The sequence below is a fragment of the Melospiza georgiana genome, chromosome 24, assembly GCF_028018845.1.
Source record: "Melospiza georgiana isolate bMelGeo1 chromosome 24, bMelGeo1.pri, whole genome shotgun sequence".
In the NCBI taxonomy this organism is placed as follows: Eukaryota; Metazoa; Chordata; class Aves; order Passeriformes; family Passerellidae; genus Melospiza; species Melospiza georgiana.
The window spans coordinates 293,585-364,614 of NC_080453.1; positions in this window are offsets into that span (position 1 = coordinate 293,585).

Consider the following 71,030-nt stretch of genomic DNA (forward strand, 5'->3'; position numbering starts at 1 on the left):
CCTAGGGCTAGGATTTTTTGAATCAGGAAGCCCTGAGTTCCAGGCTTACTCCAGCTGCCAAAGGCATCCCAAAGGGAGCACAGAAGTGCCACAACATGGCTGCTTTCACAGCTTTTTCCTTAGGAAGAACCCTGATACACGCCTGATTTACCTTCCTAGGGTTACTGTTAGGCTTAGGCCTAGGACTTTTAAAACCAGGAAGCCCTGTGCTCCAGGCACACTGCAGCTGTTCAATTCATCCCAATGGCAGCGCAAAAGTGACACAACTTGGCTGCCTCCACTGCTATTTCCATGAGACCATCCCGAATCATAGGCTGATTTTCCCTCCAAGCGTTGAGGTTTGAGTTAGGCCTAGGGTTAGGCTTCTTTTAACCTGAAAGCCCTGAGTTCCAAGAACACAGCAGCTGCGAAGGACTACCCAAGAAAAGCACAAAAGTACCACAACATGCCTGCCTCCACAGCTATTTCCTTGGGGACATCCCTAATTCCTGGCTGATTTGCCTTTCTCGTCGTCGGGCTGGGGTTAGGTAGGCCTTGTGCTAGGATTTTTAAAATCAGGAAGCCCAGACCTCCAGGCACACTGGAGCTGTGAAAGGCATCCAAAAGGGAGTGCAAAAGTGCCACAACATGGCTGCTTTCACAGCTTTTTCCTTAGCACCATCCCTATACCTAGGCTGATTTATCTGCCTAGGGTTAGTGTTAGGGTTCAGCCTAGAGCTAGGATATTTTGAACCAGGAAGCCCTGAGTTCCAGGCTTACTGCAGCTGCCAAAGGCATGCCAAAGTGAGCTCAGAAATGCCACAACATGGCTACTTACACAGCTTTTTCCTTAGGAGGAACCCTCATACCCGGCTGATTTACCTTCGTAGGGTTTCTATTAGGCTTAAGCCTAGGACATTAAAATCAGGAAGCCCAGACGTCCAGGCACACTGGAGCTGTGAAAGGCATCCAAAAGGGAGTGCAAAAGTGCCACCACATGGCTGGTTTCACGGCTTTTTCCTTTGCACCATCCCTATACCTAGGCTGATTTATCTGCCTAGGGTTAGGGTTAGGGTTCAGCCTAGGGCTAGGATTTTTTGAACCAGGAAGCCCTGAGTTCCAGGCTTACTGCAGCTGCCAAAGGCATCCCAAAGGGAGCGCAGAAGTGCCACAACATGGCTGCTTTCACAGCTTTTTCCTTAGGAAGAACCCTAATACCCGACTGATTTACCTTCTTTGGGGTTACTGTTAGGCTTAGGCCTAGGACTTTTAAAACCAGGAAGCCCTGTGCTCCAGGCACACTGCAGCTCTTCAAGGCATCCCAAGGGGAGCGCAAAAGAGACACAACTTGGCTGCCTCCACTGCTATTTCCATGAGACCATCCCGAACCCTAGGCTGATTTTCCTTCCTAGCGTTGAGGTTTGAGTTAGGCCTAGGGTTAGTGTTTTTTTAACCTGAAAGCCCTGAGTTCCAAGAACACAGCAGCTGCGAAGGACTACCCAAGACGTGCACAAAAGTACCACCACATGCCTGCCGCCACAGCTACTTCCTTGGGGACATCCCTAATTCCTGGCTGATTTGCCTTTCTCGTCGTCGGGTTGGGGTTAGGTAGGCCTTGTGCTAGGATTTTGAAAATCAGGAAGCCCAGACCTCCAGGCACACTGGAGCTGTGAAAGGCATCCAAAAGGGAGTGCAAAAGTGCCACAACATGGCTGCTTTCACAGCTTTTTCCTTTGCACCATCCCTATACCTAGGCTGATTTATCTGCCTAGGGTTAGGGTTAGGGTTCAGCCTAGGGCTAGGATTTTTTGAACCAGGAAGCCCTGAGTTCCAGGCTTACTGCAGCTGCCAAAGGCATCCCAAAGGGAGCTCAGAAATGCCACAACATTGCTGCTTTCACAGCTTTTTCCTTAGGAAGAACCCTCATACCCGGCTGATTTACCTTCATAGGGTTACTGTTAGGCTTAGGCCTAGGACTTTTAAAACCAGGAAGCCCTGTGCTCCAGGCACACTGCAGCTGTTCAATTCATCCCAAGGGCAGCGCAAAAGTGACACAACTTGGCTGCCTCCACTGCTATTTCCATGAGACCATCCCGAATCATAGGCTGATTTTCCTTCCAAGCGTTGAGGTTTGAGTTAGGCCTAGGGTTAGGGTTCTTTTAACCTGAAAGCCCTGAGTTCCAAGAACACAGCAGCTGCGAAGGACTACCCAAGAAGAGCACAAAAGTACCACAACATGCCTGCCTCCACAGCGATTTCCTTGGGGATATCCTTAATTACTGGCTGATTTGCCTTTCTCGTCGTCGGGCTGGGGTTAGGTAGGCCTTGTGCTAGGATTTTTAAAATCAGGAAGCCCAGACCTCCAGGCACACTGGAGCTGTGAAAGGCATCCAAAAGGGAGTGCAAAAGTGCCACCACATGGCTGCTTTCACAGCTTTTTCCTTGGCACCATCCCTATACCTAGGCTGATTTATCTGCCTAGGGTTAGGGTTCAGCCTAGGGCTAGGATTTTTTGAATCAGGAAGCCCTGAGTTCCAGGCTTACTGCAGCTGCCAAAGGCATCCCAAAGGGAGCACAGAAGTGCCACAACATGGCTGCTTTCACAGCTTTTTCCTTAGGAAGAACCCTGATACACGGCTGATTTACCTTCCTAGGGTTACTGTTAGGCTTAGGCCTAGGACTTTTAAAACCAGGAAGCCCTGTGCTCCAGGCACACTGCAGCTGTTCAATTCATCCCAATGGCAGCGCAAAAGTGACACAACTTGGCTGCCTCCACTGCTATTTCCATGAGACCATCCCGAATCATAGGCTGATTTTCCCTCCAAGCGTTGAGGTTTGAGTTAGGCCTAGGGTTAGGGTTCTTTTAACCTGAAAGCCCTGAGTTCCAAGAACACAGCAGCTGCGAAGGACTACCCAAGAAGAGCACAAAAGTACCACAACATGCCTGCCTCCACAGCTATTTCCTTGGGGACATCCCTAATTCCTGGCTGATTTGCCTTTCTCGTCGTCGGGCTGGGGTTAGGTAGGCCTTGTGCTAGGATTTTTAAAATCAGGAAGCCCAGACCTCCAGGCACACTGGAGCTGTGAAAGGCATCCAAAAGGGAGTGCAAAAGTGCCACAACATGGCTGCTTTCACAGCTTTTTCCTTGGCACCATCCCTATACCTAGGCTGATTTATCTGCCTAGGGTTAGTGTTAGGGTTCAGCCTAGAGCTAGGATATTTTGAACCAGGAAGCCCTGAGTTCCAGGCTTACTGCAGCTGCCAAAGGCATGCCAAAGTGAGCTCAGAAATGCCACAACATGGCTACTTACACAGCTTTTTCCTTAGGAGGAACCCTCATACCCGGCTGATTTACCTTCGTAGGGTTTCTATTAGGCTTAAGCCTAGGACATTAAAATCAGGAAGCCCAGACGTCCAGGCACACTGGAGCTGTGAAAGGCATCCAAAAGGGAGTGCAAAAGTGCCACCACATGGCTGGTTTCACGGCTTTTTCCTTTGCACCATCCCTATACCTAGGCTGATTTATCTGCCTAGGGTTAGGGTTAGGGTTCAGCCTAGGGCTAGGATTTTTTGAACCAGGAAGCCCTGAGTTCCAGGCTTACTGCAGCTGCCAAAGGCATCCCAAAGGGAGCGCAGAAGTGCCACAACATGGCTGCTTTCACAGCTTTTTCCTTAGGAAGAACCCTCATACCTGGATGATTTACCTTCCTAGGGTTACTGTTAGGCTTAGGCCTAGGACTTTTAAAACCAGGAAGCCCTGTGCTCCAGGCACACTGCAGCTGTTCAAGGCATCCCAAGGGGAGCGCAAAAGTGACACAACTTGGCTGCCTCCACTGCTATTTCCATGAGACCATCCCGAATCATAGGCTGATTTTCCTTCCTAGCGTTGAGGTTTGAGTTAGGCCTATGGTTAGTGTTCTTTTAACCAGAAAGCCCTGAGTTCCAAGAACACAGCAGCTGCGAAGGACTACCCAAGAAGAGCACAAAAGTACCACAACATGCCTGCCTCCACAGCTATTTCCTTGGGGACATCCCTAATTCCTGGCTGATTTGCCTTTCTCGTCGTCGGGTTGGGGTTAGGTAGGCCTTGTGCTAGGATTTTGAAAATCAGGAAGCCCAGACCTCCAGGCACACTGGAGCTGTGAAAGGCATCCAAAAGGGAGTGCAAAAGTGCCACAACATGGCTGCTTTCACAGCTTTTTCCTTGGCACCATCACTATACCTAGGCTTATTTATCTGCCTAGGGTTAGGGTTAGGGTTCAGCCTAGGGCTAGGATTTTTTGAACCAGGAAGCCCTGAGTTCCAGGCTTACTGTAGCTGCCAAAGGCATCCCAAAGGGAGCGCAGAAGTGCCAGAACATGGCTGCTTTCACAGCTTTTTCCTAAGGAAGAACCCTAATACCCGGCTGATTTACCTTCCTAGGGTTACTGTTAGGCTTGGGCCAAGGACTTTTAAAACCAGGAAGCCCTGTGCTCCAGGCACACTGCAGCTGTTCAAGGCATCCCAAGGGGAGCGCAAAAGTGACACAACTTGGCTGCCTCCACTGCTATTTCCATGAGACCATCCCCAACCATAGGCTGATTTTCCTTCCTAGCGTTGAGGTTTGAGTTAGGCCTAGGGTTAGAGTTTTTTAACCAGAAAGCCCTGAGTTCCAAGAACACAGCAGCTGCGAAGGACTACCCAAGAAGAGCACAAAAGTACCACCACATGCCTGCCTCCACAGCTATTTCCTTGGGGACATCCCTAATTCCTGGCTGATTTGCCTTTCTCGTCGTCAGGTTGAGGTTAGGTAGGCCTTGTGCTAGGATTTTTAAAATCAGGAAGCCCAGACCTCAAGGCACACTGGAGCTGTGAAAGGCATCCAAAAGGGAGTGCAAAAGTGCCACAACATGGCTGCTTTCACAGCTTTTTCCTAAGGAAGAACCCTAATACCCGGCTGATTTACCTTCCTAGGGTTACTGTTAGGCTTGGGCCAAGGACTTTTAAAACCAGGAAGCCCTGTGCTCCAGGCACACTGCAGCTGTTCAAGGCATCCCAACGGGAGTGCAAAAGTGACACAACTTGGATGCCTCCACTGCTATTTCCATGAGACCATCCCGAATCATAGGCTGATTTTCCTTCCAAGCGTTGAGGTTTGAGTTAGGCCTAGGGTTAGGGTTCTTTTAACCTGAAAGCCCTGAGTTCCAAGAACACAGCAGCTGCGAAGGACTACCCAAGAAGTGCACAAAAGTACCACCACCTGCCTGCCTCCACAGCTATTTCCTTGGGGACATCCCTAATTCCTGGCTGATTTGCCTTTCTCGTCGTCGGGTTGGGGATAGGTAGGCCTTGTGCTAGGATTTTGAAAATCAGGAAGCCCAGACCTCCAGGCACACTGGAGCTGTGAAAGGCATCCCAAAGGGAGTGCAAAAGTGCCACAACATGGCTGCTTTCACAGCTTTTTCCTTGGCACCATCCCTATACCTAGGCTGATTTATCTGCCTAGGGTTAGGGTTAGAGTTCAGCCTAGGGCTCGGATTTTTTGAACCAGGAAGCCCTGAGTTCCAGGCTTACTGTAGCTGCCAAAGGCATCCCAAAGGGAGCGCAGAAGTGCCACAACATGGCAGCTTTCACAGCTTTTTCCTTAGGAAGAACCCTAATACCCGGCTGATTTACCTTCCTAGGGGTTACTGTTAGGCTTAGGCCTAGGACTTTTAAAACCAGGAAGCCCTGTGCTCCAGGCACACTGCAGCTCTTCAAGGCATCACAAGGGGAGCGCAAAAGTGACACAACTTGGCTGCCTCCACTGCTATTTCCATGAGACCATCCCCAAACATAGGCTGATTTTCCTTCCTAGCGTTGAGGTTTGAGTTAGGCCTAGGGTTAGTGTTTTTTTAACCTGAAAGCCCTGAGTTCCAAGAACACAGCAGCTGCGAAGGACTACCCAAGAAGAGCACAAAAGTGTTGTATTCATATTGTTGCATATCATATTTCCAGAGCCTCATACCTTCTGGGTGGTTTTGTCACAGCAGATCTCCACAACAGTGGTGTTGTTGCTTCTCAGTCAGGGCTCCTCTCCAAAGCTCTCCCTGACCACCCCGCCCCCTTTTATCTCAGTTACCTCCATGGGCTACAGCTGCTGCCCAATCAAGGACATCACAGCTGCAGCCCATTTACAATAACTAGAATCAAGGCAGGGTCACTACTACAATACAAAGATCGTTCACTGCCATACATATATTCACAATAAATACATTTAGTCAGGCCCCTACACAAAAGTACTAAAACAGGCCTGCCTCCACCGCTTTTTCCTTGGGGACATCCCTAATTCCTGGCTGAAATGCCTTTCTCGTCTTAGGGTTGAGGTTAGGTAGGCCTAGTGCTAGGATTTTTAAAATCAGGAAGCCCAGACCTCCAGGCACACTGGAGATGTGAAAGGCATCCAAAAGGGAGTGCAAAAGTGCCACAACATGGCTGCTTTCACAGCTTTTTCCTTGGCACCATCCCTATACCTAGGCTGATTTATCTGCCTAGGGTTAGGGTTAGGGTTCAGCCTAGGGCTAGGATTTTTTGAACCAGGAAGCCCTGAGTTCCAGGCTTACTGCAGCTGCCAAAGGCATCCCAAAGGGAGCGCAGAAGTGCCACAACATGGCTGCTTTCACAGCTTTTTCCTTAGGAAGAACCCTAATACCCGGCTGAGTTACCTTCCTAGGGTTACTGTCAGGCTTAGGCCTAGGACTTTTAAAACCAGGAAGCCCTGTGCTCCAGGCACACTGCAGCTGTTCAATTCATCCCAAGGGCAGCGCAAAAGTGACACAACTTGGCTGCCTCCACTGCTATTTCCATGAGACCATCCCGAATCATAGGCTGATTTTCCCTCCAAGCGTTGAGGTTTGAGTTAGGCCTAGGGTTAGGGTTCTTTTAACCTGAAAGCCCTGAGTTCCAAGAACACAGCAGCTGCGAAGGACTACCCAAGAAGAGCACAAAAGTACCACAACATGCCTGCCTCCACAGCTATTTCCTTGGGGACATCCCTAATTCCTGGCTGATTTGCCTTTCTCGTCGTCGGGCTGGGGTTAGGTAGGCCTTGTGCTAGGATTTTTAAAATCAGGAAGCCCAGACCTCCAGGCACACTGGAGCTGTGAAAGGCATCCAAAAGGGAGTGCAAAAGTGCCACAACATGGCTGCTTTCACAGCTTTTTCCTTGGCACCATCCCTATACCTAGGCTGATTTATCTGCCTAGGGTTAGGGTTAGTGTTAAGCCTAGAGCTAGGATATTTTGAACCAGGAAGCCCTGAGTTCCAGGCTTACTGCAGGTGCCAAAGGCATCCCAAAGTGAGCTCAGAAATGCCACAACATGGCTACTTACACAGCTTTTTCCTTAGGAGGAACCCTCATACCCGGCTGATTTACCTTCGTAGGGTTTCTATTAGGCTTAGGACTAGGACTTTAAAATCAGGAAGCCCAGACATCCAGGCACACTGGAGCTGTGAAAGGCATCCAAAAGGGAGTGCAAAAGTGCCACCACATGGCTGGTTTCACAGCTTTTTCCTTTGCAACATCTCTATACCTAGGCTGATTTATCTGCCTAGGGTTTATAGTTAGGGTTCAGCCTAGGGCTAGGATTTTTTGAACCAGGAAGTCCTGAGTTCCAGGCTTACTGCAGCTGCCAAAGGCATCCCAAAGGGAGCTCAGAAATGCCACAACATGGCTGCTTTCACAGCTTTTTCCTTTGGAAGAACCCTCATACCCGGCTGATTTACCTTCCTAGGGTTACTGTTAGGCTTAGGCCTAGGACTTTTAAAACCAGGAAGCCCTGTGCTCCAGGCACACTGCAGCTGTTCAAGGCATCCGAAAGGGAGGGCAAAAGTGACACAACTTGGCTGCCTCCACTGCTATTTCCATGAGACCATCCCGAATCATAGGCTGATTTTCCTTCCTAGCGTTGACGTTTGAGTTAGGCCTAGGGTTAGGGTTCTTTTAACCAGAAAGCCCTGAGTTCCAAGAACACAGCAGCTGCGAAGGACTACCCAAGAAGAGCACAAAAGTACCACAACATGCCTGCCTCCACAGCTATTTCCTTGGGGACATCCCTAATTCCTGGCTGATTTGCCTTTCTCGTCGTCGGGTTGGGGTTAGGTAGGCCTTGTGCTAGGATTTTTAAAATCAGGAAGCCCAGACCTCCAGGCACACTGGAGCTGTGAAAGGCATCCAAAAGGGAGTGCAAAAGTGCCACAACATGGCTGCTTTCACAGCTTTTTCCTTTGCACCATCCCTATACCTAGGCTGATTTATCTGCCTAGGTTTATGGTTAGGCTTCAGCCTAGGGCTAGGATTTTTTGAACCAGGAAGCCCTGAGTTCCAGGCTTACTGCAGCTGCCAAAGGCATCCCAAAGGGAGCGCAGAAGTGCCACAACATGGCTGCTTTCACAGCTTTTTCCTTAGGAAGAACCCTGATACCCGGCTGATTTACCTTCCTAGGGTTACTGTTAGGCTTAGGCCTAGGACTTTTAAAACCAGGAAGCCCTGTGCTCCAGGCACACTGCAGCTGTTCAAGGCATCCGAAAGGGAGGGAAAAAGTGACACAACTTGGCTGCCTCCACTGCTATTTCCATGAGACCATCCCGAACCATAGGCTGATTTTCCTTCCTAGCGTTGAGGTTTGAGTTAGGCCTAGGGTTAGGGTTCTTTTAACCAGAAAGCCCTGAGTTCCAAGAACACAGCAGCTGCGAAAGTACACCCAAGAAGAGCACAAAAGTACCACAACATGCCTGCCTCCACAGCGATTTCCTTGGGGACATCCCTAATTCCTGGCTGATTTGCCTTTCTCGTCGTCAGGTTGGGGTTAGGTAGGCCTTGTGCTAGGATTTTGAAAATCAGGAAGCCCAGACCTCCAGGCACACTGGAGCTGTGAAAGGCATCCAAAAGGGAGTGCAAAAGTGTCACAACATGGCTGCTTTCACAGCTTTTTCCTTTACACCATCCCTATACCTTGACTGATTTATCTGCCTAGGGTTAGGGTTAGGGTTCAGCCTAGGGCTAGGATTTTTTGAACCAGGAAGCCCTGAGTTCCAGGCTTACTGCAGCTGCCAAAGGCATCCCAAAGTGAGCGCAGAAATGCCACAACATGGCTGCTTACACAGCTTTTTCCTTAGGAGGAACCCTCATACCCGGCTGATTTACCTTCGTAGGGTTTCTATTAGGCTTAAGCCTAGGACATTAAAATCAGGAAGCCCAGACCTCCAGGCACACTGGAGCTGTGAAAGGCATCCAAAAGGGAGTGCAAAAGTGCCACAACATGGCTGCTTTCACAGCTTTTTCCTTGGCACCATCCCTATACCTAGGCTGATTTATCTGCCTAGGGTTAGGGTTAGGGTTCAGCCTAGGGCTAGGATTTTTTGAATCAGGAAGCCCTGAGTTCCAGGCTTACTGCAGCTGCCAAAGGCATCCCAAAGGGAGCGCAGAAGTGCCACAACATGGCTGCTTTCACAGCTTTTTCCTTAGGAAGAACCGTCATACCCGGCTGATTTACCTTCCAAGGGTTACTGTCAGGCTTAGGCCTAGGACTTTTAAAACCAGGAAGCCCTGTGCTCCAGGCACACTACAGCTGTTCTAGGCATCCCAAAGGGAGGGCAAAAGTGACACCACTTGGCTGCCTCCACTGCTATTTCCATGAGACCATCCCCAACCATAGGCTGATTTTCCTTCCTAGCGTTGAGGTTTGAGTTAGGCCTAGGGTTAGGGTTCTTTTAACCTGAAAGCCCTGAGTTCCAAGAACACAGCAGCTGCGAAGGACTACCCAAGAAGAGCACAAAAGTACCACAACATGCCTGCCTCCACAGCTATTTCCTTGGGGACATCCCTAATTCCTGGCTGATTTGCCTTTCTCGTCGTCGGGTTGGGGTTAGGTAGGCCTTGTGCTAGGATTTTGAAAATCAGGAAGCCCAGACCTCCAGGCACACTGGAGCTGTGAAAGGCATCCAAAAGGGAGTGCAAAAGTGCCACAACATGGCTGCTTTCACAGCTTTTTCCTTTGCACCATCCCTATACCTTGACTGATTTATCTGCCTAGGGTTAGGGTTAGGGTTCAGCCTAGGGCTAGGATTTTTTGAACCAGGAAGCCCTGAGTTCCAGGCTTACTGCAGCTGCCAAAGGCATCCCAAAGTGAGCGCAGAAATGCCACAACATGGCTGCTTACACAGCTTTTTCCTTAGGAGGAACCCTCATACCCGGCTGATTTACCTTCGTAGGGTTTCTATTAGGCTTAAGCCTAGGACATTAAAATCAGGAAGCCCAGACCTCCAGGCACACTGGAGCTGTTCAAGGCATCCAAAAGGGAGTGCAAAAGTGCCACCACATGGCTGGTTTCACGGCTTTTTCCTTTGCACCATCCCTATACCTAGGCTGATTTATCTGCCTAGGGTTAGGGTTCAGCCTAGGGCTAGGATTTTTTGAACCAGGAAGCCCTGAGTTCCAGGCTTACTGCAGCTGCCAAAGGCATCCCAAAGGGAGCGCAGAAGTGCCACAACATGGCTGCTTTCACAGCTTTTTCCTTTGGAAGAACCCTCATACCCGGCTGATTTACCTTCCTAGGGTTACTGTTAGGCTTAGGCCTAGGACTTTTAAAACCAGGAAGCCCTGTGCTCCAGGCACACTGCAGCTGTTCAAGGCATCCCAACGGGAGTGCAAAAGTGACACAACTTGGCTGCCTCCACTGCTATTTCCATGAGACCATCCCGAACCATAGGCTGATTTTCATTCCTAGCGTTGAGGTTTGAGTTAGGCCTAGGGTTAGGGTTCTTTCAACCAGAAAGCCCTGAGTTCCAAGAACACAGCAGCTGCGAAGGACTACCCAAGAAGAGCACAAAAGTACCACAACATGCCTGCCTCCACAGCTATTTCCTTGGGGACATCCCTAATTCCTGGCTGATTTGCCTTTCTCGTCGTCGGGTTGGGGTTAGGTAGGCCTTGTGCTAGGATTTTTAAAATCAGGAAGCCCAGAACTCCAGGCACACTGGAGCTGTGAAAGGCATCCAAAAGGGAGTGCAAAAGTGTCACAACATGGCTGCTTTCACAGCTTCTTCCTTGGCACCATCCCTATACATAGGCTGATTTATCTGCCTAGGTTTATGGTTAGGGTTCAGCCTAGGGCTAGGATTTTTTGAACCAGGAAGCCCTGAGTTCCAGGCTTACTGCAGCTGCCAAAGGCATCCCAAAGGGAGCGCAGAAGTGCCAGAACATGGCTGCTTTCACAGCTTTTTCCTTAGGAAGAACCCTAATACCCGGCTGATTTACCTTCCTAGGGTTACTGTTAGGCTTGGGCAAAGGACTTTTAAAATCAGGAAGCCCTGTGCTCCAGGCACACTGCAGCTGTTCAAGGAATCCCAAGGGGAGCGCAAAAGTGACACAACTTGGCTGCCTCCACTGCTATTTCCATGAGACCATCCCCAATCTTAGGCTGGTTTTACTTACTAGCGTTGAGTTTTGAGTTAGGCCTATGGTTACTGTTCTTTTAACCTGAAAGCCCTGAGTTCCAAGAATACAGCAGCTGCGAAGGACTACCCAAGAAGAGCACAAAAGTACCACAACATGCCTGCCTCCACAGCTATTTCCTTGGGGACATCCCTAATTCCTGGCTGATTTGCCTTTCTCGTCGTCGGGTTGGGGTTAGGTAGGCCTTGTGCTAGGATTTTTAAAATCAGGAAGCCCAGACCTCCAGGCACACTGGAGCTGTGAAAGGCATCCAAAAGGGAGTGCAAAAGTGCCACAACATGGCTGCTTTCACAGCTTTTTCCTTAGGAAGAACCCTAATACCCGGCTGAGTTACCTTCCTAGGGTTACTGTTAGGCTTGGGCCAAGGACTTTTAAAACCAGGAAGCCCTGTGCTCCAGGCACACTGCAGCTGTTCAAGGCATCCCAACGGGAGTGCAAAAGTGACACAACTTGGCTGCCTCCACTGCTATTTCCATGAGACCATCCCCAACATTAGGCTGGTTTTCCTTCCTAGCGTTGAGGTTTGAGTTAGGCCTATGGTTACTGTTCTTTTAACCTGAAAGCCCTGAGTTCCAAGAACACAGCAGCTGCGAAGGACTACCCAAGAAGAGCACAAAAGTACCACAACATGCCTGCCTCCACAGCTATTTCCTTGGGGACATCCCTAATTCCTGGCTGATTTGCCTTTCTCGTCGTCGGGTTGGGGTTAGGTAGGCCTTGTGCTAGGATTTTTAAAATCAGGAAGCCCAGACCTCCAGGCACACTGGAGCTGTGAAAGGCATCCAAAAGGGAGTGCAAAAGTGCCACAACATGGCTGCTTTCACAGCTTTTTCCTTAGGAAGAACCCTAATACCCGGCTGAGTTACCTTCCTAGGGTTACTGTTAGGCTTGGGCCAAGGACTTTTAAAACCAGGAAGCCCTGTGCTCCAGGCACACTGCAGCTGTTCAAGGCATCCCAACGGGAGTGCAAAAGTGACACAACTTGGCTGCCTCCACTGCTATTTCCATGAGACCATCCCCAACATTAGGCTGGTTTTCCTTCCTAGCGTTGAGGTTTGAGTTAGGCCTATGGTTACTGTTCTTTTAACCTGAAAGCCCTGAGTTCCAAGAACACAGCAGCTGCGAAGGACTACCCAAGAAGAGCACAAAAGTACCACAACATGCCTGCCTCCACAGCTATTTCCTTGGGGACATCCCTAATTCCTGGCTGATTTGCCTTTCTCGTCGTCGGGTTGGGGTTAGGTAGGCCTTGTGCTAGGATTTTTAAAATCAGGAAGCCCAGACCTCCAGGCACACTGGAGCTGTGAAAGGCATCCCAAAGGGAGTGCAAAAGTGCCACAACATGGCTGCTTTCACAGCTTTTTCCTTAGGAAGAACCCTAATACCCGGCTGATTTACCTTCCTAGGGTTACTGTTAGGCTTGGGCCAAGGACTTTGAAAACCAGGAAGCCCTGTGCTCCAGGCACACTGCAGCTGTTCAAGGCATCCCAACGCGAGTGCAAAAGTGACACAACTTGGCTGCCTCCACTGCTATTTCCATGAGACCATCCCCAACCATAGGCTGATTTTCCTTCCTAGCGTTGAGTTTTGAGTTAGGCCTAGGGTTAGTGTTCTTTTAACCTGAAAGCCCTGAGTTCCAAGAACACAGCAACTGCGAAGGACTACCCAAGAAGAGCACAAAAGTACCACAACATGCCTGCCTCCACAGCGATTTCCTTGGGGACATCCCTAATTCCTGGCTGATTTGCCTTTCTCGTCGTCGGGTTGGGGTTAGGTAGGACTTGTGCTAGGATTTTTAAAATCAGGAAGCCCAGACCTCCAGGCACACTGGAGCTGTGAAAGGCATCCAAAAGGGAGTGCAAAAGTGCCACAACATGGCTGCTTTCACAGCTTTTTCCTTGGCACCATCCCTATACCTAGGCTGATTTATCTGCCTAGGGTTAGGGTTAGGCTTCAGCCTAGGGCTAGGATTTTTTGAACCAGGAAGCCCTGAGTTCCAGGCTTACTGCAGCTGCCAAAGGCATCCCAAAGTGAGCTCAGAAATGCCACAACATGGCTACATACACAGCTTTTTCCTTAGGAGGAACCCTCATACCCGGCTGATTTACCTTCGTAGGGTTTCTATTAGGCTTAGCCCTAGGACTTTAAAATCAGGAAGCCCAGACCTCCAGGCACACTGGAGCTGTGAAAGGCATCCAAAAGGGAGTGCAAAAGTGCCACAACATGGCTGCTTTCACAGCTTTTTCCTTAGGAAGAACCCTCATACCCGGCTGATTTACCTTCCAAGGGTTACTGTCAGGCTTAGGCCTAGGACTTTTAAAACCAGGAAGCCCTGTGCTCCAGGCACACTACAGCTGTTCTAGGCATCCCAAAGGGAGGGCAAAAGTGACACAACTTGGCTGCCTCCACTGCTATTTCCATGAGACCATCCCGAATCATAGGCTGATTTTCCTTCCAAGCGTTGAGGTTTGAGTTAGGCCTAGGGTTAGGGTTCTTTTAACCTGAAAGCCCTGAGTTCCAAGAACACAGCAGCTGCGAAGGACTACCCAAGAAGAGCACAAAAGTACCACAACATGCCTGCCTCCACAGCTATTTCCTTGGGGACATCCCTAATTCCTGGCTGATTTGCCTTTCTCGTCGTCGGGCTGGGGTTAGGTAGGCCTTGTGCTAGGATTTTTAAAATCAGGAAGCCCAGACCTCCAGGCACACTGGAGCTGTGAAAGGCATCCAAAAGGGAGTGCAAAAGTGCCACAACATGGCTGCTTTCACAGCTTTTTCCTTGGCACCATCCCTATACCTAGGCTGATTTATCTGCCTAGGGTTAGGGTTAGGCTTCAGCCTAGGGCTAGGATTTTTTGAACCAGGAAGCCCTGAGTTCCAGGCTTACTGCAGCTGCCAAAGGCATCCCAAAGGGAGCGCAGAAGTGCCACAACATGGCTGCTTTCACAGCTTTTTCCTTAGGAAGAACCCTGATACCCGGCTGATTTACCTTCCTAGGGTTACTGTTAGGCTTAGGCCTAGGACTTTTAAAACCAGGAAGCCCTGTGCTCCAGGCACACTGCAGCTGTTCAAGGCATCCGAAAGGGAGGGCAAAAGTGACACAACTTGGCTGCCTCCACTGCTATTTCCATGAGACCATCCCGAACCATAGGCTGATTTTCCTTCCTAGCGTTGAGGTTTGAGTTAGGCCTAGGGTTAGGGTTCTTTTAACCAGAAAGCCCTGAGTTCCAAGAACACAGCAGCTGCGAAAGTACACCCAAGAAGAGCACAAAAGTACCACAACATGCCTGCCTCCACAGCGATTTCCTTGGGGACATCCCTAATTCCTGGCTGATTTGCCTTTCTCGTCGTCAGGTTGGGGTTAGGTAGGCCTTGTGCTAGGATTTTTAAAATCAGGAAGCCCAGACCTCCAGGCACACTGGAGCTGTGTAAGGCATCCAAAAGGGAGTGCAAAAGTGTCACAACATGGCTGCTTTCACAGCTTTTTCCTTTGCACCATCCCTATACCTTGACTGATTTATCTGCCTAGGGTTATGGTTAGGGTTCAGCCTAGGGCTAGGATTTTTTGAACCAGGAAGCCCTGAGTTCCAGGCTTACTGCAGCTGCCAAAGGCATCCCAAAGTGAGCGCAGAAATGCCACAACATGGCTGCTTACACAGCTTTTTCCTTAGGAGGAACCCTCATACCCGGCTGATTTACCTTCGTAGGGTTTCTATTAGGCTTAAGCCTAGGACATTAAAATCAGGAAGCCCAGACCTCCAGGCACACTGGAGCTGTGAAAGGCATCCAAAAGGGAGTGCAAAAGTGCCACAACATGGCTGCTTTCACAGCTTTTTCCTTGGCACCATCCCTATACCTAGGCTGATTTATCTGCCTAGGGTTAGGGTTAGGGTTCAGCCTAGGGCTAGGATTTTTTGAATCAGGAAGCCCTGAGTTCCAGGCTTACTGCAGCTGCCAAAGGCATCCCAAAAGGAGCGCAGAAGTGCCACAACATGGCTGCTTTCACAGCTTTTTCCTTAGGAAGAACACTAATACCCGGCTGATTTACCTTCCTAGGGTTACTGTTAGGCTTAGGCCTAGGACTTTGAAAACCAGGAAGCCCTGTGCTCCAGGCACACTGCAGCTGTTCAATTCATCCCAAGGGCAGCGCAAAAGTGACACAACTTGGCTGCCTCCACTGCTATTTCCATGAGACCATCCCCAACCATAGGCTGATTTTCCTTCCTAGCGTTGAGGTTTGAGTTAGGCCTAGGGTTAGGGTTCTTTTAACCTGAAAGCCCTGAGTTCCAAGAACACAGCAGCTGCGAAGGACTACCCAAGAAGAGCACAAAAGTACCACAACATGCCTGCCTCCACAGCTATTTCCTTGGGGACATCCCTAATTCCTGGCTGATTTGCCTTTCTCGTCGTCGGGTTGGGGTTAGGTAGGCCTTGTGCTAGGATTTTGAAAATCAGGAAGCCCAGACCTCCAGGCACACTGGAGCTGTGAAAGGCATCCAAAAGGGAGTGCAAAAGTGCCACAACATGGCTGCTTTCACAGCTTCTTCCTTGGCACCATCCCTATACCTAGGCTGATTTATCTGCCTAGGTTTATGGTTAGGGTTCAGCCTAGGGCTAGGATTTTTTGAACCAGGAAGCCCTGAGTTCCAGGCTTACTGCAGCTGCCAAAGGCATCCCAAAGGGAGCGCAGAAGTGCCACAACATGGCTGCTTTCACAGCTTTTTCCTAAGGAAGAACCCTAATACCCGGCTGATTTACCTTCCTAGGGTTACTGTTAGGCTTGGGCAAAGGACTTTTAAAATCAGGAAGCCCTGTGCTCCAGGCACACTGCAGCTGTTCAAGGCATCCCAACGGGAGTGCAAAAGTGACACAACTTGGCTGCCTCCACTGCTATTTCCATGAGACCATCCCCAACCATAGGCTGATTTTCATTCCTAGCGTTGAGGTTTGAGTTAGGCCTAGGGTTAGGGTTCTTTCAACCAGAAAGCCCTGAGTTCCAAGAACACAGCAGCTGCGAAGGACTACCCAAGAAGAGCACAAAAGTACCACAACATGCCTGCCTCCACAGCTATTTCCTTGGGGACATCCCTAATTCCTGGCTGATTTGCCTTTCTCGTCGTCGGGTTGGGGTTAGGTAGGCCTTGTGCTAGGATTTTTAAAATCAGGAAGCCCAGACCTCCAGGCACACTGGAGCTGTGAAAGGCATCCAAAAGGGAGTGCAAAAGTGCCACAACATGGCTGCTTTCACAGCTTTTTCCTTAGGAAGAACCCTAATACCCGGCTGAGTTACCTTCCTAGGGTTACTGTTAGGCTTGGGCCAAGGACTTTTAAAACCAGGAAGCCCTGTGCTCCAGGCACACTGCAGCTGTTCAAGGCATCCCAACGGGAGTGCAAAAGTGACACAACTTGGCTGCCTCCACTGCTATTTCCATGAGACCATCCCCAACATTAGGCTGGTTTTCCTTCCTAGCGTTGAGGTTTGAGTTAGGCCTATGGTTACTGTTCTTTTAACCTGAAAGCCCTGAGTTCCAAGAACACAGCAGCTGCGAAGGACTACCCAAGAAGAGCACAAAAGTACCACAACATGCCTGCCTCCACAGCTATTTCCTTGGGGACATCCCTAATTCCTGGCTGATTTGCCTTTCTCGTCGTCGGGTTGGGGTTAGGTAGGCCTTGTGCTAGGATTTTTAAAATCAGGAAGCCCAGACCTCCAGGCACACTGGAGCTGTGAAAGGCATCCCAAAGGGAGTGCAAAAGTGCCACAACATGGCTGCTTTCACAGCTTTTTCCTTAGGAAGAACCCTAATACCCGGCTGATTTACCTTCCTAGGGTTACTGTTAGGCTTGGGCCAAGGACTTTTAAAACCAGGAAGCCCTGTGCTCCAGGCACACTGCAGCTGTTCAAGGCATCCCAACGCGAGTGCAAAAGTGACACAACTTGGCTGCGTCCACTGCTATTTCCATGAGACCATCCCGAATCATAGGCTGATTTTCCTTCCAAGCGTTGAGGTTTGAGTTAGGCCTAGGGTTAGTGTTCTTTTAACCTGAAAGCCCTGAGTTCCAAGAACACAGCAGCTGCGAAGGACTACCCAAGAAGAGCACAAAAGTACCACAACATGCCTGCCTCCACAGCTATTTCCTTGGGGACATCCCTAATTCCTGGCTGATTTGCCTTTCTCGTCGTCGGGCTGGGGTTAGGTAGGCCTTGTGCTAGGATTTTTAAAATCAGGAAGCCCAGACCTCCAGGCACACTGGAGCTGTGAAAGGCATCCAAAAGGGAGTGCAAAAGTGCCACAACATGGCTGCTTTCACAGCTTTTTCCTTGGCACCATCCCTATACCTAGGCTGATTTATCTGCCTAGGGTTAGGGTTAGGGTTAAGCCTAGAGCTAGGATATTTTGAACCAGGAAGCCCTGAGTTCCAGGCTTACTGCAGGTGCCAAAGGCATCCCAAAGTGAGCTCAGAAATGCCACAATATGGCTACTTACACAGCTTTTTCCTTAGGAGGAACCCTCATACCCGGCTGATTTACCTTCGTAGGGTTTCTATTAGGCTTAGGACTAGGACTTTAAAATCAGGAAGCCCAGACCTCCAGGCACACTGGAGCTGTGAAAGGCATCCAAAAGGGAGTGCAAAAGTGCCAACACATGGCTGGTTTCACAGCTTTTCCCTTTGCAACATCTCTATACCTAGGCTGATTTATCTGCCTAGGGTTAGGGTTAGGGTTCAGCCTAGGGCTAGGATTTTTTGAACCAGGAAGCCCTGAGTTCCAGGCTTACTGCAGCTGCCAAAGGCATCCCAAAGGGAGCTCAGAAATGCCACAACATGGCTGCTTTCACAGCTTTTTCCTTTGGAAGAACCCTCATACCCGGCTGATTTACCTTCCTAGGGTTACTGTTAGGCTTAGGCCTAGGACTTTTAAAACCAGGAAGCCCTGTGCTCCAGGCACACTGCAGCTGTTCAAGGCATCCGAAAGGGAGGGCAAAAGTGACACAACTTGGCTGCCTCCACTGCTATTTCCATGAGACCATCCCGAATCATAGGCTGATTTTCCTTCCTAGCGTTGACGTTTGAGTTAGGCCTAGGGTTAGGGTTCTTTTAACCAGAAAGCCCTGAGTTCCAAGAACACAGCAGCTGCGAAGGACTACCCAAGAAGAGCACAAAAGTACCACAACATGCCTGCCTCCACAGCTATTTCCTTGGGGACATCCCTAATTCCTGGCTGATTTGCCTTTCTCGTCGTCGGGTTGGGGTTAGGTAGGCCTTGTGCTAGGATTTTTAAAATCAGGAAGCCCAGACCTCCAGGCACACTGGAGCTGTGAAAGGCATCCAAAAGGGAGTGCAAAAGTGCCACAACATGGCTGCTTTCACAGCTTTTTCCTTTGCACCATCCCTATACCTAGGCTGATTTATCTGCCTAGGTTTATGGTTAGGCTTCAGCCTAGGGCTAGGATTTTTTGAACCAGGAAGCCCTGAGTTCCAGGCTTACTGCAGCTGCCAAAGGCATCCCAAAGGGAGCGCAGAAGTGCCACAACATGGCTGCTTTCACAGCTTTTTCCTTAGGAAGAACCCTGATACCCGGCTGATTTACCTTCCTAGGGTTACTGTTAGGCTTAGGCCTAGGACTTTTAAAACCAGGAAGCCCTGTGCTCCAGGCACACTGCAGCTGTTCAAGGCATCCGAAAGAGAGGGCAAAAGTGACACAACTTGGCTGCCTCCACTGCTATTTCCATGAGACCATCCCCAACATTAGGCTGATTTTCCTTCCTAGCGTTGAGGTTTGAGTTAGGCCTAGGGTTAGGGTTCTTTTAACCAGAAAGCCCTGAGTTCCAAGAACACAGCAGCTGCGAAAGTACACCCAAGAAGAGCACAAAAGTACCACAACATGCCTGCCTCCACAGCGATTTCCTTGGGGACATCCCTAATTCCTGGCTGATTTGCCTTTCTCGTCGTCAGGTTGGGGTTAGGTAGGCCTTGTGCTAGGATTTTGAAAATCAGGAAGCCCAGACCTCCAGGCACACTGGAGCTGTCAAAGGCATCCAAAAGGGAGTGCAAAAGTGTCACAACATGGCTGCTTTCACAGCTTTTTCCTTGGCACCATCCCTATACCTTGACTGATTTATCTGCCTAGGGTTAGGGTTAGGGTTCAGCCTAGGGCTAGGATTTTTTGAACCAGGAAGCCCTGAGTTCCAGGCTTACTGCAGCTGCCAAAGGCATCCCAAAGTGAGCGCAGAAATGCCACAACATGGCTGCTTACACAGCTTTTTCCTTAGGAGGAACCCTCATACCCGGCTGATTTACCTTCGTAGGGTTTCTATTAGGCTTAAGCCTAGGACATTAAAATCAGGAAGCCCAGACCTCCAGGCACACTGGAGCTGTGAAAGGCATCCAAAAGGGAGTGCAAAAGTGCCACAACATGGCTGCTTTCACAGCTTTTTCGTTGGCACCATCCCTATACCTAGGCTGATTTATCTGCCTAGGGTTAGGGTTAGGTTTCAGCCTAGGGCTAGGATTTTTTGAATCAGGAAGCCCTGAGTTCCAGGCTTACTGCAGCTGCCAAAGGCATCCCAAAGGGAGCGCAGAAGTGCCACAACATGGCTGCTTTCACAACTTTTTCCTCAGGAAGAACCCTAATACCCGGCTGATTTACCTTCCTAGGGTTACTGTTAGGCTTAGGCCTAGGACTTTGAAAACCAGGAAGCCCTGTGCTCCAGGCACACTGCAGCTGTTCAATTCATCCCAAGGGCAGCGCAAAAGTGACACAACTTGGCTGCCTCCACTGCTATTTCCATGAGACCATCCCCAACCATAGGCTGATTTTCCTTCCTAGCGTTGAGGTTTGAGTTGGGCCTAGGGTTAGGGTTCTTTTAACCTGAAAGCCCTGAGTTCCAAGAACACAGCAGCTGCGAAGGACTACCCAAGAAGAGCACAAAAGTACCACCACATGCCTGCCTCCACAGCTATTTCCTTGGGGACATCCCTAATTCCTGGCTGATTTGCCTTTCTCGTTGTCGGGTTGGGGTTAGGTAGGCCTTGTGCTAGGATTTTTAAAATCAGGAAGCCCAGACCTCCAGGCACACTGGAGCTGTGAAAGGCATCCAAAAGGGAGTGCAAAAGTGCCACAACATGGCTGCTTTCACAGCTTTTTCCTTTGCACCATCCCTATACCTTGACTGATTTATCTGCCTAGGGTTAGGGTTAGGGTTCAGCCTAGGGCTAGGATTTTTTGAACCAGGAAGCCCTGAGTTCCAGGCTTACTGCAGCTGCCAAAGGCATCCCAAAGTGAGCGCAGAAATGCCACAACATGGCTGCTTACACAGCTTTTTCCTTAGGAGGAACCCTCATACCCGGCTGATTTACCTTCGTAGGGTTTCTATTAGGCTTAAGCCTAGGACATTAAAATCAGGAAGCCCAGACCTCCAGGCACACTGGAGCTGTGAAAGGCATCCCAACGGGAGTGCAAAAGTGACACAACTTGGCTGCCTCCACTGCTATTTCCATGAGACCATCCCCAACCATAGGCTGATTTTCATTCCTAGCGTTGAGGTTTGAGTTAGGCCTAGGGTTAGGGTTCTTTCAACCAGAAAGCCCTGAGTTCCAAGAACACAGCAGCTGCGAAGGACTACCCAAGAAGAGCACAAAAGTACCACAACATGCCTGCCTCCACAGCTATTTCCTTGGGGACATCCCTAATTCCTGGCTGATTTGCCTTTCTCGTCGTCGGGTTGGGGTTAGGTAGGCCTTGTGCTAGGATTTTTAAAATCAGGAAGCCCAGACCTCCAGGCACACTGGAGCTGTGAAAGGCATCCAAAAGGGAGTGCAAAAGTGCCACAACATGGCTGCTTTCACAGCTTTTTCCTTAGGAAGAACCCTAATACCCGGCTGAGTTACCTTCCTAGGGTTACTGTTAGGCTTGGGCCAAGGACTTTTAAAACCAGGAAGCCCTGTGCTCCAGGCACACTGCAGCTGTTCAAGGCATCCCAACGGGAGTGCAAAAGTGACACAACTTGGCTGCCTCCACTGCTATTTCCATGAGACCATCCCCAACATTAGGCTGGTTTTCCTTCCTAGCGTTGAGGTTTGAGTTAGGCCTATGGTTACTGTTCTTTTAACCTGAAAGCCCTGAGTTCCAAGAACACAGCAGCTGCGAAGGACTACCCAAGAAGAGCACAAAAGTACCACAACATGCCTGCCTCCACAGCTATTTCCTTGGGGACATCCCTAATTCCTGGCTGATTTGCCTTTCTCGTCGTCGGGTTGGGGTTAGGTAGGCCTTGTGCTAGGATTTTTAAAATCAGGAAGCCCAGACCTCCAGGCACACTGGAGCTGTGAAAGGCATCCCAAAGGGAGTGCAAAAGTGCCACAACATGGCTGCTTTCACAGCTTTTTCCTTAGGAAGAACCCTAATACCCGGCTGATTTACCTTCCTAGGGTTACTGTTAGGCTTGGGCCAAGGACTTTTAAAACCAGGAAGCCCTGTGCTCCAGGCACACTGCAGCTGTTCAAGGCATCCCAACGCGAGTGCAAAAGTGACACAACTTGGCTGCGTCCACTGCTATTTCCATGAGACCATCCCCAACCATAGGCTGATTTTCCTTCCTAGCGTTGAGTTTTGAGTTAGGCCTAGGGTTAGTGTTCTTTTAACCTGAAAGCCCTGAGTTCCAAGAACACAGCAACTGCGAAGGACTACCCAAGAAGAGCACAAAAGTACCACAACATGCCTGCCTCCACAGCTATTTCCTTGGGGACATCCCTAATTCCTGGCTGATTTGCCTTTCTCGTCGTCGGGTTGGGGTTAGGTAGGACTTGTGCTAGGATTTTTAAAATCAGGAAGCCCAGACCTCCAGGCACACTGGAGCTGTGAAAGGCATCCAAAAGGGAGTGCAAAAGTGCCACAACATGGCTGCTTTCACAGCTTTTTCCTTGGCACCATCCCTATACCTAGGCTGATTTATCTGCCTAGGGTTAGGGTTAGGCTTCAGCCTAGGGCTAGGATTTTTTGAACCAGGAAGCCCTGTGTTCCAGGCTTACTGCAGCTGCCAAAGGCATCCCAAAGTGAGCTCAGAAATGCCACAACATGGCTACATACACAGCTTTTTCCTTAGGAGGAACCCTCATACCCGGCTGATTTACCTTCGTAGGGTTTCTATTAGGCTTAGCCCTAGGACTTTAAAATCAGGAAGCCCAGACCTCCAGGCACACTGGAGCTGTGAAAGGCATCCAAAAGGGAGTGCAAAAGTGCCACAACATGGCTGCTTTCACAGCTTTTTCCTTTGCACCATCCCTATACCTAGGCTGATTTATCTGCCTAGGGTTAGGGTTAGGGTTCAGCCTAGGGCTAGGATTTTTTGAACCAGGAAGCCCTGAGTTCCAGGCTTACTGCAGCTGCCAAAGGCATCCCAAAGGGAGCGCAGAAGTGCCACAACATGGCTGCTTTCACAGCTTTTTCCTTAGGAAGAACCCTCATACCCGGCTGATTTACCTTCCAAGGGTTACTGTCAGGCTTAGGCCTAGGACTTTTAAAACCAGGAAGCCCTGTGCTCCAGGCACACTACAGCTGTTCTAGGCATCCCAAAGGGAGGGCAAAAGTGACACCACTTGGCTGCCTCCACTGCTATTTCCATGAGACCATCCCGAATCATAGGCTGATTTTCCTTCCAAGCGTTGAGGTTTGAGTTAGGCCTAGGGTTAGGGTTCTTTTAACCTGAAAGCCCTGAGTTCCAAGAACACAGCAGCTGCGAAGGACTACCCAAGAAGAGCACAAAAGTACCACAACATGCCTGCCTCCACAGCTATTTCCTTGGGGACATCCCTAATTCCTGGCTGATTTGCCTTTCTCGTCGTCGGGCTGGGGTTAGGTAGGCCTTGTGCTAGGATTTTTAAAATCAGGAAGCCCAGACCTCCAGGCACACTGGAGCTGTGAAAGGCATCCAAAAGGGAGTGCAAAAGTGCCACAACATGGCTGCTTTCACAGCTTTTTCCTTGGCACCATCCCTATACCTAGGCTGATTTATCTGCCTAGGGTTAGGGTTAGGGTTAAGCCTAGAGCTAGGATATTTTGAACCAGGAAGCCCTGAGTTCCAGGCTTACTGCAGGTGCCAAAGGCATCCCAAAGTGAGCTCAGAAATGCCACAACATGGCTACTTACACAGCTTTTTCCTTAGGAGGAACCCTCATACCCGGCTGATTTACCTTCGTAGGGTTTCTATTAGGCTTAGGACTAGGACTTTAAAATCAGGAAGCCCAGACCTCCAGGCACACTGGAGCTGTGAAAGGCATCCAAAAGGGAGTGCAAAAGTGCCACCACATGGCTGGTTTCACAGCTTTTTCCTTTGCAACATCTCTATACCTAGGCTGATTTATCTGCCTAGGGTTAGGGTTAGGGTTCAGCCTAGGGCTAGGATTTTTTGAACCAGGAAGCCCTGAGTTCCAGGCTTACTGCAGCTGCCAAAGGCATCCCAAAGGGAGCTCAGAAATGCCACAACATGGCTGCTTTCACAGCTTTTTCCTTTGGAAGAACCCTCATACCCGGCTGATTTACCTTCCTAGGGTTACTGTTAGGCTTAGGCCTAGGACTTTTAAAACCAGGAAGCCCTGTGCTCCAGGCACACTGCAGCTGTTCAAGGCATCCGAAAGGGAGGGCAAAAGTGACACAACTTGGCTGCCTCCACTGCTATTTCCATGAGACCATCCCGAATCATAGGCTGATTTTCCTTCCTAGCGTTGACGTTTGAGTTAGGCCTAGGGTTAGGGTTCTTTTAACCAGAAAGCCCTGAGTTCCAAGAACACAGCAGCTGCGAAGGACTACCCAAGAAGAGCACAAAAGTACCACAACATGCCTGCCTCCACAGCTATTTCCTTGGGGACATCCCTAATTCCTGGCTGATTTGCCTTTCTCGTCGTCGGGTTGGGGTTAGGTAGGCCTTGTGCTAGGATTTTTAAAATCAGGAAGCCCAGACCTCCAGGCACACTGGAGCTGTGAAAGGCATCCAAAAGGGAGTGCAAAAGTGCCACAACATGGCTGCTTTCACAGCTTTTTCCTTTGCACCATCCCTATACCTAGGCTGATTTATCTGCCTAGGTTTATGGTTAGGCTTCAGCCTAGGGCTAGGATTTTTTGAACCAGGAAGCCCTGAGTTCCAGGCTTACTGCAGCTGCCAAAGGCATCCCAAAGGGAGCGCAGAAGTGCCACAACATGGCTGCTTTCACAGCTTTTTCCTTAGGAAGAACCCTGATACCCGGCTGATTTACCTTCCTAGGGTTACTGTTAGGCTTAGGCCTAGGACTTTTAAAACCAGGAAGCCCTGTGCTCCAGGCACACTGCAGCTGTTCAAGGCATCCGAAAGAGAGGGCAAAAGTGACACAACTTGGCTGCCTCCACTGCTATTTCCATGAGACCATCCCGAACCATAGGCTGATTTTCCTTCCTAGCGTTGAGGTTTGAGTTAGGCCTAGGGTTAGGGTTCTTTTAACCAGAAAGCCCTGAGTTCCAAGAACACAGCAGCTGCGAAGGACTACCCAAGAAGAGCACAAAAGTACCACAACATGCCTGCCTCCACAGCGATTTCCTTGGGGACATCCCTAATTCCTGGCTGATTTGCCTTTCTCGTCGTCAGGTTGGGGTTAGGTAGGCCTTGTGCTAGGATTTTGAAAATCAGGAAGCCCAGACCTCCAGGCACACTGGAGCTGTCAAAGGCATCCAAAAGGGAGTGCAAAAGTGTCACAACATGGCTGCTTTCACAGCTTTTTCCTTGGCACCATCCCTATACCTTGACTGATTTATCTGCCTAGGGTTAGGGTTAGGGTTCAGCCTAGGGCTAGGATTTTTTGAACCAGGAAGCCCTGAGTTCCAGGCTTACTGCAGCTGCCAAAGGCATCCCAAAGTGAGCGCAGAAATGCCACAACATGGCTGCTTACACAGCTTTTTCCTTAGGAGGAACCCTCATACCCGGCTGATTTACCTTCGTAGGGTTTCTATTAGGCTTAAGCCTAGGACATTAAAATCAGGAAGCCCAGACCTCCAGGCACACTGGAGCTGTGAAAGGCATCCAAAAGGGAGTGCAAAAGTGCCACAACATGGCTGCTTTCACAGCTTTTTCGTTGGCACCATCCCTATACCTAGGCTGATTTATCTGCCTAGGGTTAGGGTTAGGTTTCAGCCTAGGGCTAGGATTTTTTGAATCAGGAAGCCCTGAGTTCCAGGCTTACTGCAGCTGCCAAAGGCATCCCAAAGGGAGCGCAGAAGTGCCACAACATGGCTGCTTTCACAGCTTTTTCCTCAGGAAGAACCCTAATACCCGGCTGATTTACCTTCCTAGGGTTACTGTTAGGCTTAGGCCTAGGACTTTGAAAACCAGGAAGCCCTGTGCTCCAGGCACACTGCAGCTGTTCAATTCATCCCAAGGGCAGCGCAAAAGTGACACAACTTGGCTGCCTCCACTGCTATTTCCATGAGACCATCCCCAACCATAGGCTGATTTTCCTTCCTAGCGTTGAGGTTTGAGTTGGGCCTAGGGTTAGGGTTCTTTTAACCTGAAAGCCCTGAGTTCCAAGAACACAGCAGCTGCGAAGGACTACCCAAGAAGAGCACAAAAGTACCACAACATGCCTGCCTCCACAGCTATTTCCTTGGGGACATCCCTAATTCCTGGCTGATTTGCCTTTCTCGTCGTCGGGTTGGGGTTAGGTAGGCCTTGTGCTAGGATTTTTAAAATCAGGAAGCCCAGACCTCCAGGCACACTGGAGCTGTGAAAGGCATCCAAAAGGGAGTGCAAAAGTGCCACAACATGGCTGCTTTCACAGCTTTTTCCTTTGCACCATCCCTATACCTTGACTGATTTATCTGCCTAGGGTTAGGGTTAGGGTTCAGCCTAGGGCTAGGATTTTTTGAACCAGGAAGCCCTGAGTTCCAGGCTTACTGCAGCTGCCAAAGGCATCCCAAAGTGAGCGCAGAAATGCCACAACATGGCTGCTTACACAGCTTTTTCCTTAGGAGGAACCCTCATACCCGGCTGATTTACCTTCGTAGGGTTTCTATTAGGCTTAAGCCTAGGACATTAAAATCAGGAAGCCCAGACCTCCAGGCACACTGGAGCTGTGAAAGGCATCCAAAAGGGAGTGCAAAAGTGCCACCACATGGTTGGTTTCACGGCTTTTTCCTTTGCACCATCCCTATACCTAGGCTGATTTATCTGCCTAGGGTTAGGGTTAGGGTTCAGCCTAGGGCTAGGATTTTTTGAACCAGGAAGCCCTGAGTTCCAGGCTTACTGCAGCTGCCAAAGGCATCCCAAAGGGAGCGCAGAAGTGCCACAACATGGCTGCTTTCACAGCTTTTTCCTTTGGAAGAACCCTCATACCCGGCTGATTTACCTTCCTAGGGTTACTGTTAGGCTTAGGCCTAGGACTTTTAAAACCAGGAAGCCCTGTGCTCCAGGCACACTGCAGCTGTTCAAGGCATCCCAACGGGAGTGCAAAAGTGACACAACTTGGCTGCCTCCACTGCTATTTCCATGAGACCATCCCCAACCATAGGCTGATTTTCCTTCCTAGCGTTGAGGTTTGAGTTAGGCCTAGGGTTAGGGTTCTTTCAACCAGAAAGCCCTGAGTTCCAAGAACACAGCAGCTGCGAAGGACTACCCAAGAAGAGCACAAAAGTACCACAACATGCCTGCCTCCACAGCTATTTCCTTGGGGACATCCCTAATTCCTGGCTGATTTGCCTTTCTCGTCGTCGGGTTGGGGTTAGGTAGGCCTTGTGCTAGGATTTTTAAAATCAGGAAGCCCAGAACTCCAGGCACACTGGAGCTGTGAAAGGCATCCAAAAGGGAGTGCAAAAGTGTCACAACATGGCTGCTTTCACAGCTTCTTCCTTGGCACCATCACTATACCTAGGCTGATTTATCTGCCTAGGTTTATGGTTAGGGTTCAGCCTAGGGCTAGGATTTTTTGAACCAGGAAGCCCTGAGTTCCAGGCTTACTGCAGCTGCCAAAGGCATCCCAAAGGGAGCGCAGAAGTGCCAGAACATGGCTGCTTTCACAGCTTTTTCCTAAGGAAGAACCCTAATACCCGGCTGATTTACCTTCCTAGGGTTACTGTTAGGCTTGGGCAAAGGACTTTTAAAATCAGGAAGCCCTGTGCTCCAGGCACACTGCAGCTGTTCAAGGAATCCCAAGGGGAGCGCAAAAGTGACACAACTTGGCTGCCTCCACTGCTATTTCCATGAGACCATCCCCAACCTTAGGCTGGTTTTCCTTCCTAGCGTTGAGTTTTGAGTTAGGCCTATGGTTACTGTTCTTTTAACCTGAAAGCCCTGAGTTCCAAGAATACAGCAGCTGCGAAGGACTACCCAAGAAGAGCACAAAAGTACCACAACATGCCTGCCTCCACAGCTATTTCCTTGGGGACATCCCTAATTCCTGGCTGATTTGCCTTTCTCGTCGTCGGGTTGGGGTTAGGTAGGCCTTGTGCTAGGATTTTTAAAATCAGGAAGCCCAGACCTCCAGGCACACTGCAGCTGTTCAAGGCATCCCAAGGGGAGCGCAAAAGTGACACAACTTGGCTGCCTCCACTGCTATTTCCATGAGACCATCCCCAAACATAGGCTGATTTTCCTTCCTAGCGTTGAGGTTTGAGTTAGGCCTAGGGTTAGTGTTTTTTTAACCTGAAAGCCCTGAGTTCCAAGAACACAGCAGCTGCGAAGGACTACCCAAGAAGTGCACAAAAGTACCACCACACGCCTGCCTCCACAGCGATTTCCTTGGGGACATCCCTAATTCCTGGCTGATTTGCCTTTCTCGTCGTCAGGTTGGGGTTAGGTAGGCCTTGTGCTAGGATTTTTAAAATCAGGAAGCCCAGACCTCCAGGCACACTGGAGCTGTGAAAGGCATCCAAAAGGGAGTGCAAAAGTGCCACAACATGGCTGCTTTCACAGCTTTTTCCTTAGGAAGAACCCTCATACCCGGCTGATTTACCTTCCTAGGGTTACTGTTAGGCTTGGGCCTAGGACTTTTAAAACCAGGAAGCCCTGTGCTCCAGGCACACTGCAGCTTTTGAAGGCATCCCAAGGGCAGCGCAAAAGTGACACAACTTGGCTGCCTCCACTACTATTTCCATGAGACCATCCCGAACCTTAGGCTGATTTTCCTTCCTAGCGTTGAGGTTTCAGTTAGGCCGAGGTTTAGTGTTCTTTTAACCTGAAAGCCCTGAGTTCCAAGAACACAGCAGCTGCGAAGGACTACCCAAGAAGTGCACAAAAGTATCACCACCTGCCTGCCTCCACAGCTATTTCCTTGGGGACATCCCTAATTCCTGGCTGATTTGCCTTTCTCGTCGTCGGGTTGGGGATAGGTAGGACTTGTGCTAGGATTTTTAAAATCAGGAAGCCCAGACCTCCAGGCACACTGGAGCTGTGAAAGGCATCCAAAAGGGAGTGCAAAAGTGCCACAACATGGCTGCTTTCACAGCTTTTTCCTTGGCACCATCCCTATACCTAGGCTGATTTATCTGCCTAGGGTTAGGGTTAGGGTTCAGCCTAGGGCTCGGATGTTTTGAACCAGGAAGCCCTGAGTTCCAGGCTTACTGTAGCTGCCAAAGGCATCCCAAAGGGAGCGCAGAAGTGCCACAACATGGCAGCTTTCACAGCTTTTTCCTTAGGAAGAACCCTAATACCCGGCTGATTTACCTTCCTAGGGGTTACTGTTAGGCTTAGGCCTAGGACTTTTAAAACCAGGAAGCCCTGTGCTCCAGGCACACTGCAGCTCTTCAAGGCTTCCCAAGGGGAGCGCAAAAGTGACACAACTTGGCTGCCTCCACTGCTATTTCCATGAGACCATCCCGAACCCTAGGCTGATTTTCCTTCCTAGCGTTGAGGTTTGAGTTAGGCCTAGGGTTAGTGTTTTTTTAACCTGAAAGCCCTGAGTTCCAAGAACACAGCAGCTGCGAAGGACTACCCAAGACGTGCACAAAAGTGCCACAACATGCCTGCCGCCACAGCTACTTCCTTGGGGACATCCCTAATTCCTGGCTGATTTGCCTTTCTCGTCGTCGGGTTGGGGTTAGGTAGGCCTTGTGCTAGGATTTTGAAAATCAGGAAGCCCAGACCTCCAGGCACACTGGAGCTGTGAAAATCATCCAAAAGGGAGTGCAAAAGTGCCACCACATGGCTGCTTTCACAGCTTTTTCCTTTGCACCATCCCTATACCTAGGCTGATTTATCTGCCTAGGGTTAGGGTTAGGCTTCAGCCTAGGGCTAGGATTTTTTGAACCAGGAAGCCCTGAGTTCCAGGCTTACTGCAGCTGCCAAAGGCATCCCAAAGGGAGCTCAGAAATGCCACAACATGGCTGCTTTCACAGCTTTTTCCTTAGGAAGAACCCTCATACCCGGCTCATTTACCTTCCTAGGGTTACTGTTAGGCTTAGGCCTAGGACATTTAAAACCAGGAAGCCCTGTGCTCCAGGCACACTGCAGCTGTTCAAGGCATCCGAAAGGGAGGGCAAAAGTGACACAACTTGGCTGCCTCCACTGCTATTTCCATGAGACCATCCCCAACCATAGGCTGAGTTTCCTTCCTAGCGTTGAGGTTTGAGTTAGGCCTAGGGTTAGTGTTCTTTTAACCTGAAAGCCCTGAGTTCCAAGAACACAGCAGCTGCGAAGGACTACCCAAGAAGAGCACAAAAGTACCACAACATGCCTGCCTCCACAGCGATTTCCTTGGGGACATCCCTAATTCCTGGCTGATTTGCCTTTCTCGTCGTCAGGTTGGGGTTAGGTAGGACTTGTGCTAGGATTTTTAAAATCAGGAAGCCCAGACCTCCAGGCACACTGGAGCTGTGAAAGGCATCCAAAAGGGAGTGCAAAAGTGCCACAACATGGCTGCTTTCACAGCTTTTTCCTTGGCACCATCCCTATACCTAGGCTGATTTATCTGCCTAGGGTTAGGGTTCAGCCTAGGGTTAGGATTTTTTGAATCAGGAAGCCCTGAGTTCCAGGCTTACTGCAGCTGCCAAAGGCATCCCAAAGGGAGCGCAGAAGTGCCACAACATGGCAGCTTTCACAGCTTTTTCCTTAGGAAGAACCCTAATACCCGGCTGATTTACCTTCCTAGGGTTACTGTTAGGCTTAGGCCTAGGACTTTGAAAACCAGGAAGCCCTGTGCTCCAGGCACACTGCAGCTGTTCAATTCATCCCAAGGGCAGCGCAAAAGTGACACAACTTGGCTGCCTCCACTGCTATTTCCATGAGACCATCCCCAACCATAGGCTGATTTTCCTTCCTAGCGTTGAGGTTTGAGTTAGGCCTAGGGTTAGGGTTCTTTTAACCAGAAAGCCCTGAGTTCCAAGAACACAGCAGCTGCGAAGGACTACCCAAGAAGAGCACAAAAGTACCACAACATGCCTGCCTCCACAGCTATTTCCTTGGGGACATCCCTAATTCCTGGCTGATTAGCCTTTCTCGTCGTCAGGTTGGGGTTAGGTAGGACTTGTGCTAGGATTTTAAAATCAGGAAGCCCAGACCTCCAGGCACACTGGAGCTGTGAAAGGCATCCAAAAGGGAGTGCAAAAGTGCCACAACATGGCTGCTTTCACAGCTTTTTCGTTGGCACCATCCCTATACCTAGGCTGATTTATCTGCCTAGGGTTAGGGTTAGGTTTCAGCCTAGGGCTAGGATTTTTTGAATCAGGAAGCCCTGAGTTCCAGGCTTACTGCAGCTGCCAAAGGCATCCCAAAGGGAGCGCAGAAGTGCCACAACATGGCTGCTTTCACAGCTTTTTCCTTAGGAAGAACCCTAATACCCGGCTGATTTACCTTCCTAGGGTTACTGTTAGGCTTAGGCCTAGGACTTTGAAAACCAGGAAGCCCTGTGCTCCAGGCACACTGCAGCTGTTCAATTCATCCCAAGGGCAGCGCAAAAGTGACACAACTTGGCTGCCTCCACTGCTATTTCCATGAGACCATCCCCAACCATAGGCTGATTTTCCTTCCTAGCGTTGAGGTTTGAGTTAGGCCTAGGGTTAGGGTTCTTTTAACCTGAAAGCCCTGAGTTCCAAGAACACAGCAGCTGCGAAGGACTACCCAAGAAGAGCACAAAAGTACCACAACATACCTGCCTCCACAGCTATTTCCTTGGGGACATCCCTAATTCCTGGCTGATTTGCCTTTCTCGTCGTCGGGTTGGGGTTATGTAGGCCTTGTGCTAGGGTTTTGAAAATCAGGAAGCCCAGACCTCCAGGCACACTGGAGCTGTGAAAGGCATCCAAAAGGGAGTGCAAAAGTGCCACAACATGGCTGCTTTCACAGCTTTTTCCTTTGCACCATCCCTATACCTTGGCTGATTTATCTGCCTAGGGTTAGGGTTAGGGTTCAGCCTAGGGCTAGGATTTTTTGAACCAGGAAGCCCTGAGTTCCAGGCTGACTGCAGCTGCCAAAGGCATCCCAAAAGGAGTGCAAAAGTGCCACAACATGGCTGCTTTCACAGCTTTTTCCTTAGGAAGAACCCTAATACCCGGCTGATTTACCTTCCCAGGGTTAGTGCTAGGCTTAGGCCTTGGACTTTAAAATCAGGAAGCCCAGACCTCCAGGCACACTGGAGCTGTGAAAGGCATCCAAAAGGGAGGGCAAAAGTGCCACCACATGGCTGGTTTCACAGCTTTTTCCTTTGCACCATCCCTATACCTAGGCTGATTTATCTGCCTAGGGTTAGGGTTAGGGTTCAGCCTAGGGCTAGGATATTTTGAACCAGGAAGCCCTGAGTTCCAGGCTTACGGCAGCTGTCAAAGGCATCCCAAAGTGAGCTCAGAAGTGCCACAACATGGCTGCTTTCACAGCTTTTTCCTTAGGAAGAACCCTCATACCCGGCTCATTTACCTTCCTAGGGTTACTGTTAGGCTTAGGCCTAGGACATTTAAAACCAGGAAGCCCTGTGCTCCAGGCTTACTGCAGCTGTTCACGGCATCCGAAAGGGAGTGCAAAAGTGACACAACTTGGCTGCCTCCACTGCTATTTCCATGAGACCATCCCCAAACATAGGCTGATTTTCCTTCCTAGCGTTGAGGTTTGAGTTAGGCCTAGGGTTAGTGTTTTTTTAACCTGAAAGCCCTGAGTTCCAAGAACACAGCAGCTGCGAAGGACTACCCAAGAAGAGCACAAAAGTGTTGTATTCATATTGTTGCATATCATATTTCCAGAGCCTCATACCTTCTGGGTGGTTTTGTCACAGCAGATCTCCACAACAGTGGTGTTGTTGCTTCTCAGTCAGGGCTCCTCTCCAAAGCTCTCCCTGACCACCCCGCCCCCTTTTATCTCAGTTACCTCCATGGGCTACAGCTGCTGCCCAATCAAGGACATCACAGCTGCAGCCCATTTACAATAACTAGAATCAAGGCAGGGTCACTACTACAATACAAAGATCGTTCACTGCCATACATATATTTACAATAAATACATTTAGTCAGGCCCCTACACAAAAGTACTACAACAGGCCTGCCTCCACCGCTTTTTCCTTGGGGACATCCCTAATTCCTGGCTGAAATGCCTTTCTCGTCTTAGGGTTGAGGTTAGGTAGGCCTAGTGCTAGGATTTTTAAAATCAGGAAGCCCAGACCTCCAGGCACACTGGAGCTGTGAAAGGCATCCAAAAGGGAGTGCAAAAGTGCCACAACATGGCTGCTTTCACAGCTTTTTCGTTGGCACCATCCCTATACCTAGGCTGATTTATCTGCCTAGGGTTAGGGTTAGGTTTCAGCCTAGGGCTAGGATTTTTTGAATCAGGAAGCCCTGAGTTCCAGGCTTACTGCAGCTGCCAAAGGCATCCCAAAGGGAGCGCAGAAGTGCCACAACATGGCTGCTTTCACAGCTTTTTCCTTTGGAAGAACCCTAATACCCGGCTGATTTACCTTCCTAGGGTTACTGTTAGGCTTAGGCCTAGGACTTTGAAAACCAGGAAGCCCTGTGCTCCAGGCACACTGCAGCTGTTCAATTCATCCCAAGGGCAGCGCAAAAGTGACACAACTTGGCTGCCTCCACTGCTATTTCCATGAGACCATCCCCAACCATAGGCTGATTTTCCTTCCTAGCGTTGAGGTTTGAGTTAGGCCTAGGGTTAGGGTTCTTTTAACCTGAAAGCCCTGAGTTCCAAGAACACAGCAGCTGCGAAGGACTACCCAAGAAGAGCACAAAAGTACCACAACATGCCTGCCTCCACAGCTATTTCCTTGGGGACATCCCTAATTCCTGGCTGATTTGCCTTTCTCGTCGTCGGGTTGGGGTTATGTAGGCCTTGTGCTAGGGTTTTGAAAATCAGGAAGCCCAGACCTCCAGGCACACTGGAGCTGTGAAAGGCATCCAAAAGGGAGTGCAAAAGTGCCACAACATGGCTGCTTTCACAGCTTTTTCCTTTGCACCATCCCTATACCTTGGCTGATTTATCTGCCTAGGGTTAGGGTTAGGGTTCAGCCTAGGGCTAGGATTTTTTGAACCAGGAAGCCCTGAGTTCCAGGCTGACTGCAGCTGCCAAAGGCATCCCAAAAGGAGTGCAAAAGTGCCACAACATGGCTGCTTTCACAGCTTTTTCCTTAGGAAGAACCCTAATACCCGGCTGATTTACCTTCCCAGGGTTAGTGCTAGGCTTAGGCCTTGGACTTTAAAATCAGGAAGCCCAGACCTCCAGGCACACTGGAGCTGTGAAAGGCATCCAAAAGGGAGGGCAAAAGTGCCACCACATGGCTGGTTTCACAGCTTTTTCCTTTGCACCATCCCTATACCTAGGCTGATTTATCTGCCTAGGGTTAGGGTTAGGGTTCAGCCTAGGGCTAGGATATTTTGAACCAGGAAGCCCTGAGTTCCAGGCTTACGGCAGCTGTCAAAGGCATCCCAAAGTGAGCTCAGAAGTGCCACAACATGGCTGCTTTCACAGCTTTTTCCTTAGGAAGAACCCTCATACCCGGCTCATTTACCTTCCTAGGGTTACTGTTAGGCTTAGGCCTAGGACATTTAAAACCAGGAAGCCCTGTGCTCCAGGCTTACTGCAGCTGTTCAAGGCATCCGAAAGGGAGGGCAAAAGTGACACAACTTGGCTGCCTCCACTGCTATTTCCATGAGACCATCCCCAACCATAGGCTGATTTTCCTTCCTAGCGTTGAGGTTTGAGTTAGGCCTAGGGTTAGTGTTCTTTTAACCAGAAAGCCCTGAGTTCCAAGAACACAGCAGCTGCGAAGGACTACCCAAGAAGAGCACAAAAGTACCACAACATGCCTGCCTCCACAGCTATTTCCTTGGGGACATCCCTAATTCCTGGCTGATTTGCCTTTCTCGTCGTCAGGTTGGGGTTAGGTAGGACTTGTGCTAGGATTTTTAAAATCAGGAAGCCCAGACCTCCAGGCACACTGGAGCTGTGAAAGGCATCCAAAAGGGAGTGCAAAAGTGCCACAACATGGCTGCTTTCACAGCTTTTTCTTTGGCACCATCCCTATACCTAGGCTGATTTATCTGCCTAGGGTTAGGGTTAGGCTTCAGCCTAGGGCTAGGATTTTTTGAACCAGGAAGCCCTGAGTTCCAGGCTTACTGCAGCTGCCAAAGGCATCCCAAAGGGAGCGCAGAAGTGCCACAACATGGCTGCTTTCACAGCTTTTTCCTTAGGAAGAACCCTCATACCCGGCTGATTTACCTTCCTAGGGTTACTGTTAGGCTTAGGCCTAGGACTTTGAAAACCAGGAAGCCCTGTGCTCCAGGCACACTGCAGCTGTTCAATTCATCCCAAGGGCAGCGCAAAAGTGACACAACTTGGCTGCCTCCACTGCTATTTCCATGAGACCATCCCGAACCATAGGCTGATTTTCCTTCCTAGCGTTGAGGTTTGAGTTAGGCCTAGGCTTAGGGTTCTTTTAACCTGAAAGCCCTGAGTTCCAAGAACACAGCAGCTGCGAAGGACTACCCAAGAAGAGCACAAAAGTACCACAACATGCCTGCCTCCACAGCTATTTCCTTGGGGACATCCCTAATTCCTGGCTGATTTGCCTTTCTCGTCATCGGGCTGGGGTTAGGTAGGACTTGTGCTAGGATTTTTAAAATCAGGAAGCCCAGACCTCCAGGCACACTGGAGCTGTGAAAGGCATCCAAAAGGGAGTGCAAAAGTGCCACAACATGGCTGCTTTCACAGCTTTTTCCTTGGCACCATCCCTATACCTAGGCTGATTTATCTGCCTAGGGTTAGGGTTAGGCTTCAGCCTAGGGCTAGGATATTTTGAACCAGGAAGCCCTGAGTACCAGGCTTACTGCAGCTGCCAAAGGCATCCCAAAGTGAGCTCAGAAATGCTACAACATGGCTGCTTACACAGCTTTTTCCTTAGGAGGAACCCTCATACCCGGCTGATTTACCTTCGTAGGGTTTCCATTAGGCTTAGGCCTAGGACTTTAAAATCAGGAAGCCCAGACCTCCAGGCACACTGGAGCTGTGAAAGGCATCCAAAAGGGAGGGCAAAAGTGCCACCACATGGCTGGTTTCACAGCTTTTTCCTTTGCACCATCCCTATACCTAGGCTGATTTATCTGCCTAGGGTTAGGTTTAGGCTTCAGCCTAGGGCTAGGATATTTTGAACCAGGAAGCCCTGAGTTCCAGGCTTACTGCAGCTGTCAAAGGCATCCCAAAGTGAGCTCAGAAATGCCACAACGTGGCTGCTTTCACAGCTTTTTCCTTTGGAAGAACTCTCATACCCGGCTGATTTACCTTCCTAGGGTTACTGTTAGGCTTAGGCCTAGGACATTTAAAACCAGGAAGCCCTGTGCTCCAGGCACACTGCAGCTGTTCAAGGCATCCGAAAGGGAGGGCAAAAGTGACACAACTTGGCTGCCTCCACTGCTATTTCCATGAGACCATCCCCAACCATAGGCTGATTTTCCTTCCTAGCATTGAGGTTTGAGTTAGGCCTAGGGTTAGGGTTCTTTCAACCAGAAAGCCCTGAGTTCCAAGAACACAGCAGCTGCGAAGGACTACCCAAGAAGAGCACAAAAGTACCACAACATGCCTGCCTCCACAGCGATTTCCTTGGGGACATCCCTAATTCCTGGCTGATTTGCCTTTCTCGTCGTCAGGTTGGGGTTAGGTAGGACTTGTGCTAGGATTTTTAAAATCAGGAAGCCCAGACCTCCAGGCACACTGGAGCTGTGAAAGGCATCCAAAAGGGAGTGCAAAAGTGCCACCACATGGCTGGTTTCACAGCTTTTTCGTTGGCACCATCCCTATACCTAGGCTGATTTATCTGCCTAGGGTTAGGGTTAGGGTTCAGCCTAGGGCTAGGATGTTTTGAATCAGGAAGCCCTGAGTTCCAGGCTTACTGCAGCTGCCAAAGGCATCCCAAAGGGAGCGCAGAAGTGCCACAACATGGCTGCTTTCACAGCTTTTTCCTTAGGAAGAACCCTAATACCCGGCTGATTTACCTTCCTAGGGTTACTGTTAGGCTTAGGCCTAGGACTTTTAAAACCAGGAAGCCCTGTGCTCCAGGCACACTGCAGCTGTTCAATTCATCCCAAGGGCAGCGCAAAAGTGACACAACTTGGCTGCCTCCACTGCTATTTCCATGAGACCATCCCGAACCATAGGCTGATTTTCCTTCCTAGCGTTGAGGTTTGAGTTAGGCCTAGGGTTAGGGTTCTTTTAACCTGAAAGCCCTGAGTTCCAAGAACACAGCAGCTGCGAAGGACTACCCAAGAAGAGCACAAAAGTACCACAACATGCCTGCCTCCACAGCTATTTCCTTGGGGACATCCCTAATTCCTGGCTGATTTGCCTTTCTCGTCGTCGGGTTGGGGTTAGGTAGGCCTTGTGCTAGGATTTTTAAAATCAGGAAGCCCAGACCTCCAGGCACACTGGAGCTGTGAAAGGCATCCAAAAGGGAGGGCAAAAGTGCCACCACATGGCTGGTTTCACAGCTTTTTCCTTTGCACCATCCCTATACCTAGGCTGATTTATCTGCCTAGGGTTAGGGTTAGGGTTCAGCCTAGGGCTAGGATATTTTGAACCAGGAAGCCCTGAGTTCCAGGCTTACTGCAGCTGTCAAAGGCATCCCAAAGTGAGCTCAGAAATGCCACAACATGGCTGCTTTCACAGCTTTTTCCTTTGGAAGAACTCTCATACCCGGCTGATTTACCTTCCTAGGGTTACTGTTAGGCTTAGGCCTAGGACTTTTAAAACCAGGAAGCCCTGTGCTCCAGGCACACTGCAGCTGTTCAAGGCATCCGAAAGGGAGGGCAAAAGTGACACAACTTGGCTGCCTCCACTGCTATTTCCATGAGACCATCCCCAACCATAGGCTGATTTTCCTTCCTAGCATTGAGGTTTGAGTTAGGCCTAGGGTTAGGGTTCTTTTAACCAGAAAGCCCTGAGTTCCAAGAACACAGCAGCTGCGAAGGACTACCCAAGAAGAGCACAAAAGTACCACAACATGCCTGCCTCCACAGCGATTTCCTTGGGGACATCCCTAATTCCTGGCTGATTTGCCTTTCTCGTCGTCAGGTTGGGGTTAGGTAGGACTTGTGCTAGGATTTTTAAAATCAGGAAGCCCAGACCTCCAGGCACACTGGAGCTGTGAAAGGCATCCAAAAGGGAGTGCAAAAGTGCCACAACATGGCTGCTTTCACAGCTTTTTCCTTGGCACCATCCCTATACCTAGGCTGATTTATCTGCCTAGGGTTAGGGTTAGGCTTCAGCCTAGGGCTAGGATATTTTGAACCAGGAAGCCCTGAGTACCAGGCTTACTGCAGCTGCCAAAGGCATCCCAAAGTGAGCTCAGAAATGCTACAACATGGCTGCTTACACAGCTTTTTCCTTAGGAGGAACCCTCATACCCGGCTGATTTACCTTCGTAGGGTTTCCATTAGGCTTAGGCCTAGGACTTTAAAATCAGGAAGCCCAGACCTCCAGGCACACTGGAGCTGTGAAAGGCATCCAAAAGGGAGGGCAAAAGTGCCACCACATGGCTGGTTTCACAGCTTTTTCCTTTGCACCATCCCTATACCTAGGCTGATTTATCTGCCTAGGGTTAGGGTTAGGCTTCAGCCTAGGGCTAGGATATTTTGAACCAGGAAGCCCTGAGTTCCAGGCTTACTGCAGCTGTCAAAGGCATCCCAAAGTGAGCTCAGAAATGCCACAACATGGCTGCTTTCACAGCTTTTTCCTTTGGAAGAACTCTCATACCCGGCTGATTTACCTTCCTAGGGTTACTGTTAGGCTTAGGCCTAGGACTTTGAAAACCAGGAAGCCCTGTGCTCCAGGCTTACTGCAGCTGTTCAAGGCATCCGAAAGGGAGGGCAAAAGTGACAAAACTTGGCTGCCTCCACTGCTATTTCCATGAGACCATCCCCAACCATAGGCTGATTTTCCTTCCTAGCATTGAGGTTTGAGTTAGGCCTAGGGTTAGGGTTCTTTCAACCAGAAAGCCCTGAGTTCCAAGAACACAGCAGCTGCGAAGGACTACCCAAGAAGAGCACAAAAGTACCACAACATGCCTGCCTCCACAGCGATTTCCTTGGGGACATCCCTAATTCCTGGCTGATTTGCCTTTCTCGTCGTCAGGTTGGGGTTAGGTAGGACTTGTGCTAGGATTTTTAAAATCAGGAAGCCCAGACCTCCAGGCACACTGGAGCTGTGAAAGGCATCCAAAAGGGAGTGCAAAAGTGCCACCACATGGCTGGTTTCACAGCTTTTTCGTTGGCACCATCCCTATACCTAGGCTGATTTATCTGCCTAGGGTTAGGGTTAGGGTTCAGCCTAGGGCTAGGATGTTTTGAATCAGGAAGCCCTGAGTTCCAGGCTTACTGCAGCTGCCAAAGGCATCCCAAAGGGAGCGCAGAAGTGCCACAACATGGCTGCTTTCACAGCTTTTTCCTTAGGAAGAACCCTAATACCCGGCTGATTTACCTTCCTAGGGTTACTGTTAGGCTTAGGCCTAGGACTTTTAAAACCAGGAAGCCCTGTGCTCCAGGCACACTGCAGCTGTTCAATTCATCCCAAGGGCAGCGCAAAAGTGACACAACTTGGCTGCCTCCACTGCTATTTCCATGAGACCATCCCGAACCATAGGCTGATTTTCCTTCCTAGCGTTGAGGTTTGAGTTAGGCCTAGGGTTAGGGTTCTTTTAACCTGAAAGCCCTGAGTTCCAAGAACACAGCAGCTGCGAAGGACTACCCAAGAAGAGCACAAAAGTACCACAACATGCCTGCCTCCACAGCTATTTCCTTGGGGACATCCCTAATTCCTGGCTGATTTGCCTTTCTCGTCGTCGGGTTGGGGTTAGGTAGGCCTTGTGCTAGGATTTTTAAAATCAGGAAGCCCAGACCTCCAGGCACACTGGAGCTGTGAAAGGCATCCAAAAGGGAGGGCAAAAGTGCCACCACATGGCTGGTTTTACAGCTTTTTCCTTTGCACCATCCCTATACCTAGGCTGATTTATCTGCCTAGGGTTAGGGTTAGGGTTCAGCCTAGGGCTAGGATATTTTGAACCAGGAAGCCCTGAGTTCCAGGCTTACTGCAGCTGTCAAAGGCATCCCAAAGTGAGCTCAGAAATGCCACACCATGGCTGCTTTCACAGCTTTTTCCTTTGGAAGAACTCTCATACCCGGCTGATTTACCTTCCTAGGGTTACTGTTAGGCTTAGGCCTAGGACTTTTAAAACCAGGAAGCCCTGTGCTCCAGGCACACTGCAGCTGTTCAAGGCATCCGAAAGGGAGGGCAAAAGTGACACAACTTGGCTGCCTCCACTGCTATTTCCATGAGACCATCCCCAACCATAGGCTGATTTTCCTTCCTAGCATTGAGGTTTGAGTTAGGCCTAGGGTTAGGGTTCTTTTAACCAGAAAGCCCTGAGTTCCAAGAACACAGCAGCTGCGAAGGACTACCCAAGAAGAGCACAAAAGTACCACAACATGCCTGCCTCCACAGCGATTTCCTTGGGGACATCCCTAATTCCTGGCTGATTTGCCTTTCTCGTCGTCAGGTTGGGGTTAGGTAGGACTTGTGCTAGGATTTTTAAAATCAGGAAGCCCAGACCTCCAGGCACACTGGAGCTGTGAAAGGCATCCAAAAGGGAGTGCAAAAGTGCCACAACATGGCTGCTTTCACAGCTTTTTCCTTGGCACCATCCCTATACCTAGGCTGATTTATCTGCCTAGGGTTAGGGTTAGGCTTCAGCCTAGGGCTAGGATTTTTTGAATCAGGAAGCCCTGAGTTCCAGGCTTACTGCAGCTGCCAAAGGCATCCCAAAGGGAGCGCAGAAGTGCCACAACATGGCTGCTTTCACAGCTTTTTCCTTAGGAAGAACCCTAATACCCGGCTGATTTACCTTCCTAGGGTTACTGTTAGGCTTAGGCCTAGGACTTTGAAAACCAGGAAGCCCTGTGCTCCAGGCACACTGCAGCTGTTCAATTCATCCCAAGGGCAGCGCAAAAGTGACACAACTTGGCTGCCTCCACTGCTATTTCCATGAGACCATCCCGAATCATAGGCTGATTTTCCTTCCTAGCGTTGAGGTTTGAGTTAGGCCTAGGGTTAGGGTTCTTTTAACCTGAAAGCCCTGAGTTCCAAGAACACAGCAGCTGCGAAGGACTACCCAAGAAGTGCACAAAAGTACCACAACATGCCTGCCTCCACAGCGATTTCCTTGGGGACATCCCTAATTCCTGGCTGATTTGCCTTTCTTGTCGTCGGGCTGGGGTTAGGTAGGCCTTGTGCTAGGATTTTTAAAATCAGGAAGCCCAGACCTCCAGGCACACTGGAGCTGTGAAAGGCATCCAAAAGGGAGTGCAAAAGTGCCACAACATGGCTGCTTTCACAGCTTTTTCCTTGGCACCATCCCTATACCTAGGCTGATTTATCTGCCTAGGGTTAGGGTTAGGCTTCAGCCTAGGGCTAGGATATTTTGAACCAGGAAGCCCTGAGTTCCAGGCTTACTGCAGCTGTTAAAGGCATCCCAAAGTGAGCTCAGAAATGCCACAACATGGCTGCTTACACAGCTTTTTCCTTAGGAGGAACCCTCATACCCGGCTGATTTACCTTCGTAGGGTTTCTATTAGGCTTAGAACTAGGACTTTAAAATCAGGAAGCCCAGACCTCCAGGTACACTGGAGCTGTGAAAGGCATCCAAAAGGGAGTGCAAAAGTGCCACCACATGGCTGGTTTCACAGCTTTTTCGTTGGCACCATCCCTATACCTAGGCTGATTTATCTGCCTAGGGTTAGGGTTAGGGTTAGGGTTGAGCCTAGGGCTAGGATTTTTTGAACCAGGAAGCCCTGAGTTCCAGGCTTACTGCAGCTGCCAAAGGCATCCTAAAGTGAGCTCAGAAATGCCACAACATGGCTGCTTTCACAGCTTTTTCCTTAGGAAGAACCCTCATACCCGGCTGATTTACCTTCCTAGGGTTACTGTTAGGCTTAGGCCTAGGACTTTGAAAACCAGGAAGCCCTGTGCTCCAGGCACACTGCAGCTGTTCAAGGCATCCCAAGGGGAGCGCAAAAGTGACACAACCTGGCTGCCTCCACTGCTATTTCCATGAGACCATCCCCAACCATAGGCTGATTTTCCTTCCTAGCGTTGAGGTTTGAGTTAGGCCTAGGGTTAGTGTTCTTTTAACCAGAAAGCCCTGAGTTCCAAGAACACAGCAGCTGCGAAAGTACACCCAAGAAGAGCACAAAAGTACCACAACATGCCTGCCTCCACAGCGATTTCCTTGGGGACATCCCTAATTCCTGGCTGATTTGCCTTTCTCGTCGTCAGGTTGGGGTTAGGTAGGACTTGTGCTAGGATTTTTAAAATCAGGAAGCCCAGACCTCCAGGCACACTGGAGCAGTGAAAGGCATCCAAAAGGGAGTGCAAAAGTGCCACAACATGGCTGCTTTCACAGCTTTTTCGTTGGCACCATCCCTATGCCTAGGCTGATTTATCTGCCTAGGGTTAGGGTTAGGCTACTGCGTAGGGCTAGGATTTTTTGAACCAGGAAGCCCTGAGTTCCAGGCTTACTGCAGCTGCCAAAGGCATCCCAAAAGGGAGCGCAGAAGTGCCACAACATGGCTGCTTTCACAGCTTTTTCCTTAGGAAGAACCCTAATACCCGGCTGATTTACCTTCCCAGGGTTAGTGCTAGGCTTAGGCCTCGGAATTTAAAATCAGGAAGCCCAGAGCTCCAGGTACACTGGAGCTGTGAAAGGCATCCAAAAGGGAGTGCAAAAGTGCCACAACATGGCTGCTTTCACAGCTTTTTCCTTTGCACCATCCCTATACCTAGGCTGATTTATCTGCCTAGGGTTAGGGTTAGGGTTCAGCCTAGGGCTAGGATTTTTTGAACCAGGAAGCCCTGAGTTCCAGGCTTACTGCAGCTGCCAAAGGCATCCTAAAGTGAGCTCAGAAATGCCACAACATGGCTGCTTTCACAGCTTTTTCCTTAGGAAGAACCCTCATACCCGGCTGATTTACCTTCCTAGGGTTACTGTTAGGCTTAGGCCTAGGACTTTGAAAACCAGGAAGCCCTGTGCTCCAGGCACACTGCAGCTGTTCAAGGCATCCCAAGGGGAGCGCAAAAGTGACACAACCTGGCTGCCTCCACTGCTATTTCCATGAGACCATCCCCAACCATAGGCTGATTTTCCTTCCTAGCGTTGAGGTTTGAGTTAGGCCTAGGGTTAGTGTTCTTTTAACCAGAAAGCCCTGAGTTCCAAGAACACAGCAGCTGCGAAAGTACACCCAAGAAGAGCACAAAAGTACCACAACATGCCTGCCTCCACAGCGATTTCCTTGGGGACATCCCTAATTCCTGGCTGATTTGCCTTTCTCGTCGTCAGGTTGGGGTTAGGTAGGACTTGTGCTAGGATTTTTAAAATCAGGAAGCCCAGACCTCCAGGCACACTGGAGCAGTGAAAGGCATCAAAAAGGGAGTGCAAAAGTGCCACAACATGGCTGCTTTCACAGCTTTTTCCTTAGGAAGAACCCTAATACCCGGCTGATTTACCTTCCCAGGGTTAGTGCTAGGCTTAGGCCTCGGAATTTAAAATCAGGAAGCCCAGAGCTCCAGGTACACTGGAGCTGTGAAAGGCATCCAAAAGGGAGTGCAAAAGTGCCACAACATGGCTGCTTTCACAGCTTTTTCCTTTGCACCATCCCTATACCTAGGCTGATTTATCTGCCTAGGGTTAGGGTTTGGGTTCAGCCTAGGGCTAGGATTTTTTGAACCAGGAAGCCCTGAGTTCCAGGCTTACTGCAGCTGCCAAAGGCATCCCAAAGGGAGCGCAGAAGTGCCACAACATGGCTGCTTTCACAGCTTTTTCCTTAGGAAGAACCCTCATACCCGGCTGATTTACCTTCCTAGGGTTACTGTTAGGCTTAGGCCTAGGACTTTTAAAACCAGGAAGCCCTGTGCTCCAGGCACACTGCAGCTGTTCAATTCATCCCAAGGGCAGCGCAAAAGTGACACAACTTGGCTGCCTCCACTGCTATTTCCATGAGACCATCCCGAACCATAGGCTGATTTTCCTTCCTAGCGTTGAGGTTTGAGTTAGGCCTAGGGTTAGGGTTCTTTTAACCTGAAAGCCCTGAGTTCCAAGAACACAGCAGCTGCGAAGGACTACCCAAGAAGAGCACAAAAGTACCACAACATGCCTGCCTCCACAGCTATTTCCTTGGGGACATCCCTAATTCCTGGCTGATTTGCCTTTCTCGTCGTCGGGCTGGGGTTAGGTAGGCCTTGTGCTAGGATTTTTAAAATCAGGAAGCCCAGACCTCCAGGCACACTGGAGCTGTGAAAGGCATCCAAAAGGGAGGGCAAAAGTGCCACAACATGGCTGCTTTCACAGCTTTTTCCTTGGCACCATCCCTACACCTAGGCTGATTTATCTGCCTAGGGTTAGGGTTAGGGTTCAGCCTAGGGCAAGGATATTTTGAACCAGGAAGCCCTGAGTTCCAGGCTTACTGCAGCTGCCAAAGGCATCCCAAAGTGAGCTCAGAAATGCCACAACATGGCTGCTTACACAGCTTTTTCCTTAGGAGGAACCCTCATACCCGGCTGATTTACCTTCGTAGGGTTTCTATTCGGCTTAGGCCTAGGACTTTAAAATCAGGAAGCCCAGACCTCCAGGTACACTGGAGCTGTGAAAGGCATCCAAAAGGGAGTGCAAAAGTGCCACCACATGGCTGGTTTCACAGCTTTTTCCTTTGCACCATCCCTATACCTAGGCTGATTTATCTGCCTAGGGTTAGGGTTAGGGTTAGGGTTAGGGTTAGGGTTCAGCCTAGGGCTAGGATTTTTTGAACCAGGAAGCCCTGAGTTCCAAGTTTACTGCAGCTGCCAAAGGCATCCCAAAGGGAGCGCAGAAGTGCCACAACATGGCTGCTTTCACAGCTTTTTCCTTTGGAAGAACCCTCATACCCGGCTGATTTACCTTCCTAGGGTTACTGTTAGGCTTAGGCCTAGGACTTTTAAAACCAGGAAGCCCTGTGCTCCAGGCACACTGCAGCTGTTCAATTCATCCCAAGGGCAGCGCAAAAGTGACACAACTTGGCTGCCTCCACTGCTATTTCCATGAGACCATCCCGAATCATAGGCTGATTTTCCTTCCAAGCGTTGAGGTTTGAGTTTGGCCTAGGGTTAGGGTTCTTTTAACCAGAAAGCCCTGAGTTCCAGGAACACAGCAGCTGCGAAGGACTACCCAAGAAGAGCACACAAGTACCACCACATGCCTGCCTCCACAGCTATTTCCTTGGGGACATCCCTAATTCCTGGCTGATTTGCCTTTCTCGTCGTCGGGTTGGGGTTAGGTAGGCCTTGTGCTAGGATTTTTAAAATCAGGAAGCCCAGACCTCCAGGCACACTGGAGCGGTGAAAGGCATCCAAAAGGGAGTGCAAAAGTGCCACCACATGGCTGGTTTCACAGCTTTTTCCTTTGCACCATCCCTATACCTAGGCTGATTTATCTGCCTAGGGTTAGGGTTAGGGTTAGGGTTAGTGTTAGGGTTAGGGTTAGGGTTCAGCCTAGGGCTAGGATATTTTGAACCAGGAAGCCCTGAGTTCCAGGCTTACTGCAGCTGTCAAAGGCATCCCAAAGTGAGCTCAGAAACGCCACAACATGGCTGCTTTCACAGCTTTTTCCTTTGGAAGAACCCTCATACTCGGCTGATTTACCTTCCTAGGGTTACTGTTAGGCTTAGGCCTTGGACATTTAAAACCAGGAAGCCCTGTGCTCCAGGCACACTGCAGCTGTTCAATTCATCCCAACGGGAGTGCAAAAGTGACACAACTTGGCTGCCTCCACTGCTATTTCCATGAGACCATCCCCAACCATAGGCTGATTTTCCTTCCTAGCGTTGAGGTTTGAGTTAGGCCTAGGGTTAGTGTTCTTTTAACCAGAAAGCCCTGAGTTCCAAGAACACAGCAGCTGCGAAGGACTACCCAAGAAGAGCACAAAAGTACCACAACATGCCTGCCTCCACAGCTATTTCCTTGGGGACATCCCTAATTCCTGGCTGATTTGCCTTTCTCGTCGTCAGGTTGGGGTTAGGTAGGACTTGTGCTAGGATTTTTAAAATCAGGAAGCCCAGACCTCCAGGCACACTGGAGCTGTGAAAGGCATCCAAAAGGGAGTGCAAAAGTGCCACAACATGTCTGCTTTCACAGCTTTTTCTTTGGCACCATCCCTATACCTAGGCTGATTTATCTGCCTATGGTTAGGGTTAGGTTTCAGCCTAGGGCTAGGATTTTTTGAATCAGGAAGCCCTGAGTTCCAGGCTTACTGCAGCTGCCAAAGGCATCCCAAAGGGAGCTCAGAAGTGCCACAACATGGCTGCTTTCACAGCTTTTTCCTTAGGAAGAACCCTAATACCCGGCTGATTTACCTTCCTAGGGTTACTGTTAGGCTTAGGCCTAGGACTTTTAAAACCAGGAAGCCCTGTGCTCCAGGCACACTGCAGCTGTTCAATTCATCCCAAGGGCAGCGCAAAAGTGACACAACTTGGCTGCCTCCACTGCTATTTCCATGAGACCATCCCCAACCATAGGCTGATTTTCATTCCTAGCGTTGAGGTTTGAGTTAGGCCTAGGGTTAGGGTTCTTTTAACCTGAAAGCCCTGAGTTCCAAGAACACAGCAGCTGCGAAGGACTACCCAAGAAGAGCACAAAAGTACCACAACATGCCTGCCTCCACAGCGATTTCCTTGGGGACATCCCTAATTCCTGGCTGATTTGCCTTTCTCGTCGTCGGGCTGGGGTTAGGTAGGACTTGTGCTAGGATTTTTAAAATCAGGAAGCCCAGACCTCCAGGCACACTGGAGCTGTGAAAGGCATCCAAAAGGGAGTGCAAAAGTGCCACAACATGGCTGCTTTCACAGCTTTTTCCTTGGCACCATCCCTATACCTAGGCTGATTTATCTGCCTAGGGTTAGGGTTAGGGTTCAGCCTAGGGCTAGGATATTTTGAACCAGGAAGCCCTGAGTTCCAGGCTTACTGCAGCTGCCAAAGGCATCCCAAAGTGAGCTCAGAAATGCCACAACATGGCTGCTTACACAGCTTTTTCCTTAGGAGGAACCCTCAGACCCGGCTGATTTACCTACGTAGGGTTTCTATTAGGCTTAGGCCTAGGACTTTAAAATCAGGAAGCCCAGACCTCCAGGCACACTGGAGCTGTGAAAGGCATCCAAAAGGGAGTGCAAAAGTGCCACAACATGGCTGCTTTCACAGCTTTTTCCTTTGCACCATCCCTATACCTAGGCTGATTTATCTGCCTAGGGTTAGGGTTAGGGTTAGGGTTCAGCCTAGGGCTAGGATTTTTTGAACCAGGAAGCCCTGAGTTCCAGGCTTACTGCAGCTGCCAAAGGCATCCCAAAGGGAGCTCAGAAATGCCACAACATGGCTGCTTTCACAGCTTTTTCCTTTGGAAGAACCCTCATACCCGGCTGATTTACCTTCCTAGGGTTACTGTTAGGCTTAGGCCTAGGACTTTTAAAACCAGGAAGCCCTGTGCTCCAGGCACACTGCAGCTGTTCAAGGCATCCGAAAGGGAGGGCAAAAGTGACACAACTTGGCTGCCTCCACTGCTATTTCCATGAGACCATCCCCAACCATAGGCTGATTTTCCTTCCTAGCATTGAGGTTTGAGTTAGGCCTAGGGTTAGGGTTCTTTTAACCAGAAAGCCCTGAGTTCCAAGAACACAGCAGCTGCGAAGGACTACCCAAGAAGAGCACAAAAGTACCACAACATGCCTGCCTCCACAGCGATTTCCTTGGGGACATCCCTAATTCCTGGCTGATTTGCCTTTCTCGTCGTCAGGTTGGGGTTAGGTAGGACTTGTGCTAGGATTTTTAAAATCAGGAAGCCCAGACCTCCAGGCACACTGGAGCTGTGAAAGGCATCCAAAAGGGAGTGCAAAAGTGCCACAACATGGCTGCTTTCACAGCTTTTTCCTTGGCACCATCCCTATACCTAGGCTGATTTATCTGCCTAGGGTTAGGGTTAGGCTTCAGCCTAGGGCTAGGATTTTTTGAATCAGGAAGCCCTGAGTTCCAGGCTTACTGCAGCTGCCAAAGGCATCCCAAAGGGAGCGCAGAAGTGCCACAACATGGCTGCTTTCACAGCTTTTTCCTTAGGAAGAACCCTAATACCCGGCTGATTTACCTTCCTAGGGTTACTGTTAGGCTTAGGCCTAGGACTTTGAAAACCAGGAAGCCCTGTGCTCCAGGCACACTGCAGCTGTTCAATTCATCCCAAGGGCAGCGCAAAAGTGACACAACTTGGCTGCCTCCACTGCTATTTCCATGAGACCATCCCGAACCATAGGCTGATTTTCCTTCCTAGCGTTGAGGTTTGAGTTAGGCCTAGGGTTAGGGTTCTTTTAACCTGAAAGCCCTGAGTTCCAAGAACACAGCAGCTGCGAAGGACTACCCAAGAAGTGCACAAAAGTACCACAACATGCCTGCCTCCACAGCGATTTCCTTGGGGACATCCCTAATTCCTGGCTGATTTGCCTTTCTTGTCGTCGGGCTGGGGTTAGGTAGGCCTTGTGCTAGGATTTTTAAAATCAGGAAGCCCAGACCTCCAGGCACACTGGAGCTGTGAAAGGCATCCAAAAGGGAGTGCAAAAGTGCCACAACATGGCTGCTTTCACAGCTTTTTCCTTGGCACCATCCCTATACCTAGGCTGATTTATCTGCCTAGGGTTAGGGTTAGGCTTCAGCCTAGGGCTAGGATATTTTGAACCAGGAAGCCCTGAGTTCCAGGCTTACTGCAGCTGTTAAAGGCATCCCAAAGTGAGCTCAGAAATGCCACAACATGGCTGCTTACACAGCTTTTTCCTTAGGAGGAACCCTCATACCCGGCTGATTTACCTTCGTAGGGTTTCTATTAGGCTTAGAACTAGGACTTTAAAATCAGGAAGCCCAGACCTCCAGGTACACTGGAGCTGTGAAAGGCATCCAAAAGGGAGTGCAAAAGTGCCACCACATGGCTGGTTTCACAGCTTTTTCGTTGGCACCATCCCTATACCTAGGCTGATTTATCTGCCTAGGGTTAGGGTTAGGGTTAGGGTTCAGCCTAGGGCTAGGATTTTTTGAACCAGGAAGCCCTGAGTTCCAGGCTTACTGCAGCTGCCAAAGGCATCCTAAAGTGAGCTCAGAAATGCCACAACATGGCTGCTTTCACAGCTTTTTCCTTAGGAAGAACCCTCATACCCGGCTGATTTACCTTCCTAGGGTTACTGTTAGGCTTAGGCCTAGGACTTTGAAAACCAGGAAGCCCTGTGCTCCAGGCACACTGCAGCTGTTCAAGGCATCCCAAGGGGAGCGCAAAAGTGACACAACCTGGCTGCCTCCACTGCTATTTCCATGAGACCATCCCCAACCATAGGCTGATTTTCCTTCCTAGCGTTGAGGTTTGAGTTAGGCCTAGGGTTAGTGTTCTTTTAACCAGAAAGCCCTGAGTTCCAAGAACACAGCAGCTGCGAAAGTACACCCAAGAAGAGCACAAAAGTACCACAACATGCCTGCCTCCACAGCGATTTCCTTGGGGACATCCCTAATTCCTGGCTGATTTGCCTTTCTCGTCGTCAGGTTGGGGTTAGGTAGGACTTGTGCTAGGATTTTTAAAATCAGGAAGCCCAGACCTCCAGGCACACTGGAGCAGTGAAAGGCATCAAAAAGGGAGTGCAAAAGTGCCACAACATGGCTGCTTTCACAGCTTTTTCGTTGGCACCATCCCTATGCCTAGGCTGATTTATCTGCCTAGGGTTAGGGTTAGGCTACTGCGTAGGGCTAGGATTTTTTGAACCAGGAAGCCCTGAGTTCCAGGCTTACTGCAGCTGCCAAAGGCATCCCAAAAGGGAGCGCAGAAGTGCCACAACATGGCTGCTTTCACAGCTTTTTCCTTAGGAAGAACCCTAATACCCGGCTGATTTACCTTCCCAGGGTTAGTGCTAGGCTTAGGCCTCGGAATTTAAAATCAGGAAGCCCAGAGCTCCAGGTACACTGGAGCTGTGAAAGGCATCCAAAAGGGAGTGCAAAAGTGCCACAACATGGCTGCTTTCACAGCTTTTTCCTTTGCACCATCCCTATACCTAGGCTGATTTATCTGCCTAGGGTTAGGTTTTGGGTTCAGCCTAGGGCTAGGATTTTTTGAACCAGGAAGCCCTGAGTTCCAGGCTTACTGCAGCTGCCAAAGGCATCCCAAAGGGAGCGCAGAAGTGCCACAACATGGCTGCTTTCACAGCTTTTTCCTTAGGAAGAACCCTCATACCCGGCTGATTTACCTTCCTAGGGTTACTGTTAGGCTTAGGCCTAGGACTTTTAAAACCAGGAAGCCCTGTGCTCCAGGCACACTGCAGCTGTTCAATTCATCCCAAGGGCAGCGCAAAAGTGACACAACTTGGCTGCCTCCACTGCTATTTCCATGAGACCATCCCGAACCATAGGCTGATTTTCCTTCCTAGCGTTGAGGCTTGAGTTAGGCCTAGGGTTAGGGTTCTTTTAACCTGAAAGCCCTGAGTTCCAAGAACACAGCAGCTGCGAAGGACTACCCAAGAAGAGCACAAAAGTACCACAACATGCCTGCCTCCACAGCTATTTCCTTGGGGACATCCCTAATTCCTGGCTGATTTGCCTTTCTCGTCGTCGGGCTGGGGTTAGGTAGGCCTTGTGCTAGGATTTTTAAAATCAGGAAGCCCAGACCTCCAGGCACACTGGAGCTGTGAAAGGCATCCAAAAGGGAGGGCAAAAGTGCCACAACATGGCTGCTTTCACAGCTTTTTCCTTGGCACCATCCCTACACCTAGGCTGATTTATCTGCCTAGGGTTAGGGTTAGGGTTCAGCCTAGGGCTAGGATATTTTGAACCAGGAAGCCCTGAGTTCCAGGCTTACTGCAGCTGCCAAAGGCATCCCAAAGTGAGCTCAGAAATGCCACAACATGGCTGCTTACACAGCTTTTTCCTTAGGAGGAACCCTCATACCCGGCTGATTTACCTTCGTAGGGTTTCTATTCGGCTTAGGCCTAGGACTTTAAAATCAGGAAGCCCAGACCTCCAGGTACACTGGAGCTGTGAAAGGCATCCAAAAGGGAGTGCAAAAGTGCCACCACATGGCTGGTTTCACAGCTTTTTCCTTTGCACCATCCCTATACCTAGGCTGATTTATCTGCCTAGGGTTAGGGTTAGGGTTAGGGTTAGGGTTAGGGTTAGGGTTCAGCCTAGGGCTAGGATTTTTTGAACCAGGAAGCCCTGAGTTCCAAGCTTACTGCAGCTGCCAAAGGCATCCCAAAGGGAGCGCAGAAGTGCCACAACATGGCTGCTTTCACAGCTTTTTCCTTTGGAAGAACCCTCATACCCGGCTGATTTACCTTCCTAGGGTTACTGTTAGGCTTAGGCCTAGGACTTTTAAAACCAGGAAGCCCTGTGCTCCAGGCACACTGCAGCTGTTCAATTCATCCCAAGGGCAGCGCAAAAGTGACACAACTTGGCTGCCTCCACTGCTATTTCCATGAGACCATCCCGAATCATAGGCTGATTTTCCTTCCAAGCGTTGAGGTTTGAGTTTGGCCTAGGGTTAGGGTTCTTTTAACCAGAAAGCCCTGAGTTCCAGGAACACAGCAGCTGCGAAGGACTACCCAAGAAGAGCACACAAGTACCACCACATGCCTGCCTCCACAGCTATTTCCTTGGGGACATCCCTAATTCCTGGCTGATTTGCCTTTCTCGTCGTCGGGTTGGGGTTAGGTAGGCCTTGTGCTAGGATTTTTAAAATCAGGAAGCCCAGACCTCCAGGCACACTGGAGCGGTGAAAGGCATCCAAAAGGGAGTGCAAAAGTGCCACCACATGGCTGGTTTCACAGCTTTTTCCTTTGCACCATCCCTATACCTAGGCTGATTTATCTGCCTAGGGTTAGTGTTAGGGTTAGGGTTAGTGTTAGGGTTAGGGTTAGGGTTCAGCCTAGGGCTAGGATATTTTGAACCAGGAAGCCCTGAGTTCCAGGCTTACTGCAGCTGTCAAAGGCATCCCAAAGTGAGCTCAGAAACGCCACAACATGGCTGCTTTCACAGCTTTTTCCTTTGGAAGAACCCTCATACTCGGCTGATTTACCTTCCTAGGGTTACTGTTAGGCTTAGGCCTTGGACATTTAAAACCAGGAAGCCCTGTGCTCCAGGCACACTGCAGCTGTTCAATTCATCCCAACGGGAGTGCAAAAGTGACACAACTTGGCTGCCTCCACTGCTATTTCCATGAGACCATCCCCAACCATAGGCTGATTTTCCTTCCTAGCGTTGAGGTTTGAGTTAGGCCTAGGGTTAGTGTTCTTTTAACCAGAAAGCCCTGAGTTCCAAGAACACAGCAGCTGCGAAGGACTACCCAAGAAGAGCACAAAAGTACCACAACATGCCTGCCTCCACAGCTATTTCCTTGGGGACATCCCTAATTCCTGGCTGATTTGCCTTTCTCGTCGTCAGGTTGGGGTTAGGTAGGACTTGTGCTAGGATTTTTAAAATCAGGAAGCCCAGACCTCCAGGCACACTGGAGCTGTGAAAGGCATCCAAAAGGGAGTGCAAAAGTGCCACAACATGTCTGCTTTCACAGCTTTTTCTTTGGCACCATCCCTATACCTAGGCTGATTTATCTGCCTATGGTTAGGGTTAGGTTTCAGCCTAGGGCTAGGATTTTTTGAATCAGGAAGCCCTGAGTTCCAGGCTTACTGCAGCTGCCAAAGGCATCCCAAAGGGAGCGCAGAAGTGCCACAACATGGCTGCTTTCACAGCTTTTTCCTTAGGAAGAACCCTAATACCCGGCTGATTTACCTTCCTAGGGTTACTGTTAGGCTTAGGCCTAGGACTTTTAAAACCAGGAAGCCCTGTGCTCCAGGCACACTGCAGCTGTTCAATTCATCCCAAGGGCAGCGCAAAAGTGACACAACTTGGCTGCCTCCACTGCTATTTCCATGAGACCATCCCCAACCATAGGCTGATTTTCATTCCTAGCGTTGAGGTTTGAGTTAGGCCTAGGGTTAGGGTTCTTTTAACCTGAAAGCCCTGAGTTCCAAGAACACAGCAGCTGCGAAGGACTACCCAAGAAGAGCACAAAAGTACCACAACATGCCTGCCTCCACAGCGATTTCCTTGGGGACATCCCTAATTCCTGGCTGATTTGCCTTTCTCGTCGTCGGGCTGGGGTTAGGTAGGACTTGTGCTAGGATTTTTAAAATCAGGAAGCCCAGACCTCCAGGCACACTGGAGCTGTGAAAGGCATCCAAAAGGGAGTGCAAAAGTGCCACAACATGGCTGCTTTCACAGCTTTTTCCTTGGCACCATCCCTATACCTAGGCTGATTTATCTGCCTAGGGTTAGGGTTAGGGTTCAGCCTAGGGCTAGGATATTTTGAACCAGGAAGCCCTGAGTTCCAGGCTTACTGCAGCTGCCAAAGGCATCCCAAAGTGAGCTCAGAAATGCCACAACATGGCTGCTTACACAGCTTTTTCCTTAGGAGGAACCCTCAGACCCGGCTGATTTACCTACGTAGGGTTTCTATTAGGCTTAGGCCTAGGACTTTAAAATCAGGAAGCCCAGACCTCCAGGCACACTGGAGCTGTGAAAGGCATCCAAAAGGGAGTGCAAAAGTGCCACAACATGGCTGCTTTCACAGCTTTTTCCTTTGCACCATCCCTATACCTAGGCTGATTTATCTGCCTAGGGTTAGGGTTAGGGTTAGGGTTCAGCCTAGGGCTAGGATTTTTTGAACCAGGAAGCCCTGAGTTCCAGGCTTACTGCAGCTGCCAAAGGCATCCCAAAGGGAGCTCAGAAATGCCACAACATGGCTGCTTTCACAGCTTTTTCCTTTGGAAGAACCCTCATACCCGGCTGATTTACCTTCCTAGGGTTACTGTTAGGCTTAGGCCTAGGACTTTTAAAACCAGGAAGCCCTGTGCTCCAGGCACACTGCAGCTGTTCAAGGCATCCGAAAGGGAGGGCAAAAGTGACACAACTTGGCTGCCTCCACTGCTATTTCCATGAGACCATCCCCAACCATAGGCTGATTTTCCTTCCTAGCATTGAGGTTTGAGTTAGGCCTAGGGTTAGGGTTCTTTTAACCAGAAAGCCCTGAGTTCCAAGAACACAGCAGCTGCGAAGGACTACCCAAGAAGAGCACAAAAGTACCACAACATGCCTGCCTCCACAGCGATTTCCTTGGGGACATCCCTAATTCCTGGCTGATTTGCCTTTCTCGTCGTCAGGTTGGGGTTAGGTAGGACTTGTGCTAGGATTTTTAAAATCAGGAAGCCCAGACCTCCAGGCACACTGGAGCTGTGAAAGGCATCCAAAAGGGAGTGCAAAAGTGCCACAACATGGCTGCTTTCACAGCTTTTTCCTTGGCACCATCCCTATACCTAGGCTGATTTATCTGCCTAGGGTTAGGGTTAGGCTTCAGCCTAGGGCTAGGATTTTTTGAATCAGGAAGCCCTGAGTTCCAGGCTTACTGCAGCTGCCAAAGGCATCCCAAAGGGAGCGCAGAAGTGCCACAACATGGCTGCTTTCACAGCTTTTTCCTTAGGAAGAACCCTAATACCCGGCTGATTTACCTTCCTAGGGTTACTGTTAGGCTTAGGCCTAGGACTTTGAAAACCAGGAAGCCCTGTGCTCCAGGCACACTGCAGCTGTTCAATTCATCCCAAGGGCAGCGCAAAAGTGACACAACTTGGCTGCCTCCACTGCTATTTCCATGAGACCATCCCGAACCATAGGCTGATTTTCCTTCCTAGCGTTGAGGTTTGAGTTAGGCCTAGGGTTAGGGTTCTTTTAACCTGAAAGCCCTGAGTTCCAAGAACACAGCAGCTGCGAAGGACTACCCAAGAAGTGCACAAAAGTACCACAACATGCCTGCCTCCACAGCGATTTCCTTGGGGACATCCCTAATTCCTGGCTGATTTGCCTTTCTTGTCGTCGGGCTGGGGTTAGGTAGGCCTTGTGCTAGGATTTTTAAAATCAGGAAGCCCAGACCTCCAGGCACACTGGAGCTGTGAAAGGCATCCAAAAGGGAGTGCAAAAGTGCCACAACATGGCTGCTTTCACAGCTTTTTCCTTGGCACCATCCCTATACCTAGGCTGATTTATCTGCCTAGGGTTAGGGTTAGGCTTCAGCCTAGGGCTAGGATATTTTGAACCAGGAAGCCCTGAGTTCCAGGCTTACTGCAGCTGTTAAAGGCATCCCAAAGTGAGCTCAGAAATGCCACAACATGGCTGCTTACACAGCTTTTTCCTTAGGAGGAACCCTTATACCCGGCTGATTTACCTTCGTAGGGTTTCTATTAGGCTTAGAACTAGGACTTTAAAATCAGGAAGCCCAGACCTCCAGGTACACTGGAGCTGTGAAAGGCATCCAAAAGGGAGTGCAAAAGTGCCACCACATGGCTGGTTTCACAGCTTTTTCGTTGGCACCATCCCTATACCTAGGCTGATTTATCTGCCTAGGGTTAGGGTTAGGGTTAGGGTTCAGCCTAGGGCTAGGATTTTTTGAACCAGGAAGCCCTGAGTTCCAGGCTTACTGCAGCTGCCAAAGGCATCCTAAAGTGAGCTCAGAAATGCCACAACATGGCTGCTTTCACAGCTTTTTCCTTAGGAAGAACCCTCATACCCGGCTGATTTACCTTCCTAGGGTTACTGTTAGGCTTAGGCCTAGGACTTTGAAAACCAGGAAGCCCTGTGCTCCAGGCACACTGCAGCTGTTCAAGGCATCCCAAGGGGAGCGCAAAAGTGACACAACCTGGCTGCCTCCACTGCTATTTCCATGAGACCATCCCCAACCATAGGCTGATTTTCCTTCCTAGCGTTGAGGTTTGAGTTAGGCCTAGGGTTAGTGTTCTTTTAACCAGAAAGCCCTGAGTTCCAAGAACACAGCAGCTGCGAAAGTACACCCAAGAAGAGCACAAAAGTACCACAACATGCCTGCCTCCACAGCGATTTCCTTGGGGACATCCCTAATTCCTGGCTGATTTGCCTTTCTCGTCGTCAGGTTGGGGTTAGGTAGGACTTGTGCTAGGATTTTTAAAATCAGGAAGCCCAGACCTCCAGGCACACTGGAGCAGTGAAAGGCATCAAAAAGGGAGTGCAAAAGTGCCACAACATGGCTGCTTTCACAGCTTTTTCGTTGGCACCATCCCTATGCCTAGGCTGATTTATCTGCCTATGGTTAGGGTTAGGCTACTGCGTAGGGCTAGGATTTTTTGAACCAGGAAGCCCTGAGTTCCAGGCTTACTGCAGCTGCCAAAGGCATCCCAAAAGGGAGCGCAGAAGTGCCACAACATGGCTGCTTTCACAGCTTTTTCCTTAGGAAGAACCCTAATACCCGGCTGATTTACCTTCCCAGGGTTAGTGCTAGGCTTAGGCCTCGGAATTTAAAATCAGGAAGCCCAGAGCTCCAGGTACACTGGAGCTGTGAAAGGCATCCAAAAGGGAGTGCAAAAGTGCCACAACATGGCTGCTTTCACAGCTTTTTCCTTTGCACCATCCCTATACCTAGGCTGATTTATCTGCCTAGGGTTAGGGTTTGGGTTCAGCCTAGGGCTAGGATTTTTTGAACCAGGAAGCCCTGAGTTCCAGGCTTACTGCAGCTGCCAAAGGCATCCCAAAGGGAGCGCAGAAGTGCCACAACATGGCTGCTTTCACAGCTTTTTCCTTAGGAAGAACCCTCATACCCGGCTGATTTACCTTCCTAGGGTTACTGTTAGGCTTAGGCCTAGGACTTTTAAAACCAGGAAGCCCTGTGCTCCAGGCACACTGCAGCTGTTCAATTCATCCCAAGGGCAGCGCAAAAGTGACACAACTTGGCTGCCTCCACTGCTATTTCCATGAGACCATCCCCAACCATAGGCTGATTTTCCTTCCTAGCGTTGAGGCTTGAGTTAGGCCTAGGGTTAGGGTTCTTTTAACCTGAAAGCCCTGAGTTCCAAGAACACAGCAGCTGCGAAGGACTACCCAAGAAGAGCACAAAAGTACCACAACATGCCTGCCTCCACAGCTATTTCCTTGGGGACATCCCTAATTCCTGGCTGATTTGCCTTTCTCGTCGTCGGGCTGGGGTTAGGTAGGCCTTGTGCTAGGATTTTTAAAATCAGGAAGCCCAGACCTCCAGGCACACTGGAGCTGTGAAAGGCATCCAAAAGGGAGGGCAAAAGTGCCACAACATGGCTGCTTTCACAGCTTTTTCCTTGGCACCATCCCTACACCTAGGCTGATTTATCTGCCTAGGGTTAGGGTTAGGGTTCAGCCTAGGGCTAGGATATTTTGAACCAGGAAGCCCTGAGTTCCAGGCTTACTGCAGCTGCCAAAGGCATCCCAAAGTGAGCTCAGAAATGCCACAACATGGCTGCTTACACAGCTTTTTCCTTAGGAGGAACCCTCATACCCGGCTGATTTACCTTCGTAGGGTTTCTATTCGGCTTAGGCCTAGGACTTTAAAATCAGGAAGCCCAGACCTCCAGGTACACTGGAGCTGTGAAAGGCATCCAAAAGGGAGTGCAAAAGTGCCACCACATGGCTGGTTTCACAGCTTTTTCCTTTGCACCATCCCTATACCTAGGCTGATTTATCTGCCTAGGGTTAGGGTTAGGGTTAGGGTTAGGGTTAGGGTTCAGCCTAGGGCTAGGATTTTTTGAACCAGGAAGCCCTGAGTTCCAAGCTTACTGCAGCTGCCAAAGGCATCCCAAAGGGAGCGCAGAAGTGCCACAACATGGCTGCTTTCACAGCTTTTTCCTTTGGAAGAACCCTCATACCCGGCTGATTTACCTTCCTAGGGTTACTGTTAGGCTTAGGCCTAGGACTTTTAAAACCAGGAAGCCCTGTGCTCCAGGCACACTGCAGCTGTTCAATTCATCCCAAGGGCAGCGCAAAAGTGACACAACTTGGCTGCCTCCACTGCTATTTCCATGAGACCATCCCGAATCATAGGCTGATTTTCCTTCCAAGCGTTGAGGTTTGAGTTTGGCCTAGGGTTAGGGTTCTTTTAACCAGAAAGCCCTGAGTTCCAGGAACACAGCAGCTGCGAAGGACTACCCAAGAAGAGCACACAAGTACCACCACATGCCTGCCTCCACAGCTATTTCCTTGGGGACATCCCTAATTCCTGGCTGATTTGCCTTTCTCGTCGTCGGGTTGGGGTTAGGTAGGCCTTGTGCTAGGATTTTTAAAATCAGGAAGCCCAGACCTCCAGGCACACTGGAGCGGTGAAAGGCATCCAAAAGGGAGTGCAAAAGTGCCACCACATGGCTGGTTTCACAGCTTTTTCCTTTGCACCATCCCTATACCTAGGCTGATTTATCTGCCTAGGGTTAGGGTTAGGGTTAGGGTTAGTGTTAGGGTTAGGGTTAGGGTTCAGCCTAGGGCTAGGATATTTTGAACCAGGAAGCCCTGAGTTCCAGGCTTACTGCAGCTGTCAAAGGCATCCCAAAGTGAGCTCAGAAACGCCACAACATGGCTGCTTTCACAGCTTTTTCCTTTGGAAGAACCCTCATACTCGGCTGATTTACCTTCCTAGGGTTACTGTTAGGCTTAGGCCTTGGACATTTAAAACCAGGAAGCCCTGTGCTCCAGGCACACTGCAGCTGTTCAATTCATCCCAACGGGAGTGCAAAAGTGACACAACTTGGCTGCCTCCACTGCTATTTCCATGAGACCATCCCCAACCATAGGCTGATTTTCCTTCCTAGCGTTGAGGTTTGAGTTAGGCCTAGGGTTAGTGTTCTTTTAACCAGAAAGCCCTGAGTTCCAAGAACACAGCAGCTGCGAAGGACTACCCAAGAAGAGCACAAAAGTACCACAACATGCCTGCCTCCACAGCTATTTCCTTGGGGACATCCCTAATTCCTGGCTGATTTGCCTTTCTCGTCGTCAGGTTGGGGTTAGGTAGGACTTGTGCTAGGATTTTTAAAATCAGGAAGCCCAGACCTCCAGGCACACTGGAGCTGTGAAAGGCATCCAAAAGGGAGTGCAAAAGTGCCACAACATGTCTGCTTTCACAGCTTTTTCTTTGGCACCATCCCTATACCTAGGCTGATTTATCTGCCTATGGTTAGGGTTAGGTTTCAGCCTAGGGCTAGGATTTTTTGAATCAGGAAGCCCTGAGTTCCAGGCTTACTGCAGCTGCCAAAGGCATCCCAAAGGGAGCGCAGAAGTGCCACAACATGGCTGCTTTCACAGCTTTTTCCTTAGGAAGAACCCTAATACCCGGCTGATTTACCTTCCTAGGGTTACTGTTAGGCTTAGGCCTAGGACTTTTAAAACCAGGAAGCCCTGTGCTCCAGGCACACTGCAGCTGTTCAATTCATCCCAAGGGCAGCGCAAAAGTGACACAACTTGGCTGCCTCCACTGCTATTTCCATGAGACCATCCCCAACCATAGGCTGATTTTCATTCCTAGCGTTGAGGTTTGAGTTAGGCCTAGGGTTAGGGTTCTTTTAACCTGAAAGCCCTGAGTTCCAAGAACACAGCAGCTGCGAAGGACTACCCAAGAAGAGCACAAAAGTACCACAACATGCCTGCCTCCACAGCGATTTCCTTGGGGACATCCCTAATTCCTGGCTGATTTGCCTTTCTCGTCGTCGGGCTGGGGTTAGGTAGGACTTGTGCTAGGATTTTTAAAATCAGGAAGCCCAGACCTCCAGGCACACTGGAGCTGTGAAAGGCATCCAAAAGGGAGTGCAAAAGTGCCACAACATGGCTGCTTTCACAGCTTTTTCCTTGGCACCATCCCTATACCTAGGCTGATTTATCTGCCTAGGGTTAGGGTTAGGGTTCAGCCTAGGGCTAGGATATTTTGAACCAGGAAGCCCTGAGTTCCAGGCTTACTGCAGCTGCCAAAGGCATCCCAAAGTGAGCTCAGAAATGCCACAACATGGCTGCTTACACAGCTTTTTCCTTAGGAGGAACCCTCAGACCCGGCTGATTTACCTACGTAGGGTTTCTATTAGGCTTAGGCCTAGGACTTTAAAATCAGGAAGCCCAGACCTCCAGGCACACTGGAGCTGTGAAAGGCATCCAAAAGGGAGTGCAAAAGTGCCACAACATGGCTGCTTTCACAGCTTTTTCCTTTGCACCATCCCTATACCTAGGCTGATTTATCTGCCTAGGGTTAGGGTTAGGGTTAGGGTTCAGCCTAGGGCTAGGATTTTTTGAACCAGGAAGCCCTGAGTTCCAGGCTTACTGCAGCTGCCAAAGGCATCCCAAAGGGAGCTCAGAAATGCCACAACATGGCTGCTTTCACAGCTTTTTCCTTTGGAAGAACCCTCATACCCGGCTGATTTACCTTCCTAGGGTTACTGTTAGGCTTAGGCCTAGGACTTTTAAAACCAGGAAGCCCTGTGCTCCAGGCACACTGCAGCTGTTCAAGGCATCCGAAAGGGAGGGCAAAAGTGACACAACTTGGCTGCCTCCACTGCTATTTCCATGAGACCATCCCCAACCATAGGCTGATTTTCCTTCCTAGCATTGAGGTTTGAGTTAGGCCTAGGGTTAGGGTTCTTTTAACCAGAAAGCCCTGAGTTCCAAGAACACAGCAGCTGCGAAGGACTACCCAAGAAGAGCACAAAAGTACCACAACATGCCTGCCTCCACAGCGATTTCCTTGGGGACATCCCTAATTCCTGGCTGATTTGCCTTTCTCGTCGTCAGGTTGGGGTTAGGTAGGACTTGTGCTAGGATTTTTAAAATCAGGAAGCCCAGACCTCCAGGCACACTGGAGCTGTGAAAGGCATCCAAAAGGGAGTGCAAAAGTGCCACAACATGGCTGCTTTCACAGCTTTTTCCTTGGCACCATCCCTATACCTAGGCTGATTTATCTGCCTAGGGTTAGGGTTAGGCTTCAGCCTAGGGCTAGGATTTTTTGAATCAGGAAGCCCTGAGTTCCAGGCTTACTGCAGCTGCCAAAGGCATCCCAAAGGGAGCGCAGAAGTGCCACAACATGGCTGCTTTCACAGCTTTTTCCTTAGGAAGAACCCTAATACCCGGCTGATTTACCTTCCTAGGGTTACTGTTAGGCTTAGGCCTAGGACTTTGAAAACCAGGAAGCCCTGTGCTCCAGGCACACTGCAGCTGTTCAATTCATCCCAAGGGCAGCGCAAAAGTGACACAACTTGGCTGCCTCCACTGCTATTTCCATGAGACCATCCCGAACCATAGGCTGATTTTCCTTCCTAGCGTTGAGGTTTGAGTTAGGCCTAGGGTTAGGGTTCTTTTAACCTGAAAGCCCTGAGTTCCAAGAACACAGCAGCTGCGAAGGACTACCCAAGAAGTGCACAAAAGTACCACAACATGCCTGCCTCCACAGCGATTTCCTTGGGGACATCCCTAATTCCTGGCTGATTTGCCTTTCTCGTCGTCGGGCTGGGGTTAGGTAGGCCTTGTGCTAGGATTTTTAAAATCAGGAAGCCCAGACCTCCAGGCACACTGGAGCTGTGAAAGGCATCCAAAAGGGAGTGCAAAAGTGCCACAACATGGCTGCTTTCACAGCTTTTTCCTTGGCACCATCCCTATACCTAGGCTGATTTATCTGCCTAGGGTTAGGGTTAGGCTTCAGCCTAGGGCTAGGATATTTTGAACCAGGAAGCCCTGAGTTCCAGGCTTACTGCAGCTGCCAAAGGCATCCCAAAGTGAGCTCAGAAATGCCACAACATGGCTGCTTACACAGCTTTTTCCTTAGGAGGAACCCTCATACCCGGCTGATTTACCTTCGTAGGGTTTCTATTAGGCTTAGAACTAGGACTTTAAAATCAGGAAGCCCAGACCTCCAGGTACACTGGAGCTGTGAAAGGCATCCAAAAGGGAGTGCAAAAGTGCCACCACATGGCTGGTTTCACAGCTTTTTCGTTGGCACCATCCCTATACCTAGGCTGATTTATCTGCCTAGGGTTAGGGTTAGGGTTAGGGTTCAGCCTAGGGCTAGGATTTTTTGAACCAGGAAGCCCTGAGTTCCAGGCTTACTGCAGCTGCCAAAGGCATCCTAAAGTGAGCTCAGAAATGCCACAACATGGCTGCTTTCACAGCTTTTTCCTTAGGAAGAACCCTCATACCCGGCTGATTTACCTTCCTAGGGTTACTGTTAGGCTTAGGCCTAGGACTTTGAAAACCAGGAAGCCCTGTGCTCCAGGCACACTGCAGCTGTTCAAGGCATCCCAAGGGGAGCGCAAAAGTGACACAACCTGGCTGCCTCCACTGCTATTTCCATGAGACCATCCCCAACCATAGGCTGATTTTCCTTCCTAGCGTTGAGGTTTGAGTTAGGCCTAGGGTTAGTGTTCTTTTAACCAGAAAGCCCTGAGTTCCAAGAACACAGCAGCTGCGAAAGTACACCCAAGAAGAGCACAAAAGTACCACAACATGCCTGCCTCCACAGCGATTTCCTTGGGGACATCCCTAATTCCTGGCTGATTTGCCTTTCTCGTCGTCAGGTTGGGGTTAGGTAGGACTTGTGCTAGGATTTTTAAAATCAGGAAGCCCAGACCTCCAGGTACACTGGAGCTGTGAAAGGCATCCAAAAGGGAGTGCAAAAGTGCCACCACATGGCTGGTTTCACAGCTTTTTCCTTTGCACCATCCCTATACCTAGGCTGATTTATCTGCCTAGGGTTAGGGTTAGGGTTAGGGTTAGGGTTAGGGTTCAGCCTAGGGCTAGGATTTTTTGAACCAGGAAGCCCTGAGTTCCAAGCTTACTGCAGCTGCCAAAGGCATCCCAAAGGGAGCGCAGAAGTGCCACAACATGGCTGCTTTCACAGCTTTTTCCTTTGGAAGAACCCTCATACCCGGCTGATTTACCTTCCTAGGGTTACTGTTAGGCTTAGGCCTAGGACTTTTAAAACCAGGAAGCCCTGTGCTCCAGGCACACTGCAGCTGTTCAATTCATCCCAAGGGCAGCGCAAAAGTGACACAACTTGGCTGCCTCCACTGCTATTTCCATGAGACCATCCCGAATCATAGGCTGATTTTCCTTCCAAGCGTTGAGGTTTGAGTTTGGCCTAGGGTTAGGGTTCTTTTAACCAGAAAGCCCTGAGTTCCAGGAACACAGCAGCTGCGAAGGACTACCCAAGAAGAGCACACAAGTACCACCACATGCCTGCCTCCACAGCTATTTCCTTGGGGACATCCCTAATTCCTGGCTGATTTGCCTTTCTCGTCGTCGGGTTGGGGTTAGGTAGGCCTTGTGCTAGGATTTTTAAAATCAGGAAGCCCAGACCTCCAGGCACACTGGAGCGGTGAAAGGCATCCAAAAGGGAGTGCAAAAGTGCCACCACATGGCTGGTTTCACAGCTTTTTCCTTTGCACCATCCCTATACCTAGGCTGATTTATCTGCCTAGGGTTAGGGTTAGGGTTAGGGTTAGTGTTAGGGTTAGGGTTAGGGTTCAGCCTAGGGCTAGGATATTTTGAACCAGGAAGCCCTGAGTTCCAGGCTTACTGCAGCTGTCAAAGGCATCCCAAAGTGAGCTCAGAAACGCCACAACATGGCTGCTTTCACAGCTTTTTCCTTTGGAAGAACCCTCATACTCGGCTGATTTACCTTCCTAGGGTTACTGTTAGGCTTAGGCCTTGGACATTTAAAACCAGGAAGCCCTGTGCTCCAGGCACACTGCAGCTGTTCAATTCATCCCAACGGGAGTGCAAAAGTGACACAACTTGGCTGCCTCCACTGCTATTTCCATGAGACCATCCCCAACCATAGGCTGATTTTCCTTCCTAGCGTTGAGGTTTGAGTTAGGCCTAGGGTTAGTGTTCTTTTAACCAGAAAGCCCTGAGTTCCAAGAACACAGCAGCTGCGAAGGACTACCCAAGAAGAGCACAAAAGTACCACAACATGCCTGCCTCCACAGCTATTTCCTTGGGGACATCCCTAATTCCTGGCTGATTTGCCTTTCTCGTCGTCAGGTTGGGGTTAGGTAGGACTTGTGCTAGGATTTTTAAAATCAGGAAGCCCAGACCTCCAGGCACACTGGAGCTGTGAAAGGCATCCAAAAGGGAGTGCAAAAGTGCCACAACATGTCTGCTTTCACAGCTTTTTCTTTGGCACCATCCCTATACCTAGGCTGATTTATCTGCCTATGGTTAGGGTTAGGTTTCAGCCTAGGGCTAGGATTTTTTGAATCAGGAAGCCCTGAGTTCCAGGCTTACTGCAGCTGCCAAAGGCATCCCAAAGGGAGCGCAGAAGTGCCACAACATGGCTGCTTTCACAGCTTTTTCCTTAGGAAGAACCCTAATACCCGGCTGATTTACCTTCCTAGGGTTACTGTTAGGCTTAGGCCTAGGACTTTTAAAACCAGGAAGCCCTGTGCTCCAGGCACACTGCAGCTGTTCAATTCATCCCAAGGGCAGCGCAAAAGTGACACAACTTGGCTGCCTCCACTGCTATTTCCATGAGACCATCCCCAACCATAGGCTGATTTTCATTCCTAGCGTTGAGGTTTGAGTTAGGCCTAGGGTTAGGGTTCTTTTAACCTGAAAGCCCTGAGTTCCAAGAACACAGCAGCTGCGAAGGACTACCCAAGAAGAGCACAAAAGTACCACAACATGCCTGCCTCCACAGCGATTTCCTTGGGGACATCCCTAATTCCTGGCTGATTTGCCTTTCTCGTCGTCGGGCTGGGGTTAGGTAGGACTTGTGCTAGGATTTTTAAAATCAGGAAGCCCAGACCTCCAGGCACACTGGAGCTGTGAAAGGCATCCAAAAGGGAGTGCAAAAGTGCCACAACATGGCTGCTTTCACAGCTTTTTCCTTGGCACCATCCCTATACCTAGGCTGATTTATCTGCCTAGGGTTAGGGTTAGGGTTCAGCCTAGGGCTAGGATATTTTGAACCAGGAAGCCCTGAGTTCCAGGCTTACTGCAGCTGCCAAAGGCATCCCAAAGTGAGCTCAGAAATGCCACAACATGGCTGCTTACACAGCTTTTTCCTTAGGAGGAACCCTCAGACCCGGCTGATTTACCTACGTAGGGTTTCTATTAGGCTTAGGCCTAGGACTTTAAAATCAGGAAGCCCAGACCTCCAGGCACACTGGAGCTGTGAAAGGCATCCAAAAGGGAGTGCAAAAGTGCCACAACATGGCTGCTTTCACAGCTTTTTCCTTTGCACCATCCCTATACCTAGGCTGATTTATCTGCCTAGGGTTAGGGTTAGGGTTAGGGTTCAGCCTAGGGCTAGGATTTTTTGAACCAGGAAGCCCTGAGTTCCAGGCTTACTGCAGCTGCCAAAGGCATCCCAAAGGGAGCTCAGAAATGCCACAACATGGCTGCTTTCACAGCTTTTTCCTTTGGAAGAACCCTCATACCCGGCTGATTTACCTTCCTAGGGTTACTGTTAGGCTTAGGCCTAGGACTTTTAAAACCAGGAAGCCCTGTGCTCCAGGCACACTGCAGCTGTTCAAGGCATCCGAAAGGGAGGGCAAAAGTGACACAACTTGGCTGCCTCCACTGCTATTTCCATGAGACCATCCCCAACCATAGGCTGATTTTCCTTCCTAGCATTGAGGTTTGAGTTAGGCCTAGGGTTAGGGTTCTTTTAACCAGAAAGCCCTGAGTTCCAAGAACACAGCAGCTGCGAAGGACTACCCAAGAAGAGCACAAAAGTACCACAACATGCCTGCCTCCACAGCGATTTCCTTGGGGACATCCCTAATTCCTGGCTGATTTGCCTTTCTCGTCGTCAGGTTGGGGTTAGGTAGGACTTGTGCTAGGATTTTTAAAATCAGGAAGCCCAGACCTCCAGGCACACTGGAGCTGTGAAAGGCATCCAAAAGGGAGTGCAAAAGTGCCACAACATGGCTGCTTTCACAGCTTTTTCCTTGGCACCATCCCTATACCTAGGCTGATTTATCTGCCTAGGGTTAGGGTTAGGCTTCAGCCTAGGGCTAGGATTTTTTGAATCAGGAAGCCCTGAGTTCCAGGCTTACTGCAGCTGCCAAAGGCATCCCAAAGGGAGCGCAGAAGTGCCACAACATGGCTGCTTTCACAGCTTTTTCCTTAGGAAGAACCCTAATACCCGGCTGATTTACCTTCCTAGGGTTACTGTTAGGCTTAGGCCTAGGACTTTGAAAACCAGGAAGCCCTGTGCTCCAGGCACACTGCAGCTGTTCAATTCATCCCAAGGGCAGCGCAAAAGTGACACAACTTGGCTGCCTCCACTGCTATTTCCATGAGACCATCCCGAACCATAGGCTGATTTTCCTTCCTAGCGTTGAGGTTTGAGTTAGGCCTAGGGTTAGGGTTCTTTTAACCTGAAAGCCCTGAGTTCCAAGAACACAGCAGCTGCGAAGGACTACCCAAGAAGTGCACAAAAGTACCACAACATGCCTGCCTCCACAGCGATTTCCTTGGGGACATCCCTAATTCCTGGCTGATTTGCCTTTCTTGTCGTCGGGCTGGGGTTAGGTAGGCCTTGTGCTAGGATTTTTAAAATCAGGAAGCCCAGACCTCCAGGCACACTGGAGCTGTGAAAGGCATCCAAAAGGGAGTGCAAAAGTGCCACAACATGGCTGCTTTCACAGCTTTTTCCTTGGCACCATCCCTATACCTAGGCTGATTTATCTGCCTAGGGTTAGGGTTAGGCTTCAGCCTAGGGCTAGGATATTTTGAACCAGGAAGCCCTGAGTTCCAGGCTTACTGCAGCTGCCAAAGGCATCCCAAAGTGAGCTCAGAAATGCCACAACATGGCTGCTTACACAGCTTTTTCCTTAGGAGGAACCCTCATACCCGGCTGATTTACCTTCGTAGGGTTTCTATTAGGCTTAGAACTAGGACTTTAAAATCAGGAAGCCCAGACCTCCAGGTACACTGGAGCTGTGAAAGGCATCCAAAAGGGAGTGCAAAAGTGCCACAACATGGCTGGTTTCACAGCTTTTTCGTTGGCACCATCCCTATACCTAGGCTGATTTATCTGCCTAGGGTTAGGGTTAGGGTTAGGGTTCAGCCTAGGGCTAGGATTTTTTGAACCAGGAAGCCCTGAGTTCCAGGCTTACTGCAGCTGCCAAAGGCATCCTAAAGTGAGCTCAGAAATGCCACAACATGGCTGCTTTCACAGCTTTTTCCTTAGGAAGAACCCTCATACCCGGCTGATTTACCTTCCTAGGGTTACTGTTAGGCTTAGGCCTAGGACTTTGAAAACCAGGAAGCCCTGTGCTCCAGGCACACTGCAGCTGTTCAAGGCATCCCAAGGGGAGCGCAAAAGTGACACAACCTGGCTGCCTCCACTGCTATTTCCATGAGACCATCCCCAACCATAGGCTGATTTTCCTTCCTAGCGTTGAGGTTTGAGTTAGGCCTAGGGTTAGTGTTCTTTTAACCAGAAAGCCCTGAGTTCCAAGAACACAGCAGCTGCGAAAGTACACCCAAGAAGAGCACAAAAGTACCACAACATGCCTGCCTCCACAGCGATTTCCTTGGGGACATCCCTAATTCCTGGCTGATTTGCCTTTCTCGTCGTCAGGTTGGGGTTAGGTAGGACTTGTGCTAGGATTTTTAAAATCAGGAAGCCCAGACCTCCAGGCACACTGGAGCAGTGAAAGGCATCAAAAAGGGAGTGCAAAAGTGCCACAACATGGCTGCTTTCACAGCTTTTTCGTTGGCACCATCCCTATGCCTAGGCTGATTTATCTGCCTAGGGTTAGGGTTAGGCTACTGCGTAGGGCTAGGATTTTTTGAACCAGGAAGCCCTGAGTTCCAGGCTTACTGCAGCTGCCAAAGGCATCCCAAAAGGGAGCGCAGAAGTGCCACAACATGGCTGCTTTCACAGCTTTTTCCTTAGGAAGAACCCTAATACCCGGCTGATTTACCTTCCCAGGGTTAGTGCTAGGCTTAGGCCTCGGAATTTAAAATCAGGAAGCCCAGAGCTCCAGGTACACTGGAGCTGTTAAAGGCATCCAAAAGGGAGTGCAAAAGTGCCACAACATGGCTGCTTTCACAGCTTTTTCCTTTGCACCATCCCTATACCTAGGCTGATTTATCTGCCTAGGGTTAGGGTTTGGGTTCAGCCTAGGGCTAGGATTTTTTGAACCAGGAAGCCCTGAGTTCCAGGCTTACTGCAGCTGCCAAAGGCATCCCAAAGGGAGCGCAGAAGTGCCACAACATGGCTGCTTTCACAGCTTTTTCCTTAGGAAGAACCCTCATACCCGGCTGATTTACCTTCCTAGGGTTACTGTTAGGCTTAGGCCTAGGACTTTTAAAACCAGGAAGCCCTGTGCTCCAGGCACACTGCAGCTGTTCAATTCATCCCAAGGGCAGCGCAAAAGTGACACAACTTGGCTGCCTCCACTGCTATTTCCATGAGACCATCCCCAACCATAGGCTGATTTTCCTTCCTAGCGTTGAGGTTTGAGTTAGGCCTAGGGTTAGGGTTCTTTTAACCTGAAAGCCCTGAGTTCCAAGAACACAGCAGCTGCGAAGGACTACCCAAGAAGAGCACAAAAGTACCACAACATGCCTGCCTCCACAGCTATTTCCTTGGGGACATCCCTAATTCCTGGCTGATTTGCCTTTCTCGTCGTCGGGCTGGGGTTAGGTAGGCCTTGTGCTAGGATTTTTAAAATCAGGAAGCCCAGACCTCCAGGCACACTGGAGCTGTGAAAGGCATCCAAAAGGGAGGGCAAAAGTGCCACAACATGGCTGCTTTCACAGCTTTTTCCTTGGCACCATCCCTACACCTAGGCTGATTTATCTGCCTAGGGTTAGGGTTAGGGTTCAGCCTAGGGCTAGGATATTTTGAACCAGGAAGCCCTGAGTTCCAGGCTTACTGCAGCTGCCAAAGGCATCCCAAAGTGAGCTCAGAAATGCCACAACATGGCTGCTTACACAGCTTTTTCCTTAGGAGGAACCCTCATACCCGGCTGATTTACCTTCGTAGGGTTTCTATTCGGCTTAGGCCTAGGACTTTAAAATCAGGAAGCCCAGACCTCCAGGTACACTGGAGCTGTGAAAGGCATCCAAAAGGGAGTGCAAAAGTGCCACCACATGGCTGGTTTCACAGCTTTTTCCTTTGCACCATCCCTATACCTAGGCTGATTTATCTGCCTAGGGTTAGGGTTAGGGTTAGGGTTAGTGTTAGGGTTAGGGTTAGGGTTCAGCCTAGGGCTAGGATATTTTGAACCAGGAAGCCCTGAGTTCCAGGCTTACTGCAGCTGTCAAAGGCATCCCAAAGTGAGCTCAGAAACGCCACAACATGGCTGCTTTCACAGCTTTTTCCTTTGGAAGAACCCTCATACTCGGCTGATTTACCTTCCTAGGGTTACTGTTAGGCTTAGGCCTTGGACATTTAAAACCAGGAAGCCCTGTGCTCCAGGCACACTGCAGCTGTTCAATTCATCCCAACGGGAGTGCAAAAGTGACACAACTTGGCTGCCTCCACTGCTATTTCCATGAGACCATCCCCAACCATAGGCTGATTTTCCTTCCTAGCGTTGAGGTTTGAGTTAGGCCTAGGGTTAGTGTTCTTTTAACCAGAAAGCCCTGAGTTCCAAGAACACAGCAGCTGCGAAGGACTACCCAAGAAGAGCACAAAAGTACCACAACATGCCTGCCTCCACAGCTATTTCCTTGGGGACATCCCTAATTCCTGGCTGATTTGCCTTTCTCGTCGTCAGGTTGGGGTTAGGTAGGACTTGTGCTAGGATTTTTAAAATCAGGAAGCCCAGACCTCCAGGCACACTGGAGCTGTGAAAGGCATCCAAAAGGGAGTGCAAAAGTGCCACAACATGTCTGCTTTCACAGCTTTTTCTTTGGCACCATCCCTATACCTAGGCTGATTTATCTGCCTATGGTTAGGGTTAGGTTTCAGCCTAGGGCTAGGATTTTTTGAATCAGGAAGCCCTGAGTTCCAGGCTTACTGCAGCTGCCAAAGGCATCCCAAAGGGAGCGCAGAAGTGCCACAACATGGCTGCTTTCACAGCTTTTTCCTTAGGAAGAACCCTAATACCCGGCTGATTTACCTTCCTAGGGTTACTGTTAGGCTTAGGCCTAGGACTTTTAAAACCAGGAAGCCCTGTGCTCCAGGCACACTGCAGCTGTTCAATTCATCCCAAGGGCAGCGCAAAAGTGACACAACTTGGCTGCCTCCACTGCTATTTCCATGAGACCATCCCCAACCATAGGCTGATTTTCATTCCTAGCGTTGAGGTTTGAGTTAGGCCTAGGGTTAGGGTTCTTTTAACCTGAAAGCCCTGAGTTCCAAGAACACAGCAGCTGCGAAGGACTACCCAAGAAGAGCACAAAAGTACCACAACATGCCTGCCTCCACAGCGATTTCCTTGGGGACATCCCTAATTCCTGGCTGATTTGCCTTTCTCGTCGTCGGGCTGGGGTTAGGTAGGACTTGTGCTAGGATTTTTAAAATCAGGAAGCCCAGACCTCCAGGCACACTGGAGCTGTGAAAGGCATCCAAAAGGGAGTGCAAAAGTGCCACAACATGGCTGCTTTCACAGCTTTTTCCTTGGCACCATCCCTATACCTAGGCTGATTTATCTGCCTAGGGTTAGGGTTAGGGTTCAGCCTAGGGCTAGGATATTTTGAACCAGGAAGCCCTGAGTTCCAGGCTTACTGCAGCTGCCAAAGGCATCCCAAAGTGAGCTCAGAAATGCCACAACATGGCTGCTTACACAGCTTTTTCCTTAGGAGGAACCCTCAGACCCGGCTGATTTACCTACGTAGGGTTTCTATTAGGCTTAGGCCTAGGACTTTAAAATCAGGAAGCCCAGACCTCCAGGCACACTGGAGCTGTGAAAGGCATCCAAAAGGGAGTGCAAAAGTGCCACAACATGGCTGCTTTCACAGCTTTTTCCTTTGCACCATCCCTATACCTAGGCTGATTTATCTGCCTAGGGTTAGGGTTAGGGTTAGGGTTCAGCCTAGGGCTAGGATTTTTTGAACCAGGAAGCCCTGAGTTCCAGGCTTACTGCAGCTGCCAAAGGCATCCCAAAGGGAGCTCAGAAATGCCACAACATGGCTGCTTTCACAGCTTTTTCCTTTGGAAGAACCCTCATACCCGGCTGATTTACCTTCCTAGGGTTACTGTTAGGCTTAGGCCTAGGACTTTTAAAACCAGGAAGCCCTGTGCTCCAGGCACACTGCA